Source organism: Talpa occidentalis, unplaced genomic scaffold (genome assembly GCF_014898055.3).
Source record: "Talpa occidentalis isolate TD23 unplaced genomic scaffold, MPIMG_talOcc4v2.1 talOcc4.7, whole genome shotgun sequence".
Classification (NCBI taxonomy): domain Eukaryota; kingdom Metazoa; phylum Chordata; class Mammalia; order Eulipotyphla; family Talpidae; genus Talpa; species Talpa occidentalis.
In genome coordinates, this window is record NW_023605083.1 from 37,475,065 (window position 1) to 37,532,245 (window position 57,181).

The following is a 57,181-nucleotide window of genomic DNA, read 5'->3' on the forward strand; positions in this document are numbered from 1 at the left end:
AAATAAATTTTTTTAACATTCCAAAATATATATTCACTGTAGTTAATCAGAGTATGCACAACAGTATAACAAGATTTAAATGACCCACATTATATACCACTAATATACTGAAAGTATATTTGTCTTAGCATAAATTAGGGAATGTATGAACTGTTTAATAAGAACATGTTTGTCGTGGTGTTATGACAATAATTTGTAGTCTCAAACCATTCGGGCATCAGAATTACTCTTCTAAAGAGTCTTAATCAAACATCCATCTGTCCCCAAATCACCAAGGGCATCAGATGTCCTCCCCTTGGTAGCAGAGTGAATCTCTGTGAGTGATTTGGAAAAGAGCTTTAAAGATGATTTGAAATAATGGGGGTTGAAGGATGCAGAGTGAGAAAGACACACAAACAGAGGGAGGGGGCAAGGGAGAGAGACAGAGAGAGGAAGGGTGAGAAGGATAGAAACATGCCAATTGAAAATTTCTATCCTAGAAAATCCACAGATGGTTGGTTTTTGTGAAAATGCATGGAAAGAGATCCACAGCTCTCATCAAATTCTTAGGATCTGTTACTCCTCCAAAATGTCAGGATCCCCGGTTTGTAGCTCTAATATTCTGGTACTATTTGAGATTGGAGCTTTGAGACTGACTGCTTTGGAAGAGCTGGAGAATGGAGGTGAAGCTTGGTTCTTTTATGAGAAGGTTTTGAGGGGAGCTGGCCCATGGAAAATGCACACACAACTTTTACCTTCTCTGTGCATTGTTCATCTTGCTTTGCCAGTGCTTTCTCTAGTATCAAACTATCAGAGCCTTAACAACAAATGTCAATGTGAAAAATATAAAATAATGTCACTTTTCCAGGATATGCCTGGGAGAAGTGTGTGTTCCCTGTACTACTCCCAGGTATATATGAGAACAAGGGTTAGTAACCTTGGGGACAAATTAAGGAGACGGAAATAAGCACGCATCTTTTCAACACCTTCCATGCACGTAACATGCCCCAAGACCTCATCTGATAAATGCCATATCAGACCTCAACCCTAGGCTCAGCCAATTTTAGAGACCGTTTATTTTCAAAATCAAATGGCCTCCACATCAATCTTACATGTTTTGTATTCTTAACTACACCCTAGTTTTCTCCCAAACTTCTATCTTAAAGTAGCAGATAAGTTAAACCCACATCAGTCTTATTTTAAAGCTCCCATTATATATTTTACTTTGAATCACTGATTCGGAAACATAAAAGAGTTATATAAAACGTCTCCAAAAAGCTTTGGATTATGAAACATATTAAGAATGCATTGTTCAAAGGCTGCCATCTGGTGGCCACAGGTAACAGACCCCAAAAATTAGATGCTTCATAGAAAAGACCTGGAAAAACACAATAGCCCTAACTAATCACTTGGTTTGTTAGCAAAGATTGGTCATCTGGAACACTATGTGGGAAAATATGATCTGGAACTTTATTTGGGAAAAATTAAATGAAGCGGATATTATGAAGCAAAACACAGAAGTCAGTTGGGGCTTCAACAGTGATGCCAATCCTTATTCTTAAATAAGATGTCAGTGCCTTGAGAGCATCTGGGAAGAATCAAGGAGAGCACTTCAGTGAAGGATAAGATCTGGTATAAATTGTTAAATGAGCTCTTTAAATCTCCAAGTCCCAGCTACCTTCTAAAAATTGAGGAAGTCGAAATAGATGTTCTCAAAATAAATTTGCAAAATGGAACAGGCAAAAGGTGTTGAGTAGTAAGTGGCCTGCAATCCTAGAAATTTAAACTCCTTTTCCTCTACCCCACGCCAGATTATTTCCTCCCTTGACGTTTGAGTAGAGAACAGCTACCCACAGGGTATCTCTCAGACATTTTGAGTATCTTACGGACTTGATGAATCACATGATAATTGCTTACCTAATGCTCACCTACCAGCCCCTTCCTGAGTGAAAAGCATCACGCCCTAATCATTAGCAGACTCTAAAACCCAAAACCCATTCCTTGGTGGTAGTCCTTTGCTTTAAAAAAAAAAAAAAAAGGCTAACAGATTAAGAAATAAATATGTTAAATTACCTCATTTAAGAGACTAATGGACTTTGAAAGCCCTTTTCTCCAGCTCTGACTTAAAATCTGGTACAGTCTGTTCAAGATCTATTCTTTGTGCTTCTCATAGAAGGCATTCACTTGCTCAGTTTCAAGTCCCAGTTCAACTCTTTTACAAAGTATCTTTTTCATAAGCAACAGAAGAAATCCAAACTGTATTTGCCTTCCTCAAAATTTGTATATGGTCTGTGTATTAGTTACTACTAGTAGTAAAGTGTTAAATTGTCTGAATTTGATCACCATATTGTGGTTCTCTAAGACAATGTCCTTGTACTTCTGTGATGCATGCTCAAATATTTAGGTAAATGATCATAGTATCTGCAATCTAAAAAACAACTGGCAAACTATAATTAATGAATAAAGATTAGGCATATGTATGTGTTTAATGTATTACTATTGCAGTTTTTCTGTGGGTTTGTAGTTTTTACAAAATAAAGATTCAAACAGAAGCATAAAAACTAATTTGCCTTCTTGGCTAGAGTTGAGTAACCATCCACACTGGACCCCTCACCTTTATTTTCAAAAAACTGCTGCCTTGCCTGACTGATGGGCAAAATAAAAAATATAGTGCCTAACAGAGGAAATACTATGACTTGTTATCACATATATGACTTACACGCTTTGGGTCTTTTTCTTATCAGTCTACCCTGTACCTTGAGAAGACTTCACCCAGTTACAATGCAATAAATAAACTTAGTTTATATAGGCCAAGGAAGTTATTTTTCTAGTGATAATGTTAATAGTCCACCCTAGGGTAGGAAGTAGGGAAACTATATACCTCATTATCTCATATGCTCTTTCTGGCCCCTCCAAGTCATTATTTACAGTTGTTCTTCAAAAAAGTAATTATAGGGGTTCCCCGGTGGCACAAGAGGTTTAAGCACAGCACTGTGAAGCTATCCGCAATCTCTGCAGCACAAGTTCGATCCCTGGCCAGCCAGGGAGCTACCCATATGGCATAGCAGACCTCTCCTGTCTGGCACACTGCTCCCCTCAGCAGTGTATTTCAGTCAGTCTGCCTGTTCTGTTCCCCACTCTGTCTCTGGTGAATCCTCTCAGTCCCCAGCATTTCTGGCCTGTACTCCAGTTCTTGTATGCATAAATAAATCTTTAAAAAAGAATAATAATTATTCAAGCTCACTGAGTAGCCTGGCCAAGCAAAGCAATTGGTCACCTTGCTCTTTCAAACTTTCCTTCACTACTTTTCTCATATTACACCGTCTGTGATAATTTCGGTGTAATATGCAGATTTTTATCATATATTCTTATCTTTATTGGAATATTGATATGCTAAAACTTCAACAGAATTGTTAATTAGGTGGGGAATTACATTGAATGCTTTTGCTGTATCTATTAAAAGCTCACTGGTCACTTTCTCTGACGTTCAATGTTCTGTAAATCTCAAATGCACTGGCTGAGTCTTCAGGGACATCTCTGCCTTTGTTTAACAGTACAAGCTGCTACAAGCTGTCTTCAGGCAGGCTGTACTGTTAACATAATGTACCCAAGAAATATTGCCACTCCCACTGCTCTGGGCGACATTCCTGCAGCTCATCTCTTTGTGCAAATGACTGCTACTGTCTTCTCCCGGACATTTATTTTTCTCATGGAGATTTGATGCCTTTTAGATAATGATAAATCTGTCAGCCAGGGTTCTCCCACCCCTCAGACCCACTGAGGATTTCCAAGGCTCCTACCAGAGTGTGAGGGCTACACTGGAGCCAGAAGCTTCAAGGACTGAATTCCATCAGGCCAGAGACAGACATACACACACCAAAGGATGGAGGGAGGAGCAATGAGATCAGAGAGCACCCCAAAAACATCCCAGAGATAAAATCTGTCCCCTAGTCCTCCACAATGACCCAGATACCTTCTGAAACTTCTCCAGAGCAGAGATTCTTAAATTGGGGCCCCTGGACCCTAAGGGAATCTATGACAGGGCTTCATAAACTCCCTACTAATGTACATAAAATGACTATACATACATTATTCTGGGGAGCAGTCTTCGTTGTTTCCTATGTTTTTTTAATCTACTCATTGGAAGAATCTTCACAGCTCTATGCAAGTGTCCATGTTGGAGTTACTGGGACAGAGAGAAGGGCAGTTAGGTCAGTTCCGACACAGACAAGCCCTGAATCTCTGACATCCAGTGTATGTGACTGATTGCAAGATGCCAGGTCCAGGAAACGTCTCTGAACTTGCAGACTTTTAATAAACATGCCAACCATGGTCTGGTCCCTGAAAAAACCATTTGTATCTGGATGTCTCAGAGACAGACCCAGAAGAGAAAAAATACACAAGCTTCAGAGTCTAAGGTTACCTGCATCCATCTCTGGTCCCAGGCCAGGCCTCTGGGCAGGAAGAGGGGATGGGAGCCCTTCTTAAAAACAAGTAGTCAATAGTTCCAGCACTTAAGAGCCTATGGCCAGAAGGGCTCATCCAATCCCTGCAGAAATGGAGGACTGGTCGCTATTGCCATTCACTCTGCATGCATCATCTAAGGCACAAGGTCTCCCTGACTTCTGAAATAACAGTGTCTGCAGAGGGAAGGACTACAACTGGCTCAGAAAATGGTGTGTGTGTGTGTGTGTGTGTGTAAAGATATAGATATATAGATATAAATGTCCTGGAAATACAAGGTGCTTTGAATACAAGGGGTCATTTAGATAGTAGTTCTCAAACAAGAGTTTGAGTAAAGATGGTCCTGAATGGTTGTTTTATAATACAGATTCGTAGGCCCAGGATATTTTGATTCAGTGGCCCTAGGTAAAAGAAGCCCTGGTGTGCATAAGGGGCCACAGACAGAAATGAAAAATGTTAGGTAGTAACAGGTGGACAAAAGGGGCTTCAAAGGAACTGACTATCCTCAGAGAAATCAAAAAATGCAAAGGAAAGCTTTAGGTCTGCACCGGCTCAAGGTGCCTGGGGGTCGATAGCTCCAGCTGCATGAATTATAATTATATATATATATATATATATACACACACACACACACACAATGAGTTTGATGCACCAGAACCAAGTGAATTTTGGATCCCAGGATCCTTTACGGATTATTAGACCCTCATTTTGTAAAGGGGAATAACAATTTTACTGACCCCACAGAGTAACCTACAGTGAGAAGTAAACAAAATAATTTGAAAAAAGTACTTAGCATAATGCCAGACACCTAGGAGTTATACAAATGTTAGCTACTATAAACATTAATTACTACTAATTATGATTATATCCACGCGCACCAAGAAACCACTGTGACAGCTTGCTTATTTGTAGAAGACACAGAGGTCAAATGTGGTCTCTAAGCATTAGGAGTTAAGGAGAAAGAGAGAGAGAAAAAGAGCGAGAAAGAGAAAGAGAGAAATAAGTTACTCTTAAGGGATTAGGGATTTTTTGGTGCTATTTTTTTGCTTTTTGACAAGTTCAAGAGCAACTAGAGTCATATCCCCAAACAGATAAACTATTTGATCAAAAAAACTAAACCTTTAGATTTCCCTTTACCTCTAGTTCTTACATTGTCCAAAACCCAACTTTATCCACCTAGTCCATCCAAATACAGTATTTTTATTATTTTTATTTTATTTATAAATGTCATTTTTTTTCTGAGGGGGAATGAAGAGATGAAGTTCTGTGCAACTTTTTCATTAAACAACTACCTCTTTGTGCATCAGAACTGACTTTGTGACTGTTAGCTGAACAGGAATCCTGATAGTTTTCAGCTACGTGAGAGAAATGTCCCAAACAAATGAACTTTATTTTCAGACAACAAATCCAAGCAGTCCAACAAGTTCTGACAGCTGAACCATGATGAACATACAGCTGAGTATTTTCCTCACCAGCCAGGAACCCCTGATACAGGAAGAAAACCCTACCCTTTCTAGCCCCTCATCTAACCTGTTTGCTCAGAGAGAACTAATGAGACAGACTTCCTGAGAAGAGAGCACTTGAGTGGCTTGGAATAGAAAAAAAATGACACAGACAGAAGAAGCTAACTCTCCCCATGAAGGCGGGAAGGAAAAGAATATTACAGAACAGATTAAAATCAGAGAGCAATCGGTGCCTTCAGGATAAACAACAGCATTAATAAATGTGCCTATTTATAGAGCCCACTCCAGATGCTCTGATGAAAGAGTCTCACATGCCTCCAGGGAGGGAAATAAATGCAAGAACAGCAATGCATTACTAGCTCTCTGCTCCCAGATCCTGTGCTCGGTCAGTCTGGACACAACTTTGTTCCAATTAGGCAGACTTGATATGGATCCTGGACCATGTGCATCAGATATGTCCCAACCACCTTCACCAGAGAACACATCCACGACAAATCCAAATTCCTAATTCCTGAACTACTTAAAGTCACCCAACATGTGGCTACTCAGAAGTAGAACAAGCTTTGCTTAAACAATAAAAAAAAATTTTAAGTAAAAGATACATATTTTATTTTGAGAAATAAGCGTTCTCAAGCAATCCAGAATAGAAGCCAGGAGTTTACTTGAAGCAACCAGCCACACTTGCTGCAGAAGTTCAGGTGCTGCAGAATCACTTTGGCCAGTGCTTCCTTAGATGCTCTTTCAGCTGAGGAATGGAGGGGAGCAGCTGCTGGCACTCATGACAGCGGAGGGGCAACTTCAAGAGCTCAGATGTCCCATCTCGGACAGTCACTCTGCCAGTCTCTTGGACCATCTCGATAACAGCTGCAGGCAAGGACAAAAAGTTCAGAGCCAAGCTAGTCTAGAAAGCCAATATAGATACCAAAACCCAGAAAACCTGACTCCAAATAAAAATATGACAGGTATTCTAACACTAGTACACTCACTAGTGGAAAAATGGGCTTGCTCAGATTCTAAAACTTAGCAACCTATTTTTTGAGATGCTTACATTCCTTCAGGATAGCTATAAGCCATCCATGTTACTATGTCAGAGGCTTATCACAGTGTTCTACCCCTGGTTGGCCCTTGGGCAAAGGTAGCCATTGTCATGAACATCACAGCAAACTGATGTTCCACAGCCCCAGAGTGAAGTGCCACAATTAACACAGTCTTCTCCTACTAGTTAACCACTTTTGATGAGGCTACCCGAAGTTTCTGCCCAGCTGATGGTAGAAGAGACAAAGAACTCTTCAGAGCTTCCATATCCATAAACACCAGGACGTGTCAGGATGACTTTTAAGTTCCTTGCTGTTACCAAAAAAACCCCCATCATTTTGACTCTGACAAAAGTTTCCAAGGTCCCACAAAAAGTCTGCACATGAGCAAAGTAGTAATTTTACTACTATTCAAATAACCTAGTTCCTTTTAATGTGGCTCTCTTTAAAGGGAATACAAAGTTGTACAGGGAACAACTGCCCCAGGTTTAAGAACATCTGAGAAAATAAAACAGAAGTGAAAACCAAAGAACACTATTTACCTTGTGATTCTAGGAAGTATTCTGTATTGAAAGAATTCCAATGTTTTTTGTTTTTAAGACAAGGAGAATCAAAATCTTGGCTGATTACATGAAGGTGTACATGGCTAGGTGAAAGGGGGAAAAAATGACCATTAAACCCATTATAAACTATGGTTTAATCAAAATGACAAACAGTAAAATTTGGGGTGTGTAAAATACTGATAGTATTTCCATTTAATTCAGTTCCTTTATTCCCTCCTTAAGAATATCCAATATTTATTAAGTATCTACTAGTGCCAAACAATGTTCTAGCTCTGGAATTTAGCAGTGAGCAAAAACAAGAAAGGCCTCTTACCCTTACAGAAATACTATTCTAACAAGGGGAGACAAATAATATATAAACAAATCAACAAGGAAAATGAAAATCATTAATACTGCAAAGAAAAAACTACAGCAGGAAATGGGATAGAGTGCACAAGGGGTTGCCTCTTTAACCTAGCTAGGGTGTTCCAGTGAGAGTGGCGCATATTAAAAAAAACTAGTAACAACAAATGTTGGCGAGGACATAGAGAAAAAGGAACTCTCCTGCACTGCTGGGGGGAGTGCAAACTGGTCCAACTACTATGGAAAGCTGTGTGGAGATTCCTCAAAACCTGCTAAAGAAGGAGCTTCCATATGATCCAGCAATTCCACTCTTAGGGATTTACCCAAAGGACAAAGAAACATTAATTCAAAAGGATACCTACACCCCTATGTTTACTGCAGCACTATTTACAATAAGTAAGCTGTGGAAACAACCCAAATGCCCAAAACCAGATGACTGGATCAAGAAGATGTGGTATATATACACCCAATGGACTATTACTCAGCAATCAAAAAGGATAAATTCATGCCATTCGCAGCAACATGGATGGAGCTGGAAGGGATCATGCTCAGAGAAGAAAGCCAGAAAGAAAAAGAAAAATACCAGATGGTTTCACTTATAGGAGGAATGTAGAGGAACCAAATAAGGGATCAGGGGGAAAAAAAGTAACTATATAAAATAAAATCAAAATCAACAGGCAACTATAGATCAGAGACATTCTGCAGGGGAGGAGGAGGGAGAAGGATTGGGACAGGGTGGGAAGAGCACAAGGGACTATGGTAATGGTGCACGGGTAAATTGGTGGTGGGAATTTTACAGGGAAATCATACATTGTACAAATATGAAGAATGACGTAATAAATACATATTAAAAAAACCTAGCTAGGGTGTTCAGGGAAGTTCTCTCACAGGCAGATTAGAGCTAAGAAAGTGGTCAGACAAGCAAAGACACAGGGAAAGTGTATTTCAGGCAATAGGGAGAATCCTAAACCCCTGAGACCAGACAGAACTTAATGCAACCAAGAAACAGAAAGAAGAGCCTCCCGGTGGACAAGGGGTTAAGTCTCAGCACTAGGAAGCCTATTGGCAGCCACTGCAGCATGAGTTCGATCCCCAGCCAGGGAGGTGACCCACATGGCGCAGCAGACCTCTCCTGTCTCGCCTGCTGCTCCCCTCAGCAGTGTAATTCAGTCAATCTGCTGTTCTGTTCCCCACTCTGTCTCACCCCCAGCACCTCTGGCCTGTACCCCAGCTCTTGTATACATAAATAAATAAATCTTTAAAAAAAAAAAAAAAAAGAAACAAATATGGTACTTCATAAAGCTAAAAAAAAAAAAGTCATATGGATTGGATAGTTACAGTCAAGAGCAGAGACTAGTACGAGCCAGATAATAAAGGGTCTTACAGGTAGGCAAAGGTTTTGTTTATTATTGTGGTTACATTGGGGAGCCATTGAAAGATTTTAAGCAAGGAAGTGTGATTATTTGCTTTATTTTTCTAAAAGATGTTCTGGATATTGTTTGGGGAAAGGACTACAGAGAAGGTAAGGATGGACGGACAGACCTGTTAGGAGGCTGCAGTAGCCCAGATAGTTGAGATGTTGAAAAGAAGCATTGCAATTCTGAATATATTTTAGAACAGAACCAATAGGACTTACTAATAGACTGGACATGGATTTGGGAAGGCGTCACTTACTGAGATGAAGAAGTCAGGACAATAGTATGTTGAAGAAAATCAAGAGTTCTTTTGTGGTCTTGTTAAACCAAGTACTATGCCTTTTTGTATAACTTTGACTTTTCCAATCAGTAATATTTCACATTCCCTCAATAAATAATCAAAACCAAATAGTAAATGCAGGAATCCAAAATGGAATCTAAACAGTAACACATAACCCTAACTGCACTAAAATAAATAAGGGAACCTGAAGGGGTCAGAAAGAAAATAACTAAGAATCTTTGGAAAACTGTTTTGACTGGATCAACTGTAAAACTAAAAAGACCTGCATATAAATATTATGCTCTAGTTAGTAAATGTCTTTTTCACAGGAGAATGGATTAACAATTCTGTAACTATTTCATATGTATGCTAGAAAAACAAAAGTGGATTTATTGTAGCCAATGAGAGTCAGATTTCCCATTGTTTCTCCCATTGGAAAAAGAAGTTACAAGAAAGGAAAGGGAGAAAATGAACCGTGTAGAATTGGACTAGAATCAGTCATTAGTATGAGCTTATGTTTTTCCATGTACATACATCAGTTTTTAAATAAGAATATAAATCAAGAGGTATGTGTAACTATGTGTCTCTATGAGAGGCTTCAGGGCTGTATTCCCTGGCTCTATCTTTTTGTGAAGAAGACCTCAAAGCAATGACAGCTTAGAATCAAACACTTCTCTCATTATAGAAACCTACTCCCCAATTCCTGATTTATAAATATTATTCTCTAATAAAAGGAACGAGGGCTGGGCCTCCGTGGTGGCGCAAGGGGTTAAGACGCAACCTATGGAGCAATCCACAGCCACTGCAGCACCAGTTTGATCCCCCGCGGGGGAGCTGCCCACATGGTATGCAGTAGACGTCTCCTAGCTCTCCTAGCTCTCCTAGCTCGCCCGCTGCTCCCCTCAGCAGAGTATTTAGGTCAATCTGCCTGTTCTGTTCCCCACTCTGTCTCTGGTGAGTTCTCTCTCACCCCCCCATACCTCTGGCCTGTACCCCAGTTCTTGTATGCATAAATAAATAAATCTTTAAAAAAAAAAAAGGGAATAAGGGCTCTTTAGAGAAGTGGATCATTCTAAGGCTAAAATAGGAAAAATATAAGATGGAGACTGGAACATATTATTCCAGAAATCAAGGAATAATGACCAAAAAATAAGGAAGTAGTCAAAAAATGTTGGGGGCATGTAGAAGTGATAAAGGAGTCATCCAAAGAAATTCCAAAGACCAGAGCTGGAATGGAACAATATGAGCAACAAAATAAATAATGACAGACTGAATTGCAATCTATAGAATAAAATCAATGTCCATGAATCCATACTGATAAATAATTGAGCAAATACACAATGGGGAAGCAGGAACAGCTCTTTCATGCAGAAGAATTTTAATTAATATATTAAGGAAATGAGAGAAACATAAAATCACAATTAGATAAATACCAGAATAGTAACTATTGCAGGCAAGATCCACCAACAGATGCAAAACTGAGAAAAGGACAGAATGGTAGCATAGTCTCAACCAGATATTCAATTACAAAGGGAAAAATAGTAACTTTGAGTAGAAAAACCCAGCAGACACCATCTTAGCAAAGTGATCAAGGTTAATACAGGTAATAAACCACCTCAACATCATGTACTCCTATATATGATGCAGAAAAGGATACAGCATCACTTTGGTGGTAGTTTGGGGTGGGAGGAGCCATAATCACAATCTTATCATGGAAAAACATGGACAAACTAAAATTGAGAGACATCTTACAGAACACTAGTCAGTTCTCACCAAAAGTATCGAAGTCAAGAAAACCAGGAAAGGAGGCACTGTCACAAACTTGGGGAGACAATAAATAAATCTTTGTGGAAACTTGGACTGGATACTAGAGCAGAAAAAGACCTTTGTAAGAAAAACAGGCAAAACACTAATAAGGTGTATAATAGGTGGTGATGTTATAGAAGATCTTAGTTCTGCTTCATACTTTTTTATATTATCTAGATAGAAAATATATGACTCTTACAAAAGGTATTTGTAATCTTTTCCTTTCTGTATTTACTCAAAATCACAGCATCGAGTGATCGTAAAAGCATATGTTTCAACTTTTCTTACTACTCATTTTGTGCACCTCCCTTGCCCAACACAGCTCTTGCTTTGGGCATTCTCCTTAGCAACAGCACTCACTATAGGAAAGAGGTACAGGCACTGTGGTTACTATGTGAAATGGGCTCTGCAGACAAGGACTCTGTTAGTCACAGACCCTATAACATTAGGGAAGTAAGATTATAGGTGAATTTCCCCCTAAATTTTCAAATAAGGGTCTAACAGTGATAAAAAAAAAAAAATTTCAATGAGGTACAACATAAATCTCCCCTATGACCTAGCAATTCCACTTCCAAGTATTTACCCAAGAAGAAAAAAATGAAACGTGTCCATGATAAGCACAAAATGCAAGAATCTCAAAATCATTATAGTGACCAATAAAAGCCAATAAGAAAAAAAGTGCTCATTGTGTGATTCCATTCATATGATGTTACAGAAGAGACAATGGCTTGGGAGTTGAGGGGATGAATTGGAAAGCAGTACAAGGGAACTTTGAGGGGTGAGATAGTTACATGGTGCATACATTTGTCAAAACTGATCAAAAAGTAAATCCTACGCATTTTCTGGTATGTAAGCTATGCCTCAATTTAAAAGAAATAGTACTGAAACTTGGCTTAGTAAATAAGCCATAGAGAGCTAATGTATAATAAAATGAATATAGACAATACTGTAGTATAGCCTTCAAACTTGCTAGGAGACTAAAAGAAATTCTGACACAGGCTACAACATGGATGAACTTTGAAGACATTATCCTAAGAAATAAACCAGACAAAAAAACACTCTATGATTCCACTTATATGTGGTATCTAGAATAGCCAGACCTCATAAAAATCAGAAAGCAGAATAGTGCTTGCCAAGAGCTCAAGGAATAGGGGATGGGAGTTCATTTGGGAAGACACAAAAACTTCTAGAAATAGATGGTGGTGATGGTTGCGCAACCATATGAATGTACTTAGTATCACTGAACTATATAGTTAAAGTTGTTAAAACAGTAAAATCTATGTTACATATATTTTACCACCAAAAAAAAAAAATAAAAATTCTGAAATGCAATTAGTCTGTTTATCTTTAAAAAAAAAAAAAAAAAGCAAAAGAAAAGAAAAACTGTAGTAATCCACTTTGATTATAATATTTGAAAAGTATCAAGAATTCCTTTGTGAGTCCTTCTGGGTATATGACCCAAAGGAAAACAAGCTCTACGGTTTGTTCTCATTTTATTTTCTATCTTGGACCTACTAAGTTGTCATGACAGAATCTACAATCTTTGTCTCCTTCAGAGCAGTTTTCCTTAACCACTTGAGAGTTACAGGCGCTTCTGAAAAATCTGGTAAAGTAATGAAGCTGCTTCACCTAGTTCATAGGTTAAGCCCTCAAAGGGTTTAACTTTGAGAGGAACAAAGAACATATTTCATGAAATTACAAACAGAAGTACAAATTTGTGTTCTGCAAGCAAATCAAGCAGAAAGGTAGAAGTTTCAGCCCATCTGCTTTAGAAACATCCCACCCTGCTCCCCTGGGCATCCAGCCTATCAGAACACTCAGCAGGCCCATGCTGAGTACCCTGTCCACCTGGACAGATCCAGGATGTAGCAGCACTTACCTCATGCTGGGAATGGCATGGTATCCCAGTCGGAAGCGGAATTTGCTGGACGCAGCAGAATCTGCAATCACCTTTTCCCCAACACTGTGCATATGTTTGAGCAGTTCAACATGTTCCCTGGTCACGGCCTTCAGACTAGAAATGGAGGCCCATGGTAAGACTAGCCAGTGGTGACGAGCCTTGGGGTATTTATCCTTGATCACCACCACCTGCTCATCTTTGTAAACCTAGCAGAGGGAGACAAGATGGGGACATATAACTAGGGCATGTCTTCTGTGCCAAGAGCTGTCACATTTCATTTCTCCCCACTACAATCTCTTTTTTTTTTTTTTTTCGGTGGGACCCTCGCCGGCGGCTGGGGATTGAACCGGCGCTGCAGAGGCTGCAGGCAGCCTTGCAGCGCTCAACCGCTGCACCACCAGGGGAGGCCCCCCACTACAATCCTGAGTAAAAAGTTTAAGTATCTCAATTGTGACAGATGAGAGGACAGAGACTCACATAAGTTGAGCATCTTATGCATAGTTATTAAGTAGGAATTCTAGGAGCCCACGCCAGAAACAGCTGACTCCAGAATCTGTGTTTTCAACCTCCATAGTACACAGAATGCACAAAAGATGCCCTGCACAAAATAGTTCCTAAGGATCTGATGTAAAATCCCTGCAGGAATAAATTCCAATGCACCCTTCTCCACTTTAACAGCAGTCCATGTGACACGTGCACGTGTGTTCCCAGAAGCCCTACCAGGTCTGGTCCCTTGTTAACCAGGACGTAATATAAGAACTCAAAGACTCCTCCCAGGATGATTCCAGATTATTAATCCCTGGTCAGTCCAGAAACTACAGTCGTAATACATTATTCAAAGCTCCCTTGAAAGGGACTTCATTCTCTACGGCTAACACAACTTCTCTTAATAAATAGTACCCAGAAGCTGAGGAGAAAAAGAACATTCACTTGAAGAACTTAGCTTCTTCCAAAGAATTCCATTTGCTAACTTAATGACAGTGGGAAAAGTCACTTGTTGTCACAAAATAGCTCCCCAAAATGAATCTCATTCAAGACTGACCCCCTTTGATTTCACTTGTAATTACACCCTCTGTGGAGATGTCATTTAAAACAATTTCAGGGCCTCCCTGGTGGTACAGGGGCTAAAGGCAGCACTATCAAGCTACCGCCAGCCACTGGAGCACAAGTTCGATTCCCGGCCGGCCAGGGAGCTACCCACATGGTGCAGCAGACCTCTCCTGCCTCACCCACTGCTCCCCTCAGCAGTGTATTCCAGTCAATCTGCCTGTTCTGTTCCCCACTTTGTCTCTGGTGAATCCTCTCACCCCCTGCACCTCTGGCCTGTACCCCAGTTCTGCATGCATAATTTTTTTTAAAAAATTAAATCTTAAAAAGTAAGTAAATAAATGAAACAATTTCAATGCCAAAGTTTTAATCTAACCTGCATTTTGGGGTCCTGCATGGAAATCTTCAAGCCCTGACTCCAGTGGCCCAATGATTCCTAAAACAAAAAAGAGCAATGTAAATTCAAATGCCAGTTTTAATTTGACATTAATTAATAGTGCAAGTCAGCAAAGTTCAACTAATCTTGGAAACAAGGTTCATTTCTTAAGAACTAAACTAGATCCCTTTTACCTCAATCTTTGCCTTTTATGACCAAAAGCCATTCTCATTTTCTTCTTATATTCAGAGATGTGTGTCTAGATGGAGGTTGGACATGCCAGACTAAAAATCACCTCTTTTTGTCCTCTCCACTCCATCCAGACCAAGTTTCCATTTTGACATTAAGATGTGAATCACTGAGCTGTGAAAAGTGTTCCAATGCTAGTAGCCTTCTAGGGATACACAAACAACTGACTCATTTTAGTATTTTAATGTTAAACACACTGCCATTATTACCCTACCTTCAACTGGCTAGCCTCAAGAATTCAAGAGAGAAGTACATAAAAAGACATTCACCCAAGTGATTTTCATGACATAAACAAGTGACTCTTTCATCATGGTTAATAACTCCCTACTTGTGTCCAGGCTTTCCAGTGTACAAAACAATTAAGCAATCATTATATCTCATTTAATTTCTACCTCATCTACCAAGCATACACTCCTCACCTTTTTGGTAGATGTATCATCTCTGCTCTTCTTTGGGGGCACAGAGCATGGGCTAGGGTTGCTCCCAGGTTCCAGCCCCTCCCTGGGCTTGGCTTCCTGAGCAGCATCACTTTCCATAGAATCATTATTGCTTGACCTCTTTCTCTTCAGGTTTGTTCCCAGGTCAGGGCTCTTGGCCTCTTCCTCAAACTCTACAATATGTGGATAAAGTTCATTCACCATGTGAAGAACCTGGCCAGGCTGCAGCTTCACCTCTTGATCTTTCCCAATTATGACTGAGTCAATGCTGGTGGGATTGACCCCTACCTATGGAATAAATAATCAGAAAATAGTAATAGTAACACTAACACCATTAGTAAAATAGCCACTGCTGCATTAACCACTTATTGTGTACCAGGCACCCTGCCTGGTGTTCACCTATATTACTCTGTCCCTCACACATGACAGAGCAACCTTTGCTGGCTGGCACAGATACTCCAAAGTCAACAGCATAAAAAAATCAAGCACAAAATGGATATCCATATTACAGACAGACATACCTGCTTTACCTTGACATATCCCTTGTTACACTCTGCTTTCAAATGTACTGAAAGAGATTGAAAAAAGTTAAACACAAATGCTACAAAGAACCAGACACATGCTCCCATTCTCTCTAGAAGACAATGAAATTTCATGCCAACTGGCAACCTTGACAGGTGAGCAAAATCACCTGTTATGCAGGTGGCTGGGGCTCCCAATACCATCAATTTTTAAGAGCTCCAAATCCTTCCACGGTAGGTCCAAAAGCACAACCTCCCTCAGTACTGCTAATACCCCCAGCAGGCAGTTTAACTGAATCCTCACAAGTCTCCCCACCTCAGAGCCCTTGATCCACTTGGAATTACAGACTCAGCAGGTAGGGAAGGGGACCCACTTCTCACAAGCTCTTGACTCATTAAATCAGGTTGCCACTATTACATAAAACTTTCAGAAGCCTTCAACAGAGAAAAAGTTAAGAGATACATTTCTGGAAAACAGAAGTTGACCTGGCCTTGAATAGAAGAACAGGAGAAAATGTTCTATTAAGAGAAGTATAGGGCTAAGACAGTCTGAATATGTGTAGGAACATTGATAATATTAATACTGGAGTTCAGAAGAGTCTCATAATAAACATAGATAAGGAAAAAACATTTTTGGCGTGAGTTAGGGAGCAAAGAAGAGAGACCACAGCTGTTCTCTAGGGAGGACAGGTTGACATATATGCCTCTATAGTTGCTGCTATGAGAGACAGACAGAGAAAAAGCAGCAGTGTCTTAGAGCTTTGACTGTTCAAACATGGCTTTCTTTTTTTTTTTTTTTTTCCCCCATGTAGATTAACTCCTGTGGGAAAAACCATAATCAGCACTACAGAATCCAACCTTTGGGAAAACCTGCAGGTGGGAAGCCTACCTGCAATTACCATGTCCAGAGTTTACAGGGAGAAAATAAGGCACATGGTAAAGCTTTTTCCTAAGGACTTTCATTAAATCCCAGAAAAGGCATTTTCAGAGTTGGATGCCAAAGTCTCATAAAGAAAAATACCATCCTGTGTGTAAGGCAATGTGTAAAGGATGGAACCACCCTATCACTTCTTAGACAAAATTTCAGCCTGAAGATTCCAAAATTCAACTGTCTCACTGCCCAGCAAGAAATCTCTCTATGTAAAGCAGAGTGCGGGATTCAGTGCCCAAACCCCGTGGTAACAGGATAGACTGTGACTATTCCCAATGCTGCACCCACCCTACCACAAACGTTAAACTTTCAGAGAGTGGAATCAGGAGTGATTGGGGCCATGACAAAAAAAAAGGGTTTTTCCATCAAGAAATGTACATTTTTGGTTATCATTATGTTAAAGAAGAGAACAGGGTAATCCCCATGTTCTTATGGCCAGTTACCTTGCTGGCGGGAACATTTCTTGTCTGTGATCTTGGTCTCTGGGCCACGCCCAACCACAACTACTTCCAGATGTGGAAGTTTGATTCGCAGGTGTCGGTTGTCCTGTCTCACCAACCAACACACCCGCATCATTACTCTGAGAGACAAAACAGAAGAGAATTGTTGAAAAACGAGAAAAACTAGTGCCAAGTCCTCCAGGGCCTGTGCCAGCAGCACCACACGTGCCATTTACCAGCTGATCATCTTGAGACTAGATACCTCCCTTGTCTCAATTTCCTCACCTGTAAAATGCCATAATGACAGGACTCATGCAGCTGTTGTGAGGATTAAATGAGATATTGTGGGTAAAATGTTTACCCTGTACCTGAATCATGCAAGCTAAGCAATCAAATGTTTGCTATGATTATTGATTGATGTACTCTTCTGTGCTAGACATTAGGCTACCTGCTGAGGATCAAAGAATGACTAAATGTTGTCCCTACCCTTGGGAGTGTGGTGAGGCAGACAGACTCAAGTACTTATTATTAACACACATGTAATAAGCACTATAAGAAGGGAGCATTAGCCCAGGAAAGGAATGACTTATTCCTGTGGGGAGTATTAAAAATTGCTTCCTGAGGAAGGGGTATTTATGCTGGGTTTTAAAAGACAAGGAGTTGGCTTGACAGAGAACTGAAAACAAAAGAGGATGTTCTTCAGTCCACAGACATCTTAACGTTTATGCGGTTTCCCTTCCTTGTCATAACAGTTTGATGTTAGAACAATACATTTTACTGCCCCCTACCAGAAGACTGTCATAATAAATACAGAAACCTGTAATTTCTGAAGTGTGAATGTAGCACCTATGTGCAATATAAACCCAGCAGAGCAGTGGAGGTTCTGTGCTGCTTAGAAAAACATTTATGGCCAAGTAGAGTATCAGTAGAAAACAGAGAGACAAGACATATGGGAGAGAGATGAGTCCTGAACAAAGTCAGAATAAAAGAGACAGAGAAGAGTCAAAAGAAACTGTGAAGGTGGACTTACTACTGAGTACATCTGGAGAATGATAAAGGAGTACAGGGAAACAGCAACCAAGATTTCTAATTCGAGAGTTACTATTAACCAGAATGAGGGATACACAGAAATAACCTGGGGATAAATGGGGGTGAAGAAGGGACAATTTCAGATTAAAACAAAATTAGATAAAGTTTAATCTGAAGTTGTACTTTTTAGAATTAGAATACTGGGTCTTGTACTTTTATTCTGTTTAAATAAGAATTAGTTCAGGATAGCTAACAAGAAAAATAGCTGACTTGATCTCCTCAGGTTTTGTGGCTAATCTGTAAAAAAAAAAAAGAGGCCCCAAATTATTAAATTCAAGTCAGAGAACATGAAGTTTCCTAGTCAGATAAACTTGCTTGAGAGGTAAGGCCTAAACAAGTGAGACTACAATCTCTAACAATAGTCTATCAGACATTTTTGGTAACTTGAAACATTAGAACTGTTAAAGTGATGGGGTAAAGTAAAGATTTGTTTCAGGAAAAATGATCTTACTGGTTTAATTCCAGATTAATTGGATTGAGGATTCCACCCCTGGGAGAAACTGAAATCTGGATTTTAACATAGGTAACTCCATTTTGTTTTTTGGTTTTTTTTTTAAGATTTATTTTTTATACAAGAACCGGGGTACAGGCCAGATGTGCAGGATGGTGAGAGGATTCACCAGAGACAGAGCAGGGAACAGGACAGACTGACGAAACACACTGCTGAGGGGAGCAGTGGGCAAGACAGGAGAGGTCTGTTGCTCCATGTGGGAGTCTTGGGGCTGGCCAGGATTGAACCCACACTGCAGAGGCTGCAGACAGCTTCACAGTGCGGTGCTCAATTGCCTGCACCACCAGGGAGGCCCCGGTAACTCCACTTTGTATCTATTTCCTTCACCTTTAGTGTTTCCAAATCTCTTTTGGAAAATTAAAGTTTTACTAATTTAATAATGAGAATTCATTAATATCGAGGTCATTCTTACTAAAACTTAGGTTTCCTTTTGGCTCTGTATGGCAAGGAAACTAAGAATTTAATGTCTATAAACAAAATGTGCTTTGTGATACCTAAAAAATTTAAAGCACTGGAAACGTTCTGTGTAAATTCTTTCATGGGATAATGGTGTACAATCTGGAAATTAGGAAATTTAGATTTAAGGGTTGAGCTCTAATTAAAGTATAAAATTAAAGCTAGAGGAAATAAGGGAAATTCTGTATGTAAAGAAAGTAAGATGGGGCCTCCCTGGTGGTGCAAGAGGTTAAGCACCGCACTATAAAGCAATCCGCAGTCTCTGCAGCACAAGTTCGCTCCCCAGCAGGCCAGAGAGAAATCCACATGGCGAAGCAAACCTCTCATGTCTCGCCCGCTGCTCCCCTCAGCAGTGTATTTCAGTCAGTCTGCCTGTTCTGTTCCCCACTCTGTCTCTGGTGAATCCTATCACCCCCCACATCACTGGCCTGCTGAGGATCGAGCTGTACCCCAGCTCTTGTTCGCATAAATAAATAAATCTTTAAAAAAAATAAAAAAGAAAAAGAAAGTAAGATGTATTCAGTAAAAATGGGGGGGGAAAGTATGAGGAATATTTTTTTTTTTTTTAAAGAGGCATGTGTTTTTATTTATTCGTTTGTTTTGTTTATACATGCACTGGGTACAGTCAGAAGCGCGGGAGGGTGAGAGAATTCACCAGAGCCAGAGTGGGGAGCAGAGCAGGCAGAAGGACTGAAGTACACTGCTGAGGGGAGCAGCGGGCGGCAGGAGAAGTCTGCGCGCCATGTGGGACCCTCCTCTGGTGGCCGGGGAGCAGCCGGGGATCGAACCGGCGCCTCAGAGGCTGCGGGCAGCTTTGCAACCCAGCGCTCAACCGCTGCGCCACCGGGGAGGCCCATGAGGAATATTTTTTGAGGAAAATATTTGATCTCACTGAAACTTGTTATTTTTGGAATGGAATGATATAAAGAAAACATGATTCTAAAAAGAACACAGTAGGATTATGAGAGAGTTATCTCAGAAAAAGAACTGTATGTGGTTAAGCTAGATAAGATGAAATGGCTCATTATAAGGGTGGGTTTTTTTTTTTTTAAGATTGATTTATTTGGGCCTCCCTGGTGGTGCAGGCGTTGAGCGCAAGGCTGTGGAGCTGTCTGCAGCCTCTGCAGTGCAGGTTCGATCCTGGCTGGCCTATGAGATACCAACATGGTGCGGCAAATCTCTCCTGTCTTGCCCACTGCGCCCCTCAGCAGTGTATTTCGGTCACTCTGCCTGTTGTGTTCCCCGCTCTGTCTCTGGTGAATCCTCTCACCCTCCCACACATCTGGCCTGTACCCCGGTTCTTGTATAAATAAATAAATCTTTAAAAAAAAATGATTGATTGATGCATACAAGAACTGGGGTGTAGGCCAGAGGTGCAGGGAGTGAGAGGATTCACCAGAGACAGAGTGGGGAGCAGAACAGGCAGACTGCCTGAAATACATAGCTGAGGGGAGCAGCAGGGAGAAAGGAGAGCTCTGCTGCACCAAGTGGGTTGCTCTCTGGCCAGCGGGGTATCGAACTTGTGCTGCAGTGGCTGGGGAGAGCTTCACAGCACTCTCTTTTTAGTCCCTGCACCACCAGGAAGGCCCTATAAGGGTGTTTTTTAATTAAGTTTTAATACCAGTAGTGTACTTATGTAAAACACAACTTTAATTTTCTTTCATCTGCCAAAGGGATGGAAGTATTCTTAAACTAGATTGCAGACTGTTAAAGTAATATAGAGATCTGGTACTTCAAAATTATTGGCTAGCGAGAAAGAAATGTGGTCCTGTCAGCAATGTCTTAAGATTGTCAGAGAAACAGATTTGTTCTTAAAAATCTGTAACTGTCCCTCTAGGTAATTAAGTATTGTTTCATAAGGATCAAGCACTCATCCATGTGAAACCAATGTTCTGAAAGTCTTTAATTGATTAGAAAGAAATGTGAGAGGTCTTGGAGGGATTCCTAATGCACCCTATAGAACTGTTCTCTCCCCTTATGGAAAAAATATTGAGCAATTTGGGCCATTTGAGAATGTTGAAACTTCATGGGAAGCAGTCATGTAAGAAGAAATGTTAAACCTTTCAGCATGTGTTAATTATGAGTATTAATAATAATAGTATTCTAAAATTACGTGAAATTTCTTGAAAGTCAGATATGCTCTGGTGTAATAGTATTACACCACTGGTTGGTTCTAGTTATTTTAACACTACATCAGAAAATTGAGCAAACTTCCTTGTCAATTGTGTTGTAGTCGGATTTTAAATATAGTCATTTTAGAGTCTTTTGCCGTTAACAGAAGTTACTACTCTGCTTTATGTTCAAAGAGACACATAGGAAAAGCACTCTGGCAAATATTCTAGAAATACAGGTTTATTATGGAACTCAGTATGAGAAGTCACAGAGCTTATGGGAAAAATAGACTAATAAGAATTGCTAACAAAATAGCAAGATTTTCCACATGGGACTAAATGAACTATGGAGTACTAATATAATTTTTAAGGACATTTTGTTTGAAATATTACTGAGTTTTTTATGTTTTGCTTTTTCCTAATTTAACAAAAAAAAAATTTTTTTTTGAGTTATGGCCTGCAGCAATGGTAAACTGGATATTTTTGAGTACAGAACTGAAGAATTTGCTTCTTCTCTCCCCAACAGTCCTAAAATGTGGAAAATTTTAGTGAGTATTTCTATTTCTCATTGCAATGTTTATTTGCATAAATCCATTAAGACTCTTTTTTTCCTCTATAACAGACTACTGGAAGCATGGTTGTATACCATAGATTTGACAAGTATGTCATGTTTGGGACCATCATCTTCAGGAATTCAGACTGATTTACGTGCCTTCAAAGACAAGACAGCCTGAAAGCCTTGCTTTCAGGGTTACAGGCCTATCAGGAAGGAGTAGGGAAGGTCACCCCTTGGCAGTTCCAGAGCTCCCAGGACATTCTGAGGATCTCAAGAGGAAAGGATGCAGGTGCACAGGTAAAATCTGAGGTAAGAACTTGGCAAGGCCCGAAGTCCTGGGAGATCAATGATAACTCTATATAGAATTCCTTATGAAAAGTTTCAGCAAAGCACATTTTAAAATTTGCTTTGTTCTTGCTGCACTTGTGGGAAAAAAAAAAAACAAAAAACAAAAACAGGCCAAACTTATTGGAACCAGATTTAATTTACAAACTAATTTTACTGCCATTGTTTGGGATGAAAGAAATAAAAATATGTTTCAGTAACATCTTTTTTTAAGCCATCTTATTCTAGTCCTCTTAATCATTTTTTTTAAGAATTATTCCTTTATTGTAAGATTTTCATTTTATTTATTTTTACATAGCAGAACTGGGAAAATAGGCCAGAAGTGGGGGGAGGGGTGAGAGGATTCACCCGAGACAGAATGGGGAGCAGAACAGGCAGATCCACTGAAATATACTGCTGAGGGGAGCAGTGGGCGAGACAGGGGAGGTCTCTTGCGCCATGCAGGTAGCTCCCTGGCCCAGGATTGAAATCAGACAGCTTTGCCACAGGAGGGCAATGGCAGTGGTAGTATTGAGACTTAACCCCTAGGCCACCAGGGAAACTCCTCTTAAACTTTTTGAGGTTTTTGTATTTTTAATATATGAACTGGATTGGATTCTGGGTTTTTCTAGTATCTGACTATTAACTCCCCAGACCAACATTTCCAGTTTTTTCTCCCAATCTTTTTGGTTTGGTTTATTGAAAACTACATCAAGATAACTTAGAAAATCAAAAGATCTAAACCTATAGATGAAAACCAAGCTCCCCCCCGCACCAAGTGTAATTATTTTTTGACATCAGTAACTCACTGTTCCTATCTATATAAATTAAACTCAAAGTTATGATGGCTGGAACAGTTCACAGACCAAAAACTGTCAGCCTGTTCCCCAGGTTTGAATACTCATTTTCATCATTAATAAACTCTATCACTGTGTGTGTAAAACTTGAATCACTGGTTATTGCAAATTGAGCTTTTAATTTATACTTCTGTATTAAAATATTTTTTCCTCAAAAAATAAAATAAACTCTATCATTGAGACAGTTAACACTACTTGAGACGCTGAAGCAGTGGCTGCACAATGCCTCTGAAACTAAGCTTATGCAATATCCTTATTTCAGCCTAGAGTTCCAACTTCTAGAAACAGCATTTTAGAATAAGGGGAGTACATTAGGATGGATGTTCCTGAATCTTCAATATAGTCCCTCCAGTAAAACTCCATAAATTGCAAGCTCTATAAACAAGGAGGTCAAGCCCACTTTTACTTATCAATAAGTCCCCAGCACTTAATACAATTCTTGGCATACAGAAAAAATATAACCTCTTCAGGTTCCCCTCCCATCCCTCTCACTGCTCTCCTCTGACTCCCCTTAGTGGGGTGCTTAGCTTCTCTCTTTGGGCAATCTCATACATCCTATATGAATGATTCCTAATTCACTATTTTTCAGTTCCATACTTTTCATTTTAGAGCTGTATGGATTGTCAGAAATTCTGATTATTTCTTAAGGTAGTCAAATGATCTGATCTACCCAAGGCCAGTAATTTGACAAACTGGAATAGTGACCAATAAAACTTTCTGTAGTGATGGTTACCAAAATAGCACAGCCCTAGAAATTTATTCAGTCCTAATCAATTCCAATCCCTCAGGCTTGAAGTTAAGAATTTTAAACTCTGATCCCAAGAGGTTATTTAATTTACCTCCCACTACTTTTCGTAAAATTAATTAGTCCTACTTACCCATTTTTCCTCTCTCTCGTCCCTTCCCCCAAGACACACATACTTGCATTTTCTCCCTCCCAGAACCATTCCTCCTTAACTTTCATGTCCAACTTTCAAGTGTCCCTCCCTGAAGCCTTCACTGAGCTGTCTTCTTTTCTTTATATCCTGTTATATGGTTTCATCAATATGCCTTCACAGTTCTTTGAAAACTAAATGTGGATGTAATTCTACTCTCCAAATATGATTATAATCTCTTTATGAACTGAGAAATTCTATGTCAGATACTGCCCAACCATTTGGGAAACTCAGATGCAAGGTCTCTGGAGATCACTATCCTGGTCTTATACTTAGACCAGTCCAAGCCTGGTCTTATACTTTTGTAGCGTCTAGACATTTGTCAAATGTCTTAGTTAAATCATTTCACTTAATCATCACAAGTCACATTCTAAAGAAAATTTAAGGCTTACAGATAATAAGGATCATGTTCAAGTCACATAATCAAAGTGAGAAGCAAATGTATACCAGTTAGAATTTGAATTAGTTCCAAAGAATGGGCTCTTAATTACTGCACCACCCACCTTTTGGATTCATTCATTTGATTATTCAAGCAAAATTCTTCATGCTTACTATGTGCCTTGTGCCATTCTAGTACTGAAAATGGATATCTATCCTAGAAAACAAAGTAGTACGAAGAGGTATCATCAAGTTTCAAAAGGAGGAAAGGGATCTAGTAATAATTGAAAAATAGCTATCTGGCTTGATAATTAATCACTAGCAGTCGGAGGGTAAAGTTTCAGGGGAATGATAGGTCTGAAAGCTAGAGTGCAAAAGGTGGTTAAGAAAATAAAGCTAAAATTTATGGCACTATTTAAACGTCTGAACAAAAATGGGAAGACAGTTATTGGATGACAGCCAAAGCCAAGATGGAGCACCAAGAACTTTTTCTTTCTTGGGGTTGTGGGGAAGGGAATTCAGAGGGAAGGGACTTGGGGAGTGGGAGGAGGACAGAAGGATGACTAGGACTTTAAGAAACCCAACCTTGCACATAACTGAGACACAGAAAGGGACCAAAATGACAAATGTAACAAAATGAAAGCTTAAAAAAATGGGGGACAAAGCAAACATAAAGGATTCAATTAGATCAAGAGACAGTTCATCCTCTGAGGTTGAACAAAAGGTAAAGATGTGTAAATCTAGAGACTTTACAGGAAAGGAAAGCGGAAGCAGAAATTTTAGAATGCACATCTGTTTCCATGAAATAAGGTAACACAGAATGAGATGAATGGGAGATCAATGAAAAGTTTAAGAAACCCCCCGGTGGCGCAGCGGTTGAGCGCTGGGTTGCGAAGCTGCCCGCAGCCTCTGGGGCACCGGTTCGATCCCCAGCTGCTCCCCGGCCACCCCACCGGAGGAGGGTCCCACATGGCGCGCAGACCTCTCCTGCCACCCGCTGCTCCCCTCAGCAGTGTACTTCGGTCCTTCTGCCTGCTCTGCTCCCCGCTCTGGCTCTGGTGAATTCTCTCACCCTCCCGCGCTTCTGACTGTACCCAATGCTTGTATAAACAAATAAATTAAAAAAAAAAAAAAAAGATCGGTGAATGACAACCAGGTTTCAGAAGTCCAATTGCTTGACCTCAAATCTTGGCTCCACCACACATTCACTGTGCAACTTGGGGCCAATTATTTAATCTACACTTTTATTTCTTCATCTGTAAAACGATGCTAATAATTGATCCTCACTACAGGACTGTCACAAGAGCTAAATGAGGACGTATGTAAAACTCAGTGCCTGGCAAAAAGCAAGCATTCAACACTATTACTACTTGTGTTAAGAGAAGGCAGGAGGAAAGCAGGAGCTAAGGACACGTAAAAAGATCATCTGACGGCACTACAGATATAGACAGATTGCATCTAGATCTGCACTGTCTACCCACATTAACACTTTTGTCTCTCAAGTGTTCTAACGATCCCTGATATAAGATAGGCTCCAAATCTGGACCACGTTAATTCTAAATGGAAATTATACCCCTGCTTTGTTGACCCACTGTCACTGATCTGTGTGAAAAAAGACCTGCTTCTACTAGTCTTCCTCTCAGGCCTGCTGAGGGCGCAGTGACGGCTCACGACAAGCGGAGCCCCCTCCAACGGCTGGAGAGTGCCCGCACCCTAATTAATTTTTATTCTGCCCGAACTGCAACCAAGCTAGGGACATGCGTCGGGTGTCGGCGAAAAACAACACAAAGTGGGACGGAGACTAAAATGAACGCTGTCGAAACAAGGGAGCAGAGAGGAAGTGAGAAATCCAGACTTCTAGAGCCCGAGGGCCGAGCAAAGCTTCCCGGGAAAGAAGCCGTGAGGACGTCAAGCAAACACATCACTGCAGGGCAGCAGCGGCCCCGGCCTCAGGCCCACACCCGCGGCCTCCGGCCCCGCCAGCAGACGAGGAAGGCTGACGACTACCTTACCTCGAGAAGGCGCAGACCGGCAAGTTCGCGTTACTCCTCCATGTCCCACTTCCGGCGCCACGAAATGACCTCAGACGCACTCTGGCGCGCGACTAGTGACGTCACCCGCGAGTCCCGGGGATGATTGGCTGAGAGGTTCTAGGCCTGCGCCAGGCGGTCTCGCTGGTGTGGCCCCGGCAGTGGTCCCCGAGGACGCGCTCTTTTGTCGTCTCTCTGCTGGCGAGTCGCTCCCGTCTCTGCCTCTCAGTCGGGAGAGCCATCGGGCAGCTAGTTATGGCCGTTTCTAGGTGGCGGCGCAGCTTACTGCCTCACAAAGCCGTCTTTCTCGCCGCACACGGTACCTGCGGTAGCGCTGCTGTCCTGCCCCTTTGCTAGTCGGCCCTGGGCTGGCTCCTTGGTCGGGGGACAGAGGACTGACTGAAGGGACTACCGAAGGAAACCTACTAAGATTTTTTTTTTTTAGTGCTGTTTTCACTAAAAGACCTTTCTGGGGAGCAATCAGACAAGAAGCAGATTGCTGAGATTTTTGCTGATTTTTATAGCAATTCCACCATGTTCCCTAACGATCATGTACTGCAGTTATTCGAAAGCATTTGGGCAGATAGAAAAGTCCTAGCTCATGGGTGAAGGCATAATTTACCATTTTTCTCCAACTCCACAGAAACTGAGTCTTAAGGGTCATATTCCCAAGCAAGATGGAATATTGTTACCTTCCACAGAAAAGCTGACTGAACAGTAGGATGAAGATACCAACTATCAAAATAAAGGAAGGGTGGAAGGAAACGCAGAAGAGAGGCTTGCCTTATTAGCAGGAAAGATGCAGGTTTATGTTAGGGTCACACCAGGAAGTGGGGGAACATAGGAAGCATCTCAGTGGTTACTCAGCCCTTGTGGGCAGTGGAATGTGATTCAGACCGCTCCAGATAAAAAGAGGTGACTCTGGCGGGTCTAACTAGGTTTTTTTGTTTCCTCAGAATTAAAATTTTTTTAGCACTTGTTCTACCTGATCTGCCTTAGTGAGTCTTATATTCAAGATTGAGTTTGGCTATTCTAATTGGACTATTCATCAATTGTGCAAAATTGGGAAGTTTCTACACCCAGCCTATTAGGTCTAGCACACTGTCACAGGGTATTACAGAACAAAGTCACATTGCACAAATCATGGTCAAGGGCACGCAAGCACTTCAGACTTTCAGAAACTCAGAACCAAAGAGTGATCACAAGTAGAAATAGAGAAATTAAGAGTAGTCTGCGGTGTTACCAAGTGAAGTAGCCCTCAAAGTGTAATCCTTGGATCAGTAGCCATTACAGGAACTTGTTTTATTTTTTTTTTTAATTTTTTTAAAAGATTGATATTTATTTATTTATACAAGCACTGGGTACAGTCAGAAGTGCGGGAGGGTGAGAGAATTCACCAGAGCCAGAGCCGGGAGCAGAGCAGGCAGAAGGACCGAAGTACACTGCTGAGGGGAGCAGCGGACGGCAGGAGAGGTCTGCGCGACATGTGGGACCCTCCTCCGGTGGCCGGGGAGCAGCCGGGGAACGAACCAGCGCTGTAGAGGCTGTGGGCAGCTTCGCAACCCAGCGGTCAACCGCTGCGCCACCGGGGAGGCCCTACAGGAACTTGTTTTAAATGCAAATTTATTGGACCTTACCCCAGGCTTATTGATTCAGAAACTGGGGCGTGCCAGCAAATCTGTTTTAAGAAGCCATCCAGGTTATTCTTTTTTTTTTTTTTTAATAGAGGCATGTTTTATTTATTTATTTGTTTGTTTGTTTATACATGCACTGGGTACAGTCAGAAGCGCAGGAGGGTGAGAGAATTCACCAGAGCCAGAGTGGGGAGCAGAGCAGGCAGAAGGACCGAAGTACACTGCTGAGGGGAGCAGCAGGAGGCAGGGGAGGTCTGCGCGCCATGTGGGACCCTCCTCTGGTGTACGGGGAGCAGCTGAGGATCGAACTGGCGCCGCAGAGGCTGCGGGCAGCTTCGCAAGCCAGCGCTCAACCGCTGCGCCACAGGGGAGGCCCCATCCAGGTTATTCTGATGCCTGCTCAAGTTCAAGATTCACTGTGAAAGGCTTCAGACTGTTCATCACAATACACATATTTTGTATTGTGAGTTCCTGCTCAGGACTTATTGTGGGCTTTTCTTTTTTTAGCTAAAAAAAATTGTTTTTAAATTGACTGTTTAAATTGTTTTTAAATTGTCTTAATCATTTTTTAAATTTTCTTTTAAGTAAAAAGTTCAGTAGTGTTGGGCACATTCACATTGTAGTGAACCCTATCTGCAGTTTTTAATCTTGCAAAACTGAAACTATTAAACACTTCTTCACTTCTCCCTTCCCCAGCCCCTACTATTCTACTTCCTGCTTTCATGAATTTGACATTCTAGATACCTCATATTGTTACAGGGCAGGAAGAGGGGCACCCCAAAACCCCCAAACTTGCATGCTCTAAATAGGTTCTGCCATCTGCTGCATCAACACAAAACATACAAGACTTTAATGGAAAGGAACTTTAATACAATTAGTAAACAGCACAGGAAAGACAAAGAATATAGTTTCTAAATCAAGCATCCAATCAAGCATCCATCCCCTTATGGGTAAAAGTCCATCCCCTCATGGGTAAGCATCCATCCCCTCATGGGTAAAAGTCCACCCAAACAGGATTGGCCCAGAGCAAAGCCCAAAAGCCTGCCACAAGTCTAAAGCACCTTTCAGTGGGGACCCACAGAAAAGTATCAGAAACAACCAGACAAGTCTGGGAGGAAAAGAGCAAAATCAAAATCAAGGTAAAAGCTGCCATTGTTACCTTCGCCATGGGTCTCTCACCCACATCTGTTTCAACCAGTGCAGTACCAAAAGGCAAGCGCAGTTTCTTCACATGTCTCTCTGCTCTACCTATCTCCTCCAGGTCTCCTTCTTGCTCTCCATCCTGCTTCCTCCCTTCCTTAGTCTCTTCACCAGCTTCTTCTCTCTGCTCAGATACACCCACCTTTGGGTGGGGCATGGAACCTGGAACTTCCCCTTTTCCTGGGGACTACCCTGTTACAATATAAGTGAAATCATAAAGGAGTTACATACATTTGTCTTTTTTGTCATTTAGTTGAAATCTTCAAGTTTCATTCACTGTAACATCAAAACCACCATTTTAAGTCTGTCAATGGATGTTTGGATTGCGTCCACATTTTTGTTATTATAAATAATGCTACTATAAACACAAATGTACAAATATTTTTTTGAGATCCTGCCCTCAATTACTTTGTATATATGCAAAAAGTGGAAATGCTGTCATAATTCTATTTTTAATACTTAAGGAACCATCTACTGTTCTCCAGGACAGTTGCACCATTTTACATTTTATATTGCACCAACAGTACATAAAGGTTTCCATTTCTCTACATCCTCACCAAAACTTGTTTTTCCATTATTTTTTAATAGTTATCCCAATAGGTGTGAGGTGATATCTCATTGTGCCTTTAATTGGCATTTGTCTGATTAGTGATGCTGAGCACTTTTTTAAAAGTTTACTTTTTCATAGAACTGGGGTGTAGGCCAGAGGTGTGAGTGGCAAGAGGATTCACCAGAGACAGAGTGGGAAGTAGAACAGGCAGATCTACTGAAATACACTGCTGAGGGAAGCAGTGGACAAGACAGGAGATATCTGCTGCACTATGTGGGTTAGCTCCCTAGCTGGGGATCGAACATGTGCTGCAGTCATTGCCAATAGCTTCATAGTGCTGAGACTTAACCCCTTGCGCCACCAGGGAGGCTCAGAAGTTTTCAATCTTGATGTAGTTCACTTTACCTATTTTTGCTGCCTGTGTTTTTGGTGTCATATCTAAGAAATCACTGGAAGTTTTTCCCCTATGTTTTCTAGTTTTAGATCTCACAATTAGGTTTTTGATGCATTTTATTTTTTATATTGTATAAAGTAAAGGTCGAAATTCATTCCTTTTTCACGTGACTATCCAGTCTTCCCAACACCATATGTTGAAAACACCATCTCTTCCCCCACTGAGCGATCTTGGAAACCTTGCTGGAAATCATTTTGTAACAGGGAAATCCCCAGGGAAAGGGGAGGTTGGCGGTTCACTGCCCCAACCAAAGGAGGGTAGAGCTGGGCAGAGAGGGAAATCTGGAGAAGACTGGGAGAAGGGAGGAAGGAGATTAAGTAAAGGACTGAAGGAGTCACATGCATGTGAAGAAGCCACGCTTTCTTCTTGGCCCCGGACTTGTACCAGGGACTGGGGGGATACAGAAGGAGCACTTGAAAGACACACAGATGTGGGCGAGAAACCCGTGGGGAGGCTGGCAATGGCAGCTTTTATCTTGACTTGGGTTTTGATTTTGCTCTTTTCCTTCCAGACTTGCCTGGCCACTTCTGCCCCTTTTCTAGGGGTCTCCACTAGAAGGTGCCTTAGGAAGTGTGGGAAGCTTTTGGCTTCAGCAGCCCTGCTTTGGGCAAACCCTGTTTGGAGGGGCATTTACCAAGGAGGGGATGGGTAACTTTGAGTGTTGATTTGGAAACTATTCTTTCCCTTTTCTTCTCTCTATCACACACTAATCGTATTAAAGTTATATTCTATCAAAGGTCTTATGCACTAGAGTATGTCTAGTCTTGATACTGTGGATGGCAGAACCTATTTAGAGCAGACAGTATGGGGGGGGGGTGCAGGGGTACCCGTGACTCAACCCTGTAACAACTTGACTATATATACAAGGGTTTATTTCTGAGCTCTCTATTCTATTCCATTGGTGTGTGTGTCTGTATGATAGTACCATCCTATTTTGATTATTGCAACTTTTGTGATAATTTTTGAAATTAGTAGTGTAGACCCTTCAAATCTGTTCCTCATTTTCAAGACTGTTTTGGCCTTTCTGCTTGGGGGGGTGGGGGTGGGCAGTGTTAATTTTTTTAATTCCAAGAGTTATAAATTAGAAGATCTCACACAAAAATCAGGATCCTTGGGGGGAAAAAATCAATACCAATAAATTAGTAAATTTTGGCAACAAGTAGCTGAAACTTTGAGCGGTTGCCAGTTAGCCACTATTTCCTCTCACTGGTTATAACCTGTCTGGTCCCCTAAAGGCCCTCTTATCTTTGTGACTTTGAGACTCCTGGTCTAAAAGAAAGGCAGTTGGAGCCAGAAGATCAATGTGAGGAGGCTGCAGGGGTCTGGTCCAGAGATTTGCTCAGTAAGAAAAGTATAGAGTTTGGGGAGAGACTATGTAACAAAGTGGTACCCAGGAAAAAGGGGAGGTTCCAGGTTCCCTGCCCCAAGCAAAAGGAGGGTGGAGCTGAGCAGGGAGAAGCAGCTGGAGAAGAGACTGGAGAAGGAAGGAAGCAGAATGGAGAGCAATGAGGAGACCAGGAGGAAGCACAAGGAGCAGAGAGATGTGAAGAAGCTGTACTCCCTTCTTGGTCCTGGACTGATGGAAATAGATGTGGGTGAGAGACCCATGGGAAGGTTAACGGTGGCAGCTTTTATATTGATTTTGATTTTGCTCTTTTCCTCCCAGACTTGTCTGACTGTTTCTGATCCTTTTCTGTGGGTCCCCACCGGAAGGCTTGTGGCAGGCTTTTGGGCCTTGCTCTGGGCCAATCCCATTTGGGTGAACTTTTACCCAAGAGTGTTACTTTAATACTAGTTGTATTAAAGTTCATTTCCATTAAAGGCCTTACATGTTTTATCTTGATGTGGTGGATGGCAGAACCTATTTAGAGCAGGCAGGTTTGGGGGTTCTGGGGTGCCCCTCTCTCTGCCCTGCAACAAATATAGCTAGGAAACTTTATTTTGCTTTGGGTTTTTTTGAAGGATAGCATGAGAGGAGTTTGGAAGGGCTGTCAGGAAAGACCTATCTTGAGAAAGAAAATTAAACTAGGTCCAGAAAGATGAAAAGGAAGCAGACAAGTGAAGACTTGGTAAAAGAATATTCTAGGTCTGTGATCTGAGGAAGGAGCATGTACAAAAGCCCTATAGCAGGGCCTTTAGCATATCCTTTCAGACATGACAGAAGTCCAGCGGAGCTGAAGAGTAGGTAATGAAAGGGGAAAAAATGGTGAGATCTGAGCAAGGGTCAGATAGTAAACCATTCAGGAACTGTAGGTGGGTTAACCCTATCTTCAATGAAAAACCCCTGAGGAGTTAGCCAGGGAGTGACATTATTTGATTTTCACAGTGACTGCTGTGAGGAAGAATGGATTAGAGGGGAAGGGCGAGAACAGAAAGGTTGACGGCAGAGTTTACTGACATAGTACAAAGGCTGCTGGCAGGGACAAGAGAGAAGTGACTGATTTCAAAAGATAATTTGGAGGCAGAATCAACTAGACAAGACATATTCTCCTCTGTAGGCAGACCTCAGTCAGATGCAAGTAAAAAAAGTCACTTGGTGGGGATAGGACCAAAACCCAGTAAGCGCTAAATATAGTTGCATAAATTCATAGATTCAACAACTTCTCAGTGCAAGCACCTGTGACTGTACCTACAGACTTTGCGTGGCCCCCAGAGTCTTCTCTGGCTGCATACAGGTCAGAAGTGGGAGGCTTTTTCCCCAGGGAGCAGTAGTGAAGTGATTTAAAGAAGTCGATAAACTTCCCTCACCTCTGGGATCAAACAATTTTTCAAGAACAGAGCACACTGTCTCCTAGAGACTCAGCAGCAAGACTAACCCATAGTTGCCCAGAATGGTAACCTGCACATTAACCCACCTGTATACTGGCCCCCTTCCCAGTCCCTTTTCAAGCCTCCTGTCCCCTGTTCACTTCTTGGCATCATTTCCAAACAAACTATTGGCATTGAAATCCTTGCCTCGGTGTCTACTTCTGTGAAAATTCAATCTAACTCACTCCTCACTATTTTCTAGTGATGATCACTTTACTTCTCTTTTTAGGTAAATTGATATCTCCAAAGTATTTGGAAAAATAATATTCATTTAGGCTAAATAGCCAAATAAAATATTTTCAATTTTTCATGAGAAACTTGAGCATGTTTCTGTGAATATTATACTTGCTTGATGTTAGCTTTCATGATGAAATATATATATATCATTTCTAACTATATTTTATTAATTATAATCTTTCCATATTCTTGGTGGCACACCTGTAACTGGCATAGAGAAGTTCTGTTCTATATACCCCGTGCTAAACATGCGGATGTATCCTTGAACTGTACCCCACAATTTAAAATCTTCCACCTATAATTTACACTTTGTTTTCAACTCCTTCCTTTAGGACTGGTTAACCTTTCCAACAATGTGTTGATTTCATAGCTTAACTCTTTCATGGTTCTAAATTTCCAGGAGTTTAGGGGATAGTCACTGTAATCCCAAGTACTGACATTGTATCATTGATGGTTCACGTTAGAGCTCTGATATCAATTCAGCAATTCTTACTTCTGTAAATGGTGGCTGTTGTGGTAGCCTCTCGTGAAATTTCTTACAAACATATTACGAAGAAAGTCAGAGGAAGTCCTTCTAACAGTCTGCCTTAACTTCTACCTTACCAATCTCTTCATTCCCAGTCTTCCTAAGCCCTTCTCAATATTGCCAGTAATAATGAACTTTTTAACTTTTTTTTTTTCTACTGCATTCCCTTATGTTCATGCTATTTCCTCTGGAATGCACTTTATTTTCTCCGTAAATCACTCCCACCTTCTCCAGTGCAACCACAAAAAATATTTCAGGGCCTCCCTGGTGGCACAAGGGGTTAAGCACTGCACTATGAAGCAATTCGCAGCCTCTGCAGCAGGAGTTCGATCCCTGGCCGGCCAGAGAGCAACCCACATGGCACAGCAGACCTCTCCTGTCTCGCCCACTGCTCCCCTCAGCAGTGTATTTCAATAAATCTGCCTGTTCTGTTCCCCACTCTGTCTCTGGTGAATTCTCTCACCCCTGCATCTCTGGCCTATACCCCAGCTCTCTTATGCATAAATAAATCAATCTTTAAAAAAAAAAAAAAGAGAACATTTCAAAACACTAATGTGATCATGTTACCTCTGTTAAATCGTTTCATGGCCTTCCAGTGCTCATTCAATTATAACTAAACTTGTTGTTTAGTCTTAACTTCTATTTATTTTTAAAGATTACATTTTTATTTATTTATGCATACAAGAACTGAGGTATAGGCCAGAGGTGCAGAGGATTCACCAGAGACAGAGTGGGGAGCAGAACACGTGGATCTACTGAAATACACTGCTGAGGGGAGCAGCGGGTAGGACAGGAGAGGTTAACTCATGGGTTAACTCGTGCTGCAGTGGCTGCAGATAGCTTCATATTGCTGAGACTTAACCCCATGCACCACCAGGGAGACCACTCTTCAAATCTTGATGTCTGTATTCATGAAAAATCACATTAAAAGCCTCTCTGTAGCAGACAGTAAGCTAGGTGGTAGGTAGGATAGAAAAGTCAGTAAGCCAGACCCAGCTTTGGCACACATTCACCTTTCACACACTTACCTTTGAGCTGTTCTACTTTCCTGAACTTGCTGGCATCGTTTCTGCCAATCCTCAAACATTTTTAATCACTCTCCAAAGGACATTTGTTACAGAAGAGACTTTATCTCCCACCTATATGACTTCTCCTTGGATATCTTAGAGAGGGGGTATGGGATATGTGATTAAGATGAAAAAAAGAACAAAACATTTTTTAGATCACATAGATTTAGCCTCACCATCTGTGGTAGTCAATCACACTGTAGTGACCCTATTGATGCTTACCTGCCCTTATGTAGGCCTCCCCAACAATGACTATGTACTTTGGCTAAAGGTCTGGCTTTGGCAATGGGACACTGACAAGTATGATGTTAGCAGAATCTTGATAGTGCTTGAAGCTCTAGGACCTGTCCTCTTGAGGTACTACTGTTCAGAATCCAGGTGTGAGAAGCCAACCTTAGCCACATAGGCAATCTTATGAAGAAGAGTTGGTCCTAGCCAACAGTCCCAGGTGAGCTCGCAGCCAACAGACGGCATGTGAGTGGTCCAGCTTGGAAGGCCCCTTCAGTGCTAGTCATGCCATCGCAGCAGTTACCACATGGAAGAAAAATAAGGTGCTCCTGCCTTGCCCGAATTGTAGAAATAAATGATTGTTGTTACTTTCAGCCACCATTTGGGGAATAGTTTGTTACAGCATTAGAGAATCAAAACACTTAAAAAAAAAAAAAAAGGGTTTGTTCCTATGGTGTGCTGGAAATCTTATGGCTGAAATGTCTACACTTTGAGTCAAGATTTAACTTCCCTAAGAAAAGAGTCTCTTTATCTCCTTGTAATAGTTAGTGTAATGTTGCCCTGATGCATCTATAAATTCATTAGGTACAGGATTATTTCTGTCATGGTCAACATAATTTCCTTTACCTAGAAAATACTGGCACATAGTAGGCACTCAATTAATATTTTAGTAAATCAACATTATGCTGACTTATTAACTACATTAGTTCTTCTGTTTGAATAGGATTGTAATTCTTATGACCATTTTTATTAGCAGCAAACAATTATATAATATTTACGACATACAGACACTATTCTAAGCACTTTACATGTATTAACTCCTTTAGTTCTCATAATATCCCCATGAGCTAGGCAATATTTTTATCCTCTTTTGCAGATGAGGAAACTGAGACACAGAAAGGTTGCAAGTAACTTGATTGTGGCAGGGTCAGGACTCAAACTTAAGAGTGTCAGTCTCCAGAATCCATATTCCTAAGCACTACTTCACCTTTCCCAGTTTCCCGGCCTAGAACTAACTATGCCATTGCTATGAAGCAAGAGCAAGACAGGGTCATGCAGCAGAAAATGAAGAGCATCTTCATCATGATGAAGACACCAATGTGACCATGCAGGTAAAAAGCTACATGTAGGGGGTCTCCCCTGGTGGCGCAGCAGTTGAGCGCTGGGCTGCGAAGCTGCCCGCAGCCTCTGCAGCGCCAGTTCAATCCCCGGCCACCGGCAAGGGTCCCACATGGCACAACAGACCTCTCCTGCCATGCCCGCCGCTCCCCTCAGCAGTATATTTTGTCACTCTATCTGCTCTGTTCCCTGCTCTGGCTCTGGTGGATTCTCTCACCCTCCCGTACTTCTGACTATACCCAGTGCTTGTATAAATAAATAAATAAATATTAAAAAAAAAAAAGCTACATGTAGGAAAAAGTTCCTGCTCCAAAACACCTTTACAATGTCAATGACAAGAGGAAGATGCCAGTCAGAAATGAGAGATGGTGATACCGATCAGGAACAAAGATCCTTGAACCAGTTCTATTCCCAAGCCTCTAACTCTGCCAGATAAATTGACTGAACCCCAACCTATAAGTTCAACCCAACCCCAATTTTCGAACAGCACTGTAAAAAGCACTGAACCAGTACAGCTAGCTCAGCACTGAGTCTTTTTATGGCATTGCTACTGTGACCTGTGACTGGCTCTTCCCGATGCTCAGCAGAGCCCAATGGCAAAGGCCCATCCTGGCACCATTAGCAGCACTGGCTCTGCTCAAAAGGACACTCTGGATGTGGGAGTCTGGATATAAGCCAATGGCATTCTCAAGGGCACCTGCAAATTGACCTGCTAGTTTGATGAGTACAGTACTTTCTTGACTCAACACCACCACAACCAGAAAGTGTATACATACACACACACACACACACACACACACACACACACACACACACGGTCTCATTCTCATATCTGGAGAAGACGTGAGAAATTTAACATTGAAATGTTTAAATGGCAGTTTAACCCAAGCTACAAAAGGGAGTACAGAGGTGGGGAAAAAGGTTGGGGGGGGGGTCCTTCCTAGAGGTAGTCTTTGTTTTTTGTTTTGCTGTTTTTTTTTAAGATTTGTTTATTTTTGCATACAAGAACTGGGGTGTAGGCCAGAGGTGGGAGGGGGTAAAAGGATTCACCAGAGACAGAGTGGGGAGCAAAACAGGCAGACTGACTGAAATACACTGCTGAGGGGAGCAGCGGGCAAGACAGGAGAGGTCTGCTGGACCAAGTAGGTTAGTTCCCTGACCAGGGATTGAACTCATGCCGCAGTGGCTGCAGATAACTTAACAGTGCTGAGACTTAACCTCTTGTGCCAACAGGGAGGCTCTTTTAGAGGGAGTCTTTAGACTGCATTTTCTCCATTTGACATTCACTCAAGAAATACTTCTTGACACATGGTATATAGGTGTGGGAGATAAAATGTTGTAACACCATCATCACTGCGACAACTCTCCACCTCAGAGGCATTGCTTAACCTATTGAATCGCCTTCTGGTATGTTGCATCAGGATGTATAAGAGGCATCCCTGTGAACTGGTCATCCATCAGGGCTGGTGTCAAGGACACTGCTCCTCATATAACACAATGTTCTCTTTATGCGCATCCCTGGGAGACAGTCCAATCTGATCTTAGTTCCATAAATAGTTTAACTTCTCCAGAGTAACAGGTTTGTTTTTTATCTATGGACACCTTGAACTGTGAGGCCAATGAGGCTGTCAGCATAGATGAAAATTCATGGCCCAACTGTAGCAAATATGGTCATTCCCACATGTATTTTTAGCTTTGTCCCTGGTTCCATTTTGTGTCTACCCATATTATTTCTTTATTCCCTACCCTTTTAATTTATAGCATCTTGGATATGTGTGTGTTCTGCCTTTTGGGCTTTTCTTGTATCCTTGGAAATGGCTATAAATATTTTCTAGAAGGGGACTTCACCATCAATGTTTATAGCAGTTTATACATATGTACATAAATGCTATGGAGGTATCCACAGAAGGAAGTGGGAACACATGAGGGCTTACAAATCAATGAAGAGCACTTGAAAAGACCTTGCAAAGGGTCACTGCTTCAGTTGAGTTTTTCTTTTGTTGAGGTTGTTATAGAATTTATTTGAAATGTGACAACTGTTAAATAAAATTAATTTGTTGCCAAGTTCAAGAAGATTTTTTTTAAATCTTGCAGAGGTGATTTTTGTTATATTGTGGCTTTATGGGACACCCTAGAAATTATTTACAACAAATTGAGGCTACTTCCTTAACAGTCTCTGACAAACTATGGGGCAAAACAATTCAAATCTGCATCAAAATTCAATTTATGTGCAGAAAAATTAAATTCAAATAGAATGTCAAACCTAAGTTAAAAGATATTTGATAGCAAAGTGAGATTAAAAAGGTCAAATAATTACCTAAAGATATATACAAACAAAATATTAACTGTATTATTCAAATAAAATGAAGATAAACAGGATTTAAGAGTTTAAATTATCTAGATGAAGAGTCTCAGACTTGGAAGGGCTATTAAAAATCATCTGGTGGGCCTCCCTGGTGGCACAAGGGGTTAAGACAGAATCTGTGAAGCTGTCCACAGCCACCACAGCACAAATTCGACCCCTGGCCAGCCAGGGAGTTACAGTTACCCACATGGCACAGCAGACCTCTCCTGTCTCGCCCGCTGCTCCCCTCAGCAGTGTTATTTCAGTCAGTCTGCCTGTTCTGTTCTCCACTCTGTCTCTGGTGAATCCTCTCACCCCCCACACCTCTGGCCTGTACCCAGTTCTTGTATGCATAAATAAATAAATCTTTAAAAAAAAAATAAAACTCATCTGGTTACAAAAAAAAATAGAAAAAATCATTTGGTCAGTGGCATACCTGAGCAGCAGTACTTTTCCTTAATTCTTCACTGCACCTTGCAGGTAGACCCTTGGCATTGGAGTTTCCCTGGGTTGCGTGGTAGCTGTGTGAGGAAAGGGTGAGAAAAGGGTTTTAAGTATAAAGGGGAAAAATGTCAAATTGAACACACACAGTGATTTTTTTAAGGTAACTAAGAATCACCTAGTTTTGTTGTTAGGGTCACAAGTTACTATTTCATAGTTTCAATTAGGAGAGAACTTAATATTCTTTTAAGTGTGGTTTTTAAAATAAATACTACAGGGGCTACCCTGGTGATGCAGGGGTTAAAGACACGGTTCTATCAAGGATGGCCAGCCACTACAGCCCACCAGGGGGCTAACCCACATGGCACAGCAGACCTCTCCTCTTGCTCCAGGTTCTCCTCAGCAGTGTATTTCAGTAGATCTGGCTGTTCTATTCCCTACTCTGTCTCTGGTGAGTCCTCTCACATACAGTGCCACTCCACACCTCCGGGAAAAAAAAAAAGATTTATTTTTTTATGCAAACAAGAACTGGAGCGTAGGCCAGAGGTGTGGGGTGGTGAGAGGATTCACCAGAGACAAAGTGGGGAGCAGAAAAGGCAAACTGACTGAAATACATTGCTGAGGGGAGCAGCAGGGAAGTCAGGGGAGGTCTGCTGTGCCATGTGGGTTAGCTTCCTGGCAGGGGATGGAACTTATGCTGCAATGGCTGCCAATAGCTTAATAGCTTCATGGTGTTGAGACTTAACCCCTGGCACCACCAGAGAGGCCCAATAAATAAATCTTTAGAAAAAAAATTTAATAAAATAAGTGCTACATTCATAAAATTACAAATTTTCAAATACAAATTTTTTATTTACAAAATACTCCAAAATTCAAAAGGGTAATAATAATATCAATAATATCTCCCTCCCATCTGCCTCGCTCCAGCCCCTAGTTCTCCCCACAGGCAACCATATCATAGGTTTTGTGTAAACTTCTAAAATGTTCTATGCACTTACAAGCAAATACAGTTTCCCTTTTTATAACTAACTTGTCTGACCCTTAATCTTTATTCGGAATAAAGAATTAAGGTTCTGGGCCTCCCTGGTGGCACAAGGGGTTGGGACGCAACCTAGGGGGCAATCCGCAGCCACTGCAGCACAAGTTCAATCCCCCCAGCCGGCCAGGGAGCAGCCCACAGGGTGCTGCAGACCTCTCCTGGCTCGCCCACTGCTCCACTCAGCAGTGTATTTCTGTCAGTCTGCCTGTTCTGTTCCCCACTCTGTCTCTGGTGAATCCTCTCACCTTCCACACCTCTGGCCTGTACCCCAGTTCTTGTATAAATAAATCTTTAAAAAAAAAAAAAGAATGAAGGTACTTAGTGAGCATGCAGATTTAAAAAGTATTTTCAATATCTTATTTCGTTTTTATGTTGGCAATCTCACAGTGGTGTTATCTTTCTCAAAGTGGTGGGAATTTCAGTTGGGTTCCTGAGGCAAAAAGAAGCACTCAACATGGCAATATTCAGCAAACATTAAACATGGTTATATTTATTGGGGAAACTTGAAGTGACTTGATATATACTGTACTTATGATTATTTCATATACTTAACCAATGTTAGATTCACAAATGCAGTTCATGTTTTGATGAAGTAGGGGCTTTAGGATCACAATACCCATACATCACAGGAACTATTAATTTAGCTATCATTTGCTGTTCATTGTTAATTGTTCATGTTTTTATACTTGCTGGTCTCTCAGCCTGGGATAGTCATTTGGATGATGCAAGAGTCCTCTCTCCTCAGCACCCCAATACCCTTCCTTTATTAGCATTTATCATGCAATTCTTCCTTCTTTCCTGTGGTGAGTTCCTTGAGAGCAGGGAATATGCCTTACATAATTTTTATAGTACCAAGACCTAGCACCCTGCCTGGCAGAAGTGTTGGTTACAAGAAAAAAAAATTATACCAGAGGTGATATTTGAGGTGACATCTAAGATGGAAAAATTAAGAGTCAGCCAGAGCGAAAGCAGACGTGGAAAAGTGCATTTGGGAAACTGCAGACAGCCAGTAAAACTGGAGAGCACAGTTCAAATAAAACAGACAAGGTGTGGGGAGTTTTACCATCACAGTAAAGTTCAAAATGCTTAGCTCGGCCACATAGACAACATGTGTGAAACAAAAGATGTTCCCTGACTAGCTCTGAGGCCTCACCTCCAGCTTCTCCAGCTCTCTGAGCTCTGGTTCTATATGATTACTTGGAATTTCCTTAAAAAAGCTATATGCTTCCACACCTTAACCTTCTCTTGTGCTTCTTTGTGGGAACGCTCACCTCCTGAATTAAAACTCAGCTCAAGTGCCACTTTCACATAACTTCCTTTGTTCCATCAGATTGATACGGGAGCCTCTCCCCTGCTGACCTCTATCTTGTTCCCTTATAGCAGTGCATAGACTTCTCTGGCTCCCCGCGGACAGCCATGCCACATGAGCCAGGCTTTTTCAAACTCGCATTTCCAGCTTCCTGGGTAACAGATACTCCCATGTTTGTAGTGTTACTGAATAAGGAAGACAGTTTTCCACAACGTCCCCATCCCAACAACTGCAAGCCCAATGTCTCTCTCTGCAGATTGTAGATCCAGATTCACGGGCTGGTGAAATCTAAAAGTTGGGTCAAATAACTGAAACAATTTGTTAGTTAACCTCTCAGTGTTACAGGGCAGGGAGAGGGGCACCCCAGAACGCCCAAACTTGCATGCTCTAAATAGGTTCTGCCATCCATCGCATTAACACAAAACATGAGACTTCAAGGGGAAGGAACTTTAATACAATTAGGAAACAATACAGGAAAGGCAAAGAATCTAGTTTCTAAATCAAGCACCCAAAGTTACCCGTCCCCTCGTGGGTAAAACTCCATCCAAATGGGACTGGCCCAGAGCAAGGCCCCAAAGCCTGCCCCAAGTCTAAAGCATATTCCAGTGGGGACCCACAGAAAAGGGTCAGAAACAACCAGACAAGCCCAGAAGGAAAAGAGCAAAATCAAGATAAAAGCTGCCATGGTCACCTCCCCACGGGTCTCACCCACATCTGTGTCACCCCGTCCACGCCCAAAAGACAAGCGCAGTTTCTTCGCGTGTCTCTAGGCTCCATGCGCCTCCTCCAGGTCTCCTTCTGGCTCCATCCTGCCTCCCTCCTTCCTCAGTCTCCTCTGCTGCTTCTTCTCTCCCTGCTCAGCTCTACTCTCCCTGCTCAGCTCTACTCTCCCAGGAAACCTGGAAACTCCCCCTTTCCTGGGGACCACGCTGTTACATCAGTACCAGCCAAATCAGGTGAAAGTCTGGCCACAGAGTCCAAGGCCTGCAGTTTGCACCAACGCATTCCAAACGCTTCCCTGTTCAGCGCCGCCCTAAGTCCAATGTGTAGGAGACAGCAAGGCCTCACAGATAACATGTGTCAAGGGGCCTGGACTTTTAGAGCGTTGCAAGTTGGGCCAACTACGAGGCCAACGATTGCACGAGAAAAGGAGCAAGAGCCAAGGTCTGTGAGCTTGTTGCAGGGCCAGAGGCCCGTCTTGCTCAGCATTTCTTGCTCGCCGGGTTCCCAGAACCTTAAGGCTAAAGGAACTGGCGGGGAGCAGGCAGGGAAGGCTCTGATCAGAGCTGTTCCCACACTGCGCCCCACACCGCGCAGCCTGAGGCCGGCTTCCAGAAGCCTCCCCGTCGCTGCAGGAGGCAGCAGCCACCCCATTTTGGGGGGAACCCCCCCCCCGCGCTGGCCGGAAGTGCAGCCCTCCAAGGCCTTCTCCCCTCCAGCCGGGCGCCCTCCCCTCGTCCAACGAGTCAAGCAAGGGCCTCCAGAAAGTTCCACGAGCCCCGGGAACCCACGCTGGGGTCCACCCCCGCGAGGCCACGCGTCCCGACCCTTCCCGGCCCGGCGCCCCCGCGCCGTCGTCCAGGCAACCGCGGGGCGGCGCGGCGGCGGGGGGCGGGACTTCCGGCGGGTGACGCGCCCGCGCTCGGCTACAAAAGACGACGGCGGCGGCGCGCCGGGCGGAACTTTCCAGAACGCTCGGTGAGAGGCGGAGGAGCGGCGGCTGCCCGAGCTGCGCACAGCAACGCGCGCCTTCCCGCTCCCCCACACCGGCCTCGGCCCGCTCACCGGTGAGTCGCGGCGCCCGCGCGGCCCCCTCGGGAGGGGGGTGTCTTCGGGGCCCGGCGGGCCGCGGGCGGAGGCGGTTGGCCCGCGTGGGCGGGAGGCGGTGGGTTCCGGCTTCCAGGGGCCCCTCGGCGTGCGCTGTGGTGCCGCGGCCACCGTCTCCGGCGCCCCTGAGGGAGCCCGAGGGCGTCGGCCCCCTCCACGCCGCGGCCGGCCTGTGGTCCCCGGGGACCCGCGCCCCCTCCTCCGCCCCCGCGCCTGAGGTGGGGGCGGGTGGGGGCGGGGCGGGGGCGCGCGGGGACCCTGCGCGCACGCGCAGAGGGAGGCAGGGGCGAGGGGCTGCGGGAGGAGCCCGGCGGACGCTGCGGCTTTCGATTCTCCGTCTCCCCTCCCTCTCTTTGTTCAGGCCTGGACTTCTCCTCCCACCCTTTCGATCCAGGGTGGGAGGGAGAAAGGAAGGAAGCCTTAACGGTCGGAGCCCAGCGCGGGGGGAGCCTAACGACGCGAGCGGCGGCTGGTGGGGCGGTCGCGGCCGAGCTGTTGGGGCCTGCGGTCGAGGGGGAGGGGAGCCGGCTTTCGGGCCCGGGTGTTCGGAATCGGTTCCTAAGTCCCTCCCTCTCCCTCCCCCTAGCCGGGGCCCCGACGTCGTCTAGGGAGTGTGTGGGTTATCAGATGTACCGGGGATAATTGTAAGGTAATAGCGAAGGGACGGAACCTGCTCGTGCCCCGGGAGGTCTCTGCTGCTGGTCTCCTCCCGGGAGAGGCGAGCACAGAGACTCCCGGACGGGGCCGCTAAGGCTTTGGTGGGGGAGCGTGGCACCCCGCTTCTCGGAAGAGACTTTCGAGTGCTGATAATAGTCTCTATTTAGGTTGAGGTCGAAGGCTGGATTAGCAAAGGAGTCGCTGCCTTGTGTGTGACGTTTCGGAAAGGCAGTGATTTTGTAGACGTGTTTGGCAAGGAAGGCACTTTTTTTGTCGGAGCTCTGATTTTATGCATTAAAACCACTCGTTGAAAGTCAGTTCGAATTGTGTTTTGTTTTGTTTTGTTTTTCCTTAATTCAGGCTGTAGAAAATGGTGAAAGAAACCACTTACTATGATGTTTTGGGAGTCAAACCGAACGCCACCCAGGAAGAATTGAAAAAGGCTTACAGGAAACTGGCCTTGAAGTACCACCCTGATAAGAATCCAAATGAAGGAGAGAAGGCAAGTGATGTAGACATACTCTGAAATGTAGCTGAATAGCACTTTGCCAGGTGTAGAGTGATTCCATCGTGGCCTGAAACTTAGTGTCTAACAATATAGTGGCTGAGTTTCTAACAATTGTGTGTTGTTTTTTTTTAAATATTTATTTCTACATACAAGAACTGGGGTACAGGCCAGAGTTGGGGGCGGTGAGAGTAGTCACCAGAGACAGTGGGGAGCAGAACAGGCAGATTGACTGAAATACACTGCTGAGGGGAGCAGCAGGCAAGTCAGGAGAGGTCTGCTGTGCCACGTGGGTAGCTCCCTGGCTGGGGATTGAATTCATGATGCAGTGGCCGCAGACAGCTTCAGGTAGCTGTCTTCATAACCCCTTGAGCCACCAGGGAGGTTCACAGTTGTGTTTTAATTTTAAAGTGAACTGTATTCCCCTTTTCTGAAACAGTTTAAACAGATTTCTCAAGCTTATGAAGTGCTCTCTGATGCAAAGAAAAGGGACTTGTATGACAAAGGAGGAGAACAAGCCATTAAAGAAGGTGGAGCAGGTGGTGGTTTTGGCTCCCCCATGGACATCTTTGATATGTTTTTTGGAGGAGGCGGAAGGATGCAGAGAGAAAGGAGAGGTAAGGAAAACCTAGTGCTCGGGAAAATTTTTGAATTTGCCTCCTTTAAATGTTTAGATGTTGGTATACTATTGCAGTGACTGAACTGTCACTCTGATTTACAGTATAGGTTTTGGGCTTTTGTGGGGTTTTTTGTTTGTTTTTTACGCACTTTACAAGTTTTTAGGAAAAGGAGAAATAAAAAAGAGGTGCCTGTATAGGCACAGACAGGCAGGAGAGCTGCATTTTGCCAAGGCAGCTTACAATACAGATTTTTAAAATAAGATTTGTAACTAAAAATAGGCAATCCAATCTAGTGCTACCAAAAGCTCTGGAGACATATGTATACAGACACAACTTTTGTAGGTTACCAAGTATTAATTAAAGGAGCAGAGTATAGGAACATAATTTTCAAAGCCCTTTTCGCAGAGCTTATTTAATCCTCCTAGGACTGTAGTGGGAGGAACAGTGATGTTTTTCAATCAAGTGAGTGAAACTTCAGTAACCTAAAAATTTCAAGGTCATAGAGACAGGTTTGGACACAAGTTCATTGCTTTCAGATGTAACCTATCTGTTTGATCTTGATGCCGCTTTATCATATCAAAATATGTGCCCTTAACATTTAGCAGAAATGTTTTTGCAGGCTGTGGAAGTAACAGTGAGTACAGACAGTCCTACTTTGTTCCCAGTATAGCTTACACATGCAAACATGGACTAATGGATATAACCCATTTTAGAGAGTGCAAACTATTGGGTTTCTTTTGAACCTTTTTTAAGATTAATAAAGGAGACTACTGGAAATCAGGTTTTTTTTTTTTTTTTTTTTTTTGTTTTTTTTTTTTTTTTTCCTTTTTTAAAGATTTAGTTATTTTTTACACAAGAGCTGGGGTATAGGCTAGAGGAGTGGGAGGGTGAGAGGATTCACCAGAGACAGAGCGGGGAGCAGAACAGGCAGACGACCAAAATACACTGCTGAGGGTAGCATTGGGCGAGACAGGAGAGGTCTGCCATGCCATGTGGGATTCTCCCTGGCTGGCCGGGAATTGAACCTGCGCTGCAGATGCTGCGGACAGCTTCACAATGCTTTGCTCAACCTGCTGTGCCACTGGGGAGGCCCGGAATCAGTTTTTCTTGAAGGGGGAATTTTTTTATTTTTTGAGGAATTCACCTTAATTTGCAATCAAAATCAACCTCTTAGAATGATTTGTCCCACAAAATAGTAGTGGTTCATTTTAAATATGGATTCACCAGGAAACTGTGCAACTGAGATAGACGAGAGGTCTCTTGTGGTTTGATACTAGGAAAGTAACTTGCTTAATCAAACTTAAGATGTTTGGTTTTTTTTTTTTTTTTCCTTTTTTTAAGCTGTTAACTTTATAAAGCCAACATAAGAAGGGCAGCTTTTAGATTGCCCAATCAACTTACATGGGATTGTATTTGATGAAAGAATAAAGATGGAGCTAGGAGCAGAAGGATGTAGTTAATGGTACGAAACCCTTCTTTGAAAATGAAAATGTTTGTTAAGCAGATAGGAGTTTGAGAACTTTTTTTTACTCCGTCATAAGGCATTAATGTGTTGTAGTGGATAAAGTCCTTGTTGGCGATCACTAACTAGAAACTTATTAACCATTGGCAGGCAACTTTCTATAGCCTCATTATCCTTGGATGATTGCCACTTTCCACATATAAATGCTATAACCCTCCTTTGAAGCCCCTGGCCACATTGATTTAAATTAAGTCAAAACAAATATAAGTTCCTCAGTAGTTATGTTCACATGCCCAATAGCCTCGTGCATTGAATAGCATAATATAAAACCTTTTCCATTGCTGCAGAAAGTTAATATTGGACCGGCTCTATGATAAAGAATATAAGAAATGTGCCAGCCCAGCAGTAAATGTGCTGTTCCTACTTCAGAAAGTAAGAAATTTGGTATATTTTTATGAAAGCTGAATAAATATATGCGCTTCCCTGGCCACTCTTGACTAGTTGGAATGTAGTGTACTGAAGATTTTTTGGATGAAGTAATTTAGCATGTTGCTCAATACTGTTTTGAAAGATTCAAAGAATGTAATGGGGACAGAAATGCAGGTTTGAATTTATTGTGAAATATGCCTAATTTAAAGTCTGTATACATAGGTAAGATGCTGAGTAGCTCTCAATTTTCCTCATCTAAAATTATATCAGTTTGAGGTGCATGTGTGATAATATGGCCAGTATTCTGCCTATATAATAGGTGCTCAAGAATAGGTAGACCCTGTGAAGTTCATTTGTCATCCTGACTGGTTTTTGTTGGGTTTTTTTTGTTTTGTTTTTTGGTTTTTGGTTTTTTTTTTTAAGATTTACTGTGCATGCAAGAACTGAGGTACAGGCCAGAGGTGCGGGGCAGGGGGGTGAGAGGATTCACCAGAGACAGAGTGGGGAACAGAACAGGTGGATTGACAGAAATACACTACTGGGGGGGGGAACAGTGGGCCAGACAGGAGAGGTCTGCTATGCCATATGGGTCACTTCCCTGGCCAGGGATCAAACTCGTGCTGCAGTGGCTGTTGATAGCTTCACAGTGCTGTGACTTAACCCCTTGCACCACCAGGGAGGCCACTTGACTGTTTTTAATAGTGCATTGAGCACAAATAAGTTGCAGCATTTTTGATTTTTAATGAGCAATGTTTCGTTCTAGGTAAAAATGTTGTGCATCAACTTTCAGTAACCTTAGAAGACTTATATAATGGTGCAACAAGAAAGCTAGCTCTGCAAAAGAATGTGATTTGTGACAAATGTGAAGGTATGGATTTAACATCTTTAGTAACACAATGGAACTTGAAGAATTTCTGGACATATAAAATATGAGAAGTAATTTACATAAATGTTGGAGAATGCAAGAAAAACCACCCAACAAAATAAAATTGAAATACCCTGTTTTATGTGCACAGTTTAAATTGGGGGATCATCCTGTGGGATCAGTCTAATTTGGTGTCCTTTTTTTCTGTGTTACTCCAAGACAAGCCACTCCCATTTCATTAAATCTTAAAAACTGTCATCCAGTCGTTTCATCTAATATGAGTTAAAGTGTTTTCTCTTTGAATACCCTACTGTTTAATGACAAATTACTGGCTATAAACCTGTAAGCTTCTTTATAAATACAACATATTGTTGGAAATAATGTTATCTTCTGAAGAAGATCTTCAAAAATGTTCTCATTTCACAGTCATCAGCAAGTTCTAAGTACTGTGTTTTTGGGGAGCACATGTTTAAAATTGTGAAATGGCTCCTTGGGAAGACCACAGTTAAAATTGAAGGTGATTGTAGCTGGGTTTTGTTGTTTTTTGTTTGTTTGTTTTTTTCACTCAAACACCAGGTAGAGTCTTAGAACTACATTTCATCCACTCTTAAAGATAAAATGTAGTGTTCAGGGGATTGTCTTAGTAAAACATTATTGTGTCTGATACTAAATAAAGTCATACCTTATTTTAACTGTTTAGGCCGAGGTGGTAAGAAAGGAGCAGTAGAGTGCTGTCCCAATTGCCGAGGTACTGGGATGCAAATAAGAATTCATCAGATTGGACCTGGAATGGTTCAGCAGATTCAGTCTGTGTGCATGGAATGCCAGGGCCATGGGGAACGGATCAGTCCTAAAGACAGATGTAAAAGCTGCAATGGAAGGAAGATAGTTCGAGAGAAGAAGATTCTAGAAGTTCACATCGATAAAGGTAAGTTCTGAGCCGCTTATCCTGAATTTTATTGAGTGCTGCAACAAGTTTATTAATACTGCATTTTATAATTGTCAAAACCTATCTTTCATAGTTGTATGTATGGGTCCTATGCCAAAAGATAGCGCTTAGCCACATAGCAAATACTAGTTTTTCTTGAATACTTTTTCAGCACATTTGCAGGAGATACATGAAGGATCTCTTCACTTGATACAGCACTGCCGTCATAGTGTTACAATCTGAATTCTATACTATTAAACAGTTGCTTATATCCTTTTTTCATTGTAATTAACTTATGGGAGAGGGAGTTTAGGTGATGAACTGGGAGTCTCGTAATCAGATTTTTCCAAACTGATTTGTCGGAACTTCGATTGTGAATAGTGCTGTCGGTTATTGCCTATTGTACTGCATATTCTAACTGCAGCTCTTTTCCTATTAGGATTTAATTTTCATGTTGCCAATTTCTGAATTGTATCAATTTATGAAAACATCTTAAAATCTATTACAGAAATACATGTTGGTTGTAGAAATTTTAGAAACGTACAGAGAAAATTTAAATCTAATTCAGCCACGTTGAAATACTATGTAATCTTCATATTCAGCTGTTTTTAAATGAAACCTAGTATTTTATCAATAATATTCTATTAATATTACTAGCATCTCATGAATATGCACATTTACACCAAAATTTTGCACCAGTATTCACCTGTGTGATTAGGGTGCTGCCCTTCCTCCATTCTTCCCTCCTCCCCTCCCTCAATGGGCAAGTCTAGGATGGGTATTCTCCTACTACCCAGCATGTACTGGGGAGAGCATCACTGGCAAGTGAAGTCATTTATGACATTTGTACCCTTGCTTTTTCACAATAGTGGAACACCTCTTGAGTGTAATTGTTTCAGTAGTGTAAACAGTTACTTTTCCTCATGCATAAAAGTAAGATAGAGTGTGTTTAGTTTATCAAGTGTGTAATAGTCCTTTTTTTCTAAAGCAACATACTGAAATATTGATGGATTAATTGGTATGTCTGGATTTGTTTCAGAATGTTTGGAAGGGCATGAATTGAAGTACATAAAGCATTACAACTACTGAGTATAGATTATTGGCTATATATGTTCGTTGTACTGATAGCTGCATTTATAGAGTGGATATATTCCATAATAGTGAGAAACAAAGGTCTTACTGTTAGGTTACTTCAGTAATCACTCATTGAGAGAAATAATCAGGTGGTGGTGCTACAGCACAGTGATCTGCAAACTCATGAGTTATGTTCGACTGAGGTGTTGTGTAAGCCCTCGCTGAAGTAAAGTTGAATGCAGGGCCAGAGGGGGGCGGGGACGGGGGGACGGGTGGAGACTGCAGTAAAGTATATCTGGGCCCTAAAATATTTTGCTCTGTTGGAAAGTACTTCTGACTCTAGCCACATGGGCTAAAGGCATGTCCAGCAATAAGTAAAGCTTTTACAAAGAAAGGGCTAAACTGAAGCATTTTTCAGCAAAAAGATTTAAAAAAATTTTAGGTTATATATAGATTTTCTATTTATGAATACTAAAAGTACAGTAAGAAGAAAATTTTTATTTGTTCTGTTATTAGACTTAGTGGAAATAATTTGATACAGGTTATTCTAAGTAAGTAATGAAGTAGTAATTTATCATTTCAACATTTGAGGCACTGTTTGGTAACAGAATAGACATTTATTTAATCCTCACAACGGCCCTAATGGGGTTGGTCTCTGTGGGAAAGTTGAGGCTTAGAAGGTTATGCAACTTGCTTTCCCAGGGTAATCCAGCCAGTGGCAAATACAAGCTCTGAGACATGAAGCTTGTTTCCCTCTAGAATTTGTGTTCTCCACTGTGATACCCTTATGTAAGAAATCTGTACTCATCTAGTCACATGGATATTCTTGGTTTGGCTCTGTGATTTTGTTTTTTTCTTGTATCCATAAAGACTTGAACATATCTTTAATGTACACACAAACATGTTTAATAGATGGAGAGTTTGCCCTTACTTGGTTATTAAAAATATAAAATTAACCATTTGTTTTTAGGCATGAAAGATGGCCAAAAGATAACATTCCATGGTGAAGGAGACCAAGAACCAGGACTGGAGCCAGGAGACATTATCATTGTTTTAGATCAGAAGGACCATGCTGTTTTTACTAGGTATGAGTTTGACTATTTACTCAAACTTTTTTTTTCTAATACAGCTTTTTCAAAAAAAAAATTTATGTATACAAGAGCTGGGGTACAGGCCAGAGGTTGGGGGTTGGGAGTGAGAGGATTCACCTGAGACAGTGGTGAGCAGAACAGGCAGATTGACAGAAGTACACTGTCAGAGGTCTGCTGCGCCATGTAGGTCAGTTCCCTGGCTGGGGATCGAACCCAGGCTGTCCTGGTGATAAATCTGAGACTGAACTTCCAGCCCAGCAGGGAGGCCCTGGAACCATTTTATGAACTAAAATAGTATATAAATTAAGGTCTATTGATATAGCATATCCATTGCTGTGTGTATGATGAACTTATAATGAATCAGTATGAGAATGTGATAGTTAACAGTGAACACTTGTTAAAAATAAATCCATGACTAATTTTAAAATATAGGACGGGAACTGGGTTCCATTAAATCTTTGGGGACTAAATCTTGAAAGGGAATTGAATTTGCATTCATTAAAACAGCATTCACAAGCATACAAAAAAATAATGGGAAATGAAATGGTCTTCAGCTCTAGATTTTTTTTTTTTTTTTTTTTAAGATTTATTTATTTTATACAAGAACCAAGGTACAGGCCAGATGGCAGGAGGGTGAGAGGATTCACCAGAAACAGAACAGGGAACAGAACAGGCAGACTCATGAAATACACTGCTGAGGGGAGCAGCGGGCAAAACAGGAGAGGTCTGCCACGCCATGTGGGACCCTCGCTGGCGGGCCAGGATTGAACTGATGCTGCAGAGGCTGCGGACAGCTTCACAGCACAGCACTCAACCGCCTGCACCAACAGGGGAGGCCCTCCAGCTCTAGATTTTGATGCTGTCATTTGCTGTGAATCCTTAAGAATTTCTCTGGAGAGTAATCTGCCTGAGTAAAGGTTTTCTGTTTTTTTTTTTTTTTTTTTTTTTTTTTTTTTTTGTTAATATACATTGGAAAAGTAAGCAGGAGAGTGTGGTCTTGTCCATAGGAAATATGCTGGGCACTATATTACTTAGATCATGTACATGAATAAATTTTTGCTGTTCCTTGAAATTGGTCCTGTCCATACTTATAAAGCTTAAAATAATCAGGATCTGGTCTAGATCTGTTTGACTTACATTGTAGTATCTTCTCTCCCTGTGTATGTTTGCTTTCTTTCAACCTTACTGGTGATACATTTTTTTTTCTTCTCCCCCATGCGAGAAACTAGATTTTAAATTAAGCAGCGAAGGCCCTGGTGGCACAGGGTTAAAGTGTTCATGCTATCAAGCTATCACCAGCCACTGCGGCCTGAGTTCAGTCCCCAGCCAGGGAGCTGACCCACATGGTGCAGCAGAGCTCTCCTGTCTCGCCCGCTGCTCCCCTCAGCAGTGTATTTCAGTAGATCCGCCTATTCTGCCCACTCTGTCTATGGTGAATCCTCTCAGTCCCTGCATCTCTGGCTTATATCCGAGTTCTTGAATGCATAAATAAAAATTTAAAAAATAAAATTAAGCAATGAAAACAATTCAGGGATGAGAAGTGGGAGAGGTTGAGTAGAATGTAGATTTTGAAGTCTTGCCCAGGAAATGGGAGCTGGCACTTTCCTCATATCTAGTTTTTCCTCATTTCCTCATTCTCAGTTCTGATTTTATAGTGGGGAAGGGTATTTTTATGAAAGGGGCCTTTGCTGTTAAGAAAACAGAATTGCCTGCTGAGGTTCTTTTGGGTGGTTTGAAAGATGTAAGTATGTATTGTATTTACAGGCGAGGAGAAGATCTATTCATGTGTATGGACATACAACTGGTTGAAGCATTGTGTGGCTTCCAAAAGCCAATATCTACTCTTGACAATCGAACCATAGTAATCACCTCTCATCCAGGTATGGTAACTAGATGAGCTTCTCTCTCTATTTTGATGTTCTTTTTTTATTGCTGACTGCTTGTACAGTCGGTGAGATGACTTATTTTTCTTGCTCAGTTACATATCCTTGTAGACTGAGCTGAAATTACAGTTTGCCCTTTGCAGGCCCCTAGGAAATCCATAAATGAAAGGTAATAGGATTGCTTCTCATGAATTTACCCCTATCAGTGAGCTAGAATATTCCTGATCTTTATTTTCTTGCCTCGTAAAAATGTGACTATATTTAAAGAACTTGACTTGAATGTTTTTAGGTCAGATTGTCAAGCATGGAGATATCAAGTGTGTGCTAAATGAAGGCATGCCAATTTATCGTAGACCATACGAAAAGGGTCGCCTAATCATTGAATTTAAGGTAAGTTACAAAGTAGTCAAGGAATATTTGAGAATAATTAGCTTATTAGAATGTGATACAGAATAACTTTTTCAAATGCAGGAAACATTTTCAGTCTTTGTCCATGAAAAAATATACTGAAATACTTTTCCTCATGTTGAGCATTCTTTAACAAGCTGGAGCAAATTTGTTTGCCTTTTTGGCTACCTGAAGATTAGTATGGGAGGAGTGTTTGCAAATGGGTATTACTGAAAGACTTTAAGTGGAATCTTAAATTTCAGCAGAAGCACTTAAAGTAATGGGGATTTGGAGGCAAAATATATTGCTTGGTTTTTTAATAAGGTGATTCAGAAATAATCTGACCTATTTCTCAATATTAAGTGACTGTTTTTCACTCAGACATCATTTAATAAAACATCTTGGGGTAAAGAATTACCATTTTGAATGAGTGTTATTTAAATCACAGGATTAAAATACATAAAGTATATTTATATATTTCTATATAAGTATATATATAAAGTTATTATATAAAGTACTTACTGAATAGAACAATGATCTCTATAGTATAATTTCACTAGGATCATTATTTTCATAAAAGGCCTGATTGTCCTTCAACTCTAGTTCATAGTAGTAGGTGGAATTCTTTCTAGAGGATGTGTTTTAACCTGGGGTTGTAAGATTTAAAAAAAGTTTGTGTGTTTGAAGAAGGAGGATGGGTTGGCAATAAATTTGTCTGAAGAACTAATGAAGTAAATCAAGTTAAAGTGGAGATCTCTTTTTATAGGTAAACTTTCCTGAGAATGGCTTTCTCTCTCCTGATAAACTCTCTTTGCTGGAAAAACTCCTACCTGAGAGGAAAGAAGTAGAAGAGACTGATGAAATGGACCAGGTAGAACTAGTGGATTTTGATCCAAACCAGGAAAGGCGACGCCATTACAATGGAGAAGCTTATGAGGACGATGAACATCATCCTAGGGGTGGTGTTCAGTGTCAGACCTCTTAATGGGGCCAGTGAATAACACTCACTGCTGGCAGTTTAAATGCAGTAGTGAATGAGTGAAGGACTGTAATCAATACGATCACTACTTGGCAATTGTTTTTGTTTTAATATTCAACTATAGTAGTGTTTTAAAGTTAAATGAAGAATAAACTCAAATATAAAAGCTCCAACTTTGCCCTGTATGTATGATGACTTCAGTGTGCAAGATAAAGTTTAATACCTGTAAAAACTACTTTTAAAGAATTGCTCCTAGCATTTGTTAGGCCATACATTGTAATGATTTTGGCTATCTATGTACATGAAATAGTGTAGACTGAAAAGTTCTAGGTGTGTGTATTAATTTCAGTGTATGACCCTTACTTGTTTAAACTCTGAAAGTTAAAACTGTATTTAACTGGCAGTCAAAGAATTTAATTTGTTAGGGCAGTGTTTTTCTGTATAATTACTTGTATTAAGTGGGATTCATTGTGATGCCTCTACATTTATTCTATTGCCTCAACTGTTATTTGACGGCATGATAAATAATTTAGCCTGTGGTATCAGTGATAGAAAAGATAACCTTTCTAAAGAAGGGGTTTATCATAATATGCTGCTGCTTGAGGGCTTGCACTTGTAGAATTGCATTCCCTTTTGCTGTGCCATCTTTTTTTTAATGAGTCCTTGTTACATTTTTGTTCCCCCTTCTCTCTGGACCATGATAAACCTCAGTAGTGACTTCTGGAGCACAGGATAACTTAAGAAGCTAAGAGCGACAAGACCTTTACACGAAGATGTCATTTGCATGTATGAGATAGAAAGGTGTTTATTAGATAAGTTACAGGCTTACTTTAAATCATTTATGCTCCAAGGTAACTGTAATTTAATGGTGGTAGTATAGCAAATTATGATGAATAGCTTTAATTGTATGTTTAAAAGTCATGTTCGCAAGCTTAAATCTGGGTATCAGAATTTAAGCAATTCTTGAAATGTGTGAGTGTCTCCTTAATATACTGATTACAAAGCATTTCCAGTGTGTGTCACTACAGGCTTTTTTTTTTCCCTCCCAGATGAAAATATTAACTTTCTACTAAGTTCTGCAAATTGCCTTTCAACTAGTTCATGAGATATATCCAAATGGAAAAAAAGTTTTAACTGGAAATAAATATTTAATATGAAACAAAGGTATTCAGTGAAAGTAGAGGGATGAATTATGAACCAAGAAATGGGGATTTAAAAAACTTTACAGACACTGGAATGAGCCTTATGCCCATTTATCCATTTCTGAGTTGCTGGATTTATTCTAATGAAGTTTAAAAATTCCAGTTGTGGAAGTGGGAAGTGCAGTTCCTGGCTCCAGCACTAACTCCACTGTTAACTGTGATGCTTGCACCTATTCATGTTTTTCTTGACAGGATATGTCAGTTTTTGAAAAACTAAAACTTGATCTAAAGAATAAGCCCAAAACTTCAGTGTGTGTTGTCATAGTGACTTTCCTCATTGGTAACCTCTTTCAATTCTTGGGTCATCTTTTTCAGTCTGTCTGCTAGATAGCTACCTTCTTGTTTGGCTATGAAGCAGTTTTTCAGGAAAACATTAACAAATCAAAATAAAATGGCAAAATTAGTTTTCATTAGATTTATATGCAGTTTAAAAATTTTGCAATGATCATGTTATATAATACATTTGAAATTTTAAGGACATTTTAAAAATTAAAATACAATAATCTTTACATGAGGAGGCTTTCCATATTTCCAAATCAAAACCACAGCCTAGTAGGATAATCCAAAAATGGAAACAAGTGAGAATGTGGTGGAATTGGAACCTGTATAATCCTGGTGAGAATTTAAACTGGTGGAGCTGGAGGTGGCTATGGAAAAGTTCAGCAGCTCCCCAAAAAGCTAAACATGGAATTACCATATCTAACCCAGTAATTCTTAAATACCTGTGTACCAGTTCTTACTGCGGCATTATTCACAATAGTCAAAGTGGAAACAATCCACAAATACAAAAAATGGATCAACAAAATGGCATGTATATATGGCAGACCCAAAGGGACAAACATGAAATATCTAGGCAAACTCAAGGAGGAGAGTGATGGAGAATTAGTGCTTTGTTTCTGCTGAGGGGTGATTGAAAAGGGCAGAATAATGATGACTGCCAATAATTAATGAATTACGTAAAAGTGGTTTAGTATATTTTACACGTTTTACTACAGGAAGGAGTCAAGTGGAAGTACTAAAAAAGTTACAACCTGGAGAGGCAGAAATAGACCAGTTTGTCTTTGTATTCAACCCACCAGAAAAAAGATACTAGCCAAGGTCACAAGTGAAATTCCTAGCTCCAGCACTAACTCCACTGCTACCTGTGATGCTTGCACCTATTCATGTTTTCAGAGACTAAAAATAACAGGCTGATAGTGGCCCGTGAAGGTGCTCTCTGGCAGATCTAACTGAATTTGGTGTCATCTTTCCTGCATATGGTATTTCTTGTCACCCTTGGCTACAACTAGAATTACTGGAAAGCTGTGAAACAGACTGAAAATTTGAATCCCACCCTTGGGGGACTTGAGTGTACTTGAGCTGGATTATAGCCTCCATAGGATGATTATGTACAACCAAGGATGAAAGCCACCAGTATAGGGGTACGGCTATATCAACTATCTGACGGTAATGCAACTATTAAAATTGCTGTGGACGGTCAAATAATGGTGGTCTTGTTTTTCACCCAGTGTGCACGGACACTGCATTTGACACTGAGACCACAGACCCTTACAGCTTAATACTTAATTGCAATTTCTTCACTTGAGTAATGTGGAAAATAGAAGCATAGGGTTTAGTAGTACAATCAACAAAAAATGTTAGCAAGCTATGGAGATACAAAGGTGCCCTTTCCAAGGGTTTGAGTCTTGTTGCACCTTTATCACTTTGGGCTTTTTGTTTTTGTTTTTTTTTAAACTGTACTGTACATCATTGTTCATTTTTGTACAATGTTTGCTTTCTTTGCTCAGGTATAGTCCCCACAGTATTTCCACCAATTCACCCG

At 41.4% G+C, this 57,181-nt stretch overlaps 2 protein-coding genes across 8 annotated transcripts; one reads left to right on the forward strand and one right to left on the reverse strand.

The window, feature by feature from the left end:
* Positions 1–6,499: 6,499 nt before the first annotated feature.
* APTX (aprataxin) lies at positions 6,500–43,251 on the reverse strand. Of its 5 annotated transcripts, XM_054688737.1 has the most exons (11): positions 43,236–43,251; positions 39,098–39,182; positions 34,932–35,065; positions 29,288–29,520; positions 17,251–17,387; positions 15,877–15,923; positions 15,338–15,643; positions 14,670–14,729; positions 13,226–13,452; positions 7,483–7,586; positions 6,500–6,770 (listed from the first exon to the last, which is right to left on the reverse strand). In XM_054688737.1, the coding sequence occupies exons 4-11, from the start codon at positions 29,311–29,313 to the stop codon at positions 6,616–6,618; spliced, it is 1,062 nt and encodes a 353-aa protein (XP_054544712.1). In that variant the 5' UTR covers positions 29,314–29,520; positions 34,932–35,065; positions 39,098–39,182; positions 43,236–43,251; the 3' UTR covers positions 6,500–6,615. The 5 variants fall into 5 exon arrangements, with proteins under 5 accessions (XP_054544712.1, XP_037348421.2, XP_037348420.1 ...); XM_037492524.2 differs by lacking the exons at positions 39,098–39,182; positions 43,236–43,251 and adding an exon at positions 35,193–35,502; XM_037492523.2 differs by lacking the exons at positions 29,288–29,520; positions 34,932–35,065; positions 39,098–39,182; positions 43,236–43,251 and adding exons at positions 24,639–24,681; positions 26,477–26,707.
* On the forward strand, positions 43,137–56,849 carry DNAJA1 (DnaJ heat shock protein family (Hsp40) member A1). 3 transcript variants are annotated; one of them, XM_037492233.2, is made up of 9 exons: positions 43,137–43,237; positions 44,295–44,436; positions 44,879–45,056; positions 47,714–47,818; positions 48,516–48,743; positions 50,788–50,902; positions 52,673–52,788; positions 53,081–53,181; positions 53,945–56,848. In XM_037492233.2, exons 2-9 carry the CDS (start codon positions 44,305–44,307, stop codon positions 54,161–54,163), a joined length of 1,194 nt encoding a protein of 397 aa, XP_037348130.1. In that variant the 5' UTR covers positions 43,137–43,237; positions 44,295–44,304; the 3' UTR covers positions 54,164–56,848. The 3 variants fall into 3 exon arrangements, with proteins under 3 accessions (XP_037348130.1, XP_054544711.1, XP_037348131.1); XM_054688736.1 differs by lacking the exon at positions 43,137–43,237 and adding an exon at positions 43,478–43,495 and having other exon boundaries at positions 53,945–56,849; XM_037492234.2 differs by lacking the exon at positions 43,137–43,237 and adding an exon at positions 43,556–43,703 and having other exon boundaries at positions 53,945–56,849.
* The last annotated feature ends 332 nt before the right edge of the window (positions 56,850–57,181 follow it).

What these genes read in the sequence shown, in the direction of transcription:
- APTX (XM_054688737.1), bottom strand. Translation starts at nt 29,313, where the DNA reads ATGTGGGTGAGAGACCCATGGCGAAG. An exon ending in ATGATACATCTACCAAAAAG is followed by an intron (nt 14,730 to 15,337) that starts GTGAGGAGTGTA and finishes TTTTTGTTTTAG; the next exon opens with GAATCATTGGGCCACTGGAG. An exon ending in ATACTTCCTAGAATCACAAG is followed by an intron (nt 6,771 to 7,482) that starts GTAAATAGTGTT and finishes CCTTGCCTGCAG; the next exon opens with CTGTTATCGAGATGGTCCAA.
- DNAJA1 (XM_037492233.2), top strand. Translation starts at nt 44,305, where the DNA reads ATGGTGAAAGAAACCACTTACTATGATGTTTTGGGAGTCAAACCGAAC. An exon ending in GATGCAGAGAGAAAGGAGAG is followed by an intron (nt 45,057 to 47,713) that starts GTAAGGAAAACC and finishes GTTTCGTTCTAG; the next exon opens with GTAAAAATGTTGTGCATCAA. An exon ending in GATTTGTGACAAATGTGAAG is followed by an intron (nt 47,819 to 48,515) that starts GTATGGATTTAA and finishes TTAACTGTTTAG; the next exon opens with GCCGAGGTGGTAAGAAAGGA.